A 72,089-nucleotide genomic window follows, 5' to 3' on the forward strand; every position below is an offset into this window, starting at 1 on the left:
GTGCCCCCAGTAGTAGTAGTAGTCATCCACTTGTAGTGCCACCAGTAGTAGTAGTCCCCCCCTTTGTAGTGCCCCCAGTAGTAGTCCCCCCCTTTTGTAGTGCCCCCAGTAGTAGTAGTCCCCCCTTTTGTAGTGCCCCCAGTAGTAGTAGTCCCCCCCTTTTGTAGTGCCCCCAGTAGTAGTAGTCCCCCTCTTTTGTAGTGCCCCAAGTAGTAGTAGTCCTCCCCCTTGTAGTGCCCCCAGTAGTAGTAGTCCCCCCCTTTTGTAGTGCCCCCAGTAGCAATAGTCCCCCCTTGTATTGCCCCCAGTAGTAGTAGTCCCCCCCTTGTATTGCCCCCAGTAGTAGTAGTCCCCCCCTTGTAGTGCCCCCAGTAGTAGTAGTCCCCCCCTTGTAGTGCCCCCAGTAGTAGTCCCCCCCTTGTATTGCCCCCAGTAGTAGTAGTCCCCTCCCTTGTAGTGCCCCCAGTAGTAATAGTCCCCCCTTGTATTGCCCCCAGTAGTAGTAGTCCCCCCCCTTGTAGTGCCCCCAGTAGTAGTAGTCCCCCCCCCCTTGTAGTGCCCCCAGTAGTGGTCTCCACCTTGTAGTGCCAGCACCCCCCTCCAGTAGACACACGTAATAAAAAAATTTAAAAAACCCACTTACCTGAATCCCCGCCGCCGCCATCCGCTCCTCCGTCTGTCCTCCCGTCCCGGACCGCTCTGCATTATGGGAGAGACGTCATAATGCCTCTCCCATTACCCACTGCGGGAGCCGGAAGATGGAGCGGCTCCTGCAGTGGGCGCAGCAGCAGCTGAGAGTCTGTCAGACTCTCATTGGCTGCTGATCAAAACACACAGCTGCCGGAGCCGGCGGCTGTGTGTTAGTCAGTGTAGCCTTTGTCACAGAGACACAGACTGCCCGCGGCCCGGGGGGCACATGGCACCCTGCCCCCCGGCCCAGCCCGCCACTGGATAAATCTCAAGCAGTTTCCAGAATCCATGCTGATAACCGTTTTGGGTAATAACTCCTTCAATTCTCCGTTTGCTCTTGACCAGGCCCATCGTATATTTACACGGCCTCTTCAGATGAGAGCTCAAATTTGCTTATTATCCCTGAGTGGGTCTCAATAAAACTAACCCCCTATCTGTATTTTTACCATAGCTTCCCTTTTTGATTCCGAGTCCATGTAGATGTGGATATTCCCTCCCAGTTCTTGCCCCTATTGCTCAATTATGTGAGGTGACACTATTTATGACGTCTGTGTCTATATTGTATGCATTTTTTTTATGTTTACTTTTTGTTTCTTTTTCTCTTTCGGCTATGTGCGTAATCTATTTTGTGTTTTTTTGGGGCTTATAGCCATGCTATTGTCGGTGAGGTTATTGTTCATGTTGGTATGACTTTATATCCATTTAGATTTTTTATATTCTTGCTTTATTTCTTAATCCATTATAGTTTATTTATATTTTATTTTCTTTATTTAGGATTCCTTGGTGATTATACCCCCCACCTCATTTGTATTTGTTGAATTGGTTGTTCACCACTCTGCCCTATTATGGGTCATTTGTTTAGCTTGTTGCCATGACAATGCGTCCCTGGGGCGCACGCACCCGTGTATTCCATGGGGAAGGGCGGGCGACATCCGGGCACACTTTGTGCGCATCACGATGGGCATGCCAGAAATGGTCCATCAGTAACATGCGCCTCAGGTCAGACGACACGTGGTTTGAGCTGATGGCACCAGGAGTGGTACATAGTGTTCACCATGGTATCGCCGCCATGGACATCAGTCTATGCTTATTGGACCCCCCCCTACATGGGTAAGTGGTTTGCCAATTATCGGCTTAATTTGCTTATTATCCCTGAGTGTGCGGTGTATTTGATGGGGACCCGTGAGACTGCACTTTGTATTATTTACTGTGGCGTGCTGATGTCTGATGCTGCTGGTCCGCTTGGACCCATGTTGTTTTTCTACTACTGGATTGCTGGACCTTGATAATGGTCTCTATGTAGACCGAAACGTCGGTATTTTTGTCTTTCTGCATCCATGAAAAGCTGCTTGATGCTGAAATAAATTAGCCAACTGTCAAAAAGTGGTGAGTGCCCTCATTTCACCTACCGTGTGTGGCATCGATTTGTGTATATACTGTAACTGTATATATAGAAACCTGCATAGATCCTAGCAGCAATCCAGAAATGTCTTTTTTCCTGAAATGATTGTGGTTTTTAAGCATACGTTTTAAAAGGAGAATCCTATTTTAGTGTATATTTTGTGCTTTGAAAAGCTTGTCATTTATTGTGTTGATACTATACAGTACTGATCTAGCTGAAGTACACTGTTGCCCAGGTCTAAATTTTCAAGTTTTGTGTGATGTCGTCCAAATCCATCCAGTGGAAGGCCCAGAACAGCCTCCCCAGTTCAAATTTCTGCCCAGCGTACACCAATGGAAGGTTCCCCCCCCCCCTAAAACCTGTCCAGGAGCTAACTGGACCATCTCATGTTGGTCTCATCCTAATGGGTGTCTGAATGCATATCCAGACAAACAAACCAATTAATTTTATATATAAAAGATGTTTGATGCTGAATTATTATTGACACTTTAGGGGTCATGAGAACACTGCTCCCACCACACATTCCCGGATGGGTTGCTACAATATATCACCTCTGAAGATTTGGTGGCTGGTCTTAGACCTGTCTTTTCCTATTCTGTAAACGGAAGGTCCTTAAGCCTTTATGATTCTGGATCAGCCTTTCATATCTTGAGCGTGTCTGCAGAGCACCAAAAACTGATGCAGAGCTACTGGCTGCAATAAGCCAGCATTAAAGGCCATCACTGAGGAAGTCCGATAACTCCATGATAATCAACCAAGGCCATACATTTTGATGCTCGTTTTCCATAGTGCAGGCCCTCAGAAAGTGGTCTTGATTACTTAATAATGGCTTCGTTAAAACAAACCAAAACAGGTCAAGAAATTCCCCAAGCAGTCACCCCCCCCCCCCAAAAAAAAGTACTTTAAAAAAGGTCTTCGCGGGTCATGTGACCACACGTAGCTACGGGGAGACAGCGTGTACAAACTTCCTCCAAAATGATATAGTATGGCAATTATCCCGATGTTATTTGTTCCGTTATCTTTCTCCAGTTCTTATATGTTATAAGCTCGGCGGTTCTTTCTAACTGTCCTTGTTTGGAATTTAAATTCGGTTGCCAACATATCCTTCAAACTGCTGCTCTCCGAGGGGCGTGTCCTGGCAGCCATTTCGAGAAGACGCTTAACACAGGGGCTCCCGGCGCTCACCTTCTCTTTATCGCCCTACAGTACATCCACTACTGCCATCTGGCTCTAAGAGCGTCTCCCCGGTATCCTACACCGGGCGCGCATCGGGTGGTGGCGATCGCGAAGCCGGGGTAGGATCTCCTATCTTCCTCGCGGTTTGCGGCCCTCCACCCTTCCACAAGCCGGGACCTCGAGTTTGGAAGCCTCCCTGACGATCGCGGAGGTGACGGCGCTGAAGCGCGCAGCACTAACTCACCACCCTCCTCTTTGTGGCTGCCCTGATTGGAGACCTGCGATCTCCCCCCAGGTACCTTGCCTCCTGTCTCGGGATCTGGACCCTCTCTCACTGCCGAAGCTGGGGACTGTCAGCCATCTTGGTCCTCCCAGCTGTGCTAAATCCTGGTGTGCCTGCCGGGGCCTGCTCCTGGGGCTCATTGATAGTAGGCTGGTCTGTGTCTGCTGTCCTTAGTGCAGCTCACCCCCAAGGCACTGTCAGAGGCTTATGTCCTCTCTGCCCTGCGTGCAGGTAGTGGTTATTAGCCTGCTGGATCACCCCTAGCCCCTGGGTGTTCTCTCCATATTGCAGCCCATCCTACTTCACCTGGCCACGCACTTTTACTATATGGTGATACTACTAGCCCTGAATATTGCAGTCGGGGGGCATTTTTATTATTATCTATATCTATGGGTGTGTATATAGCTCTTTTTATGCCTATAGGAGTAATAGCTTTATGAGAATATAAGATTCCACTCTGGAGACTCAGGCTCCATCTTGTGGTTTCTCACTGTAATATCTCCACCCATTGTATTTCTTTACTAAGCTCCTACTACCCACTAACAGGCTGCACTTGAATAGGGCTATATAACTTATTCACGGTTCTATATTTCTCAGTTGTCAGGTCCTTAATCCTGACTAATTCAATAAAATGACACATTAAGTGGGCATGTCCCCCATCCCCTGGGTGCTTTAATCCCCTATATATTTTATTTTTTCTGTTTTTTTTTTTCTTCTTCTCTCGGCAACCCTGACACTGGTGGCCCACACATGCAGAAATCTACTACCAAGACTCCTAAACAAGGGGGAAGTGATATTTCGCAACACTTCACGAGAGGTACGAAATCATCTCAACAAAGGGGTCCCCCTTCCACCCCTTTCATTGCCATGGATAAGGATGGTTCTCACTCACCCACCCCATCCACTAAAGAAGACATTCTAGCTCTTCGTTCCCTCATTACGGAGTTTAAGGACTCTCTTGAAACCAAACTCGACAATGCAGTTGCCTCTATTAAAGCTGAAGTTTCAACTCTGGCTGCAAGAACCACTAAACTTGAGTCTCGCCAGGACGGCTTTCAGAAAGCCTTAAATGAAACTAGCAGAGACCTGGATCATGTCGTCACTGAACTTTCTGACCTTCGCTCTAAAAACGAAGATTTGGAAAACCGGGAACGTAGGAATAATATCCGCATTCGTAACATCCCGGAATCGGTTTCTCCTAATGTTCTGGAATCATATCTGTATAGACTTTTCGCTTTCCTACTCCCTGACCTTGGCTCACGCTCACTATCACTTGAAAGGGCTCACCGCGCTCTTCGGCCGAAACCCAGGGACAACGACCCTCCTCGTGACATCATTATGAGGTTCCTTAGTTATAAGGACAAAGAACTCATTCTCAACCCTACAAAGGGTAAACCACACATCCTATTCGAATCAGCCAAGCTCCAATTCTACCAGGATCTTTCACCCCTGACGATTGCCAAGAGAAGAGACTTTCGGGACTTAACCAAGGCTCTTCGTGATAGAAGAATCAGATATCGCTGGGGGTTCCCCTTTAAGCTTATTGTAGACCTGAACGGCAAGACTGTTATCATTCGAGATCTTCGTGAATGTAAGGACTTGCTTCACTACCTAGAGGAATCGGGCCCCTCCCCTGAAGGGAACCACGACTTTCGTGAGTGCCTTACCCATCAACAATTGTCCCTTGTTTCTGCTATATTATTCTTCACACTTAAGTCTTGTTTTCTTTACTAACTTACAACCATGATCTGATTACTGGTTTCCGCTCTGTATTTACCCCACCCCCTACCTCTCCCCTTTCTTGCTCGTCTCTCTTCTAAGTAATATAGTTGAGATGTAGACTGTTTATTTACTTTCTAGATATGGTTATCATTTGTTACTAATATATGAAAAACTCGGTATTATGTTCTGTATCTATTTTTTTACATAAATCTTTAGCTGTTCTCTTTATTTAGCTACTAGCTAATATTGATCCGTTATGCTATTTACTGTTTATTTTCATTTACTTTATTAATTTTTTTTTCTTCTCTTTTTGTAATTATAGGAATCTTTATGGTTACCATTTGTTGCTATTATTGGGACAACTCTGTGTTATGTTATGTATCCATTTCCCATATATGTATATTATCTTTAGCAGTTTTTTCAGTTTAGATACTAGCTAATACAGATCTGTTATGCTGCTAGTTGTTTATTATTATTATTATGTCTTATCTTTTATGATGTTTAGAGCATGGAGATATTGTAGCGTTTTTCTGCCTTGCTCTCCTTACTACAATTGTAATCTATAACTTCACCCTATATATGTCTCCTCCCTTTTTTTTTTCTCTTGTTTTTATTTTTTGTATGTCTCTCTAAATTTTGCTCTTTTTGTGATTGAAATTACCAATCTGTTACTTCTTTCCCCTTCTCGCCCCTTTCTGCACCCGGGGGATGCTTCTGATCCCATACAAATCCTTCTCTGTTCTCTTCTTCTCTTTTTTAGGAGATTTATATCTTTCTCTAATTGCGACACTGTCAACATTATTTGTTATTTTTGTTGTGTTCTACTCTATTAGAGGGTTATTTGGCTTTTTTAGCCTGCTCCTCTCTGGATTTCTAAGTCCAACCTTTTGAGTACATTCTCCTCCTTCTTTGTAGGTAGGGTTTTCACACTCAGTTCCTGTTGTTGTTGTGGTTTTGTTTTTTCCCCCTTCCTTCTTCTCTCCTTTTTCTTTCTCCCCCCTTCTTATTTTTTCCCTCACTCTATTTTTTTCTCTACATTTTCCCTTGCGAGCTGGGACCCTTATTTCCATTCCACTGCTCCTTCCTAACCTACCCAAAACTAACCCGATATGCCTCTTACTATAGCGTCAATGAATGTCCGCGGCCTCAATACTCCTCAGAAGCGTTCCCACCTGTTTCGCACTATTCGATCAATAAAAGCCGACAGTCCTTTTGCAGGAAACCCACTTCAGCTCACCAAACCACCCTTCTCTTACCTCCAGATACTTCTCCACCGTGTTGTATTCCTCCAGTACGTCTAAACAGAATGGTGTGGCCATTCTCATTAAAAATAACTTACCTTTTTCCCAAGAATCTGTATATACCGATGCGGATGGTCGATACATTATTCTCACTGGCAGGCTCGGACACACAGAGGTGACTATCGCCACAGTATATGCCCCTAATGTAGGCCAATGTCGTTTCTTTAATTCCTTTTTTAAAATACTGTACAAACATCGTATTGGTCACTTGCTTCTTGGTGGCGACTTTAACTCTGTTCTGGATCCGACCTTGGATAAGTCTCTTTCTCGGACCCGCCCTTCCACTTGTCCTATATCTAAAACTCTAAATAAACATATGAAATTGGCTGGTCTATTTGAGACGTGGCGCTCCCTCAATCCCTCTTCTAAGGATTACACATTCTATTCTAACCCCCATCGTACTTATTCCAGAATCGATTTTATTTTATGTAGTCTCCCCATTTCCAAACACCTTACAGATGCGAGTATCATTCCTAATTCCTGGTCTGATCACTCTATCGTTACTTCCTCCCTCGATTTCTTAGATACCCCGGTTATCAGGCCCACTTGGCGGTTAAATGAGACCCTTCTTAAAATCCCTCACTTCCAAACAAAAATTATAGGTGTCTTAAAGGACTACTTTGCTCTTAATGTCTCCGGCTCCGGGATGTTTTCCCATGGAGTGGGAGGCTCATAAATCCGTCCTTCGTGGGCACATCATCAGCTTTGCTTCTCACAGAAATAAAGAACACAAGCATCGTCTCCAATCTCTCACAGACCAGGTTCACCATAAGCGCACGCCCACTGATGCTCTCTATAAACAACTCACCACTGCAAAATCTGCCCTTAACTCGATTCTTTCTGAAAAAATTGAAAAATCTCTTAGATGACAATCAGCGATTCTATGAAAAGAGCAATAAGGCGGACACTCTTCTTGCCAATCGTTTAAAGGCTCGCAAGGTTGCTATGGCGATTCCTGCGCTTAAGGATCATTCTGGATCTCTTCAATACAGTCCCTCCAAAATCAATTCTATCTTTAAAGATTATTATTCTTATCTTTATAACCTTACAGATCACGATCCGTCCCCACCCCCCCTCCCCATCACTGACTACTTGACTTCTTGTGATCTACCTCACATCGATGCTTCCACCTCTGAATCACTTAACCTCCCCATAACTGAGGAAGAGGTTACCTGTGCACTTAACCATCAGAAACCTTCGAAGGCACCTGGTCCGGACGGTCTCCCCTTTTCTTACTATAAAACATTCCAGAGCTCTCTATAATCCCCCATCTCACAAACTCTTTTAATCAAATTTTTGAAGGTAACTTTTTTCCCACTGATACCACCAGGGCTAAAATAACAGTTATCCCGAAACCGGGTAAGGACCCCCATTTGGTAACTATCGACCAATTTCCCTCCTAAATACGGATCTCAAACTTTTTGCAAAAATTTTGGCAAATAGACAACCCCATTCTCTCTTCTCTTATTCATCCGGACCAGGTAGGTTTCGTCCCCTTCCGACAAGCCCTCGATAACACTAGGCGTACAGTGGATCTTATACATCATGTAAACTCTATTAAACTTCCCTCTCTCCTTCTTGCTCTTGATGCCGAAAAGGCCTTTGATAGGGTCTCTTGGCCCTTTATGATTAACACTCTTCTTGGCTTCGGTTTTCATGGTAGATTTCTCCAGGCCATTAGGGCCCTTTATCATAACCCATCTACTTCGGTTCTTGCAGGGGGTCTTCTTTCTGACTCCTTCCCCATCTCAAATGGCACTAGGCAGGGGTGTCCTCTATCCCCGCTGATTTTCGCTCTAATTATTGAACCCCTGGCCCGTAAGAGCCGAGGGAATCCAGACATTTCTGGCATTCTAGTAGGCGACTCCTCGTATAAAATCTCTCTATTTGCCGACGATGTCCTCCTTACTCTCACCAACCCCTTGATTTCCCTCCCAAATCTGTTCCAAGAAATCTCCCTTTATGGACAATTTTCCGGTTATAAAATCAACGACAAATCAGAAGCTTTACCCCTCCATATTCCGAGGTCGTCTCTAGAGCTCCTCAGTCTTCATTTCAATTTTAACTGGCGTTTGGAATCTATTAAATATCTAGGTGTCAACCTGACAAAATCTTATCACGGTCTCTACAAGGCAAACTATCTCCCTCTGTTTAGAGCCATAGAACAAGACCTTTTTCATTGGCGCTCTCTATTTATCTCTTGGACAGGCCGTATAGCCGTGATTAAAATGAATGTCCTTCCCAAACTCCTCTACCTTTTCCAAACCCTTCCTGTGGCAGTCCCTCCCCGCGTTCTATCTTCTTTACAGGCAAGTTATGTTAAATTTATCTGGAATTACAGAAGACCTCGTATACGTAGAGCAGTCCTTTTTAAGACCACTTCAGCTGGCGGCCTAGGTCTCCCCTCGTTATCCAAATACTACCAAGCCTCTAGACTTAGTCAATTAGTCTCCTGGCACTCTCCAAAGGGAACCAAACAATGGGTTGATCTTGAATCAACACTCACCAAAACTCCATCGGTCTCAAACCTACCGTGGCTCCCCAGAAAACTCAGACCTCTCTCTATCTCTTTGGTCCCATCAGTTTCTCTTACTTTATCTGTATGGGACTCTCTCGATACTAAGTTCTCTCTGTCTACTCACCCCTCGCCTCAGACACCTCTCTGGTTTCACCCTTCTTTTCTCCCTGGCCACTCGCCCCATATGATCTCTACATGGTCTGCAGCTGGCATCATCCGCTTTCATCACATCCTGGGCAATTTTGCCCCCCATTCTTTTACTGAGTTACGGGAGATACATTCTTTACCGCAGTCCTGTTTCTACCAGTATCTCCAGATTCGCCACTTTGTCCATTCGTCCCTCTCTTCTCTTGACGCTTTACGAAACCCCACGGCTATGGAACGCCTTTGTATTTATAGACCCGCGGAAAAGGGCTTAATTTCTCAGATCTATCATTCTATACTAGATCAGGATAGCCCGCCCCTAGAGACCCATGAGTGTTGTTGGGAGATAGACTTGGGTACCTCTCTGGGAGAAGACACTTGGGAGGCTATACGCCTTAATATATCGAAATGCTCAATTAGTGTCTCCATTAAGGAAAACTCTTATAAGGTGTACACTCGATGGTATCTTGTCCCGGAGCGTCTTCACCAAATATACCCTAATTCTTCTAACCTTTGTTGGAGACAATGTGGACAAGTCGGCTTTCTACCATATTTGGTGGTCCTGTCCATATATTGTCCCTTACTGGTCCATTCTACTATATTGTCAATGATTCCCTATGCCTCCCCTCTTACTGCTGCTTCGTTGCTCCTGTGTGCCCAGATCTGTCAACTTTCCAACCATGAGAATAAGTTGGCCCTACACATCTCCTGTGCCACCAAGTATCAGATTGCTAGCTCTTGGAAACAACCACTCCCTCCTACTAGTCAACAGTTTCTCAACTGCATCTGGTTTGTGGCCAAAATGGACAAGTTTAACGCAATCTGGTCTCCCTGGTATGGCTCCCAGGGTGTAACCCCTCCTGGTCTCTCATAATTATTTGCCCTCTGCTCTTTTCTCTCTCTCCCTCTCAAATTCTTTTTTCTATCCCCCCAGCTCGCTCTCTTCCTCTCCACTCCCTAATTTTTATTTATAGAATTTATTTATTTTTTTAATTTTATTTTCTCTTCTACATAATTTCCAAATTTTTTATTTGTATTTATTTACTTTCCTACTCAATTATTTTTTTTTTCTCTTTATATTTTTTTTTATTTTTCTTCTCTTGATATTTTGTTTCTTTGTTCTGTGCTACTTTCTTAAGGAATTACAAAGAAAAAAAAGAGGGAAAAAAGGAAAAGTTCATTTTCATTATCAGTATACTTGTTACCTATCTATTTGTATGATGAATATTTACTGTTTATTTTGTTCCTTGGGGACTGCACTGTTTTTTTTCTGTTTCTCTTGTATTGATACCCCAATAAAATTATATGATTATAAAAAATAAAAAAAAGTCTTCACATTTCTATCCGAACCATCCTATAGCAAACAAGCATTAAGATAGGAATATGTGTAGTCTTACACTCCATGCTTTAGCAGCACAAAATTTTCACATTTTTCCCTATCCTTTACTTTTGTCATAAACCGTGGTGCTTTCAAAATGACAATGGCCCTCATAAGCTTTATATTGTATTTAAGGGTTATCTGAATCAGGAGCAATATCAGATCTTTCCAGTGTCCATTCACCTTCCTTCTAGAGTACCTTTCAATAAAATATAAGAGGCAGAGACATTGTGTAATATGCCCGAAAAAACATATGCACATGTCCACCACTGTGTCGCCAAACAACTTTTCACCAGCCAATAAGATCAAAACAAAGGTTGACACATGTCATCCAGTCTTCTCCAAAACACCAGCCTGACTTAACTGAAGGAACAAAATGACTTGCGACAAGTTCTGCCCAGAGACACAGTGGTGGACAAACTTTGAGATGAGCCTTTATTGTTTATATAAAAAAAACTATTAAAAAACATACAAAGACAATAGCATAGAGTGCAGCCTTCTATCAAAAAAACACAAAGGAAAGATTCAGCAGTACCTAATTTGGTATGAGTACTAAATAAACTGTGAGAACCAACAATCATGGATACCAATGGCCTGCCTCCAACACTCAGCTGGCCACTGATTGCAGGCCTTCCCAATTAGAATCCTTAACAGAAACCAGCTGGGCTTAGTCTCAGGCTAGAGATGACATAACACTTCTCTCAGGTGTTACCACTGACCTCCAGCACAGATGACTCATGAGAGTAATGACCCATCAGCCAGCCACTTTAAGAACCTGCTCAGGTGCTGGAGGAGTGCACAGAGCATCAATTGTGTTCTACATACATGCTCCAGAACTATACTATCCAGTATAGTTTTCTTCCAAGGTTGTTTAAACTCGGGTGTTCACATTCCTCGACAGCAGCAGATCCATACCCACATTTCCAGGCATGCTAGCTAATCACTGTTGCCATCAGGGTGAGAACCATCTACACTAGGCTGCGAACTGGGTCCTCACTGAGAAAAGTCCATATCCTCTTGCAGGGATTCCTGGCGAAGTCTGGTAGTGGGTCTTAGACTAGGTATTTTGTTGCGCCAATTCCACGTTTGCATTTATCGTTGTCTCCTCTGATCAACTAGTTTCAAGTTCCAAGGTTATTGCAATATACTCCGTGTATCTCATTGCGCGCTACGTGCTGTCCCCATAGTGCCAACACATCTGTGCCTCTCCGTGCATGCTACAAGCTGTCCCCACAGTGCAAGTACATCCATGCCTTATTGCATGCTACGTGCTGTCCCCACAGTGCAAGCACATAAGTGTAACTCGTTATACATGACATCTCTGTATACACTACTGCACGCTATGCGCTGTCCAAACAGTACCAACACATCCATGTGCTTTGTTGAACGTTATGCAATGCTCAACAAGTACCAACACCTCCATGTACCTTATTGCACGCTACGCGTTGCACAAACCGTGCCACGGCATCAGTGTACCTTGTGGCATGCTAAGATTCCCCACTTTGTGTACTCCGCTGTAACGTCGGCATTTGTGCCTACTGTGTTACACCAGTCAGGGTATTCTGTGGCTACCACCTTTTGGAGTATGATATCTATCCCTCTATCGGTGTGTTCCTCCTCCAGAAGCAAATTCCCAAGGCTCCACAGTAGCCAGGTCAATATTTAAGAAATGTGTCTCACATTGGTGTTTTTGCAAGACCCAAAACCCCAGAAGCTTTATCTTTATGGAGTGCAAATGAGTATTGCACAGAAAATTAGTCACTTCAGGCCACAAGTTACAAAATTTGTGGATATCCATTTGCAAATTAATTTATCGGTTCTTCTCCACATATTGAATAAAATGGAAGGAAAACCTATTTATTCAGCAAATAGAAAATTTAATTGATTGCAGAATCGTTGTTTCAGCTGCCAAAAGTAAATTCACTGGTGAGGTTTAATGTTCTGACAAATATATATTAAAAACAGTAACATGGACAGAGAGACAAAAAGAAAGTCCAGAAGTGATAAAATAACCAATATGTGCAACACTGAAAAGACACATACATAGGATGATAAAAGTATAAAAAAAAGTTCTCAGTGAGGCGGGTGCACTATTTACACGGCAAGAGCCACAGCTCAGTTCTGGATTCTCAGAGGCAGTTTGGATTTGGGAAGTTCCCCATCCTCTGTGATTTTCAATCGGTCTAAAATAGCTGAATTTGCTTTGTTTTCTTTTTCTTTTCTGTGTCCTTTCTTTTGCTATTAAAACAGAGGAAACAAAAATCGAATCAAAAGGCGGTTTCACAAATCCGTACACAAAGCAGTACCCACTAGTAAAAAATTTACCTACAGGTTACAATAAATCACTGCATTGAAATATAAAACGGTAGTTTTTACCTGGAAAAAAGGAACGCCGCCATTTTCTTGGCAAACGACGTTGAGATCTATGATGGATTTGTCATTCATGATACTTTCATTAACACACGGTTCATCCTCCAGCGAATCCTGATTACAAAGAATTGGTCATGAAAATGAACTACACTGGAAGGACAGAAACTTGCAAAGACATTTGTTGATGTACAGGCAACTATACAAACTGAAATGTAAGGTGGTCAGATATTTCTAAAGATGGAGAGATCCATTTTAATAATTTATTAGATCTAAAAAAATAAAAAAAAATGCAGTAAAATCTATAGGATTATATAAAATAAAAAAGTTAAGTTGTTCCAGTCCTGTTTTTTTTCTTCTTCCTTGAAATGCAAGTATAGTTAGCCTTAAAAAAAAAAAAAACCCAGCTGCCTGACTATCAAAACCGGTCCCAGACACCTGAACAATGGCAGATTGAGGTCAGAGTGGACATCAGACAAAAAGTTTAGAAAAAGGGTAAATTATAAAAGCATAAAGTCCATGAAACACTACTGAACCCTCCTGTAGTTGCGCAGCCACATACCTGATCCTCAGGCTCCTCCACTATAGAGAAACTGGATATAGCAACCTGCAACTCTTCCTGCTGTCTCCTATATTGTTCTCGGAGAACTTCCCTTGGTTTTGTCTTAATGAGTGAAGAGGGGCAAATATAGTCTTTCCTCTGAGGTGTGGTGCCTGGAAGTATAGAAATTGGTCTAGGTCACTGACATTTTAGTTCGTACCACCATCTATGCACTAGTGGTGCAGGACACATTGGAGCTTTGAGATACTGATTGTATAGAAGCAAATATACCATCTTATTCCTGGTGTCTCACCTGTCGGGATGTCGTTTTTCAACTCTTCCTTAATGTAAGAGTAAACTTTATTCAGGCCAGTCTGTGCCTGCTCTTGAAGCTCTAGCCTCTGCTCTCCAATCTTCTCCTTATCATCCTTAACCTGTTCCATCAAACTGGATAATGCCTTGTATTCTGAGGCACTCTGCTGGGTCACCATCTCTGTAACTTGCCCAACCGAGGAGCCACAGCTGTCCTCTATGTCCTGGTGAGAATACACATTCAACAGTTATTGCAACGTCCCTATTAAAAACTACTCGGGCAAATAAGACATTATTTCATTCTGGTCCTTTAAACCACCTCTCAAAAAAAAAAAAAAAAACATACCACGGTAAACTACAGGCTGCAATTAAGGCCAAACATGCACAAGTAGTAAGTGGGCAATTAAACGGCAGCCCAAGATACACAGAGAGAAGATGGACGAGATAGTCAAAGTTCCCCAACAACCATCAGATAAAAACAGTCTTGCGGAAACCATCAAATAAACTTAGTCTTGAGTAAGGGCACTGGCAGTCCAGATCTGTATCCATGTACTTACTTTCTGGTACTGCCCAATCTGCAGTTTGGTCATCTGTAAGTAGCTCTCCTGCTGTTCAGAGATGGAAGCCATTTTGTTGCTAGTAATCTCCCACCAGTTCTCGGTTTCCCGAGATATGGCAGTGATGCTGCTGCTGAGCTTCTCGCACTGTCTCGTGGATTCTTCTACAGTGCTGAGGTTGGATTCTGCCAGTTGTCCGATCTCACTCACTACATCTCCACACCAGTCCCCAAATGTCTTGTGGTGGGTGGAAGTACGCTCAATGGCTTCTGAGGTAACACTGCAATGAGAGAGTTATAGGGCTCCAAGTCAGGGGCCACTGAGCAGTTTCTCGTTCAGGCTGGATTATGCATATTTTAGTATTCTTGCAATGGTGTAAGTGTGTTATGTGGTGGGCACACATCTTACAGACAGAAAGTGTATAGAACTTACTTATCTAGATCCTGCTGCAAGCAACCGGAGGATTTCTGTAGGTTCTCTCTTTTAGCACGAAGTCCCTTAAAGCTCTCATGTGTTTTCATGGAGAGAAGATTCAGCTGGTTTTGTAACATGTTCACTCCCTAAATAAAACGTTATTACAAGGTCAGGATTAAGACTGAATGATGCAAGTTATATATTAGATGAGGGATTGCTGGATAGAAGGGTAACGAGTATGTAACGTGCAAATTCAAGGAGAAATGAATCACAATGATGGCATCTCACCCATCGTTTTCACTAACAAACTAATTTCTGAAAAACTCTTCCAATTGTGGATTCTACCTGTTGGCACCAGCTGCTGGTACAGATTTACAGCTCACGCCGGCAACCACCAGCACACACATGCCAAACAATCCCATAAGTTACGTGATCTTTACTACATAGAACAAGAACTTAGAGCGTTCATAGCATCTTAGTGTAACTTTAAAGTATGAAAAATTGTGACATTTATACATTGGGAAAACAAGTACAAATGTTATTTAAAAAGGGACTAACCAAAGACCAGATTGAACCAAAGCAATAATCAGCCAATTCAAAAGGAATAAGGAATGAAATTACTGGCATGAGACACCAATGTTGCAGGTTTTTTTAGTGAACTGATAAACTGTATATTGGGCTAGCCATCAAAAGGATTGCGCTACTACTGTATATAAGGCAACGGGAAGATTTTACTTAAAATTACATGAAATCTGTCAAATCAAATAAATTTGTTTTAATTACATGCCAACTTCGCCAGTCACTGTATAGTCCTTAAATTAAAAATTTTAAGACAACCCCAATTCCATCCCTAACATTTTTCATCTAATTCCTGAAAAATATGAGCTCGCATGTTGCCCCTGTTGGCATTGTGGTTATATGAGGGTACCTCTGAATGCAGAGTCTCGGCAACCTGTAGTTCCTCTTCCAAAAGCCGGCACTCAGCCTGAAGACTGGACAAGGCAGATGTAGAGTCCAGGCGCAACTTGTGCAGCATCATAGAGTGATCGTCGAAAAACACGTTAATTTCTTCTTTATGGGAACTAACCTATTAGGTAAAAAGCGCAGTAATGTGGAAAAACAAAAAATTACAAACTCACAACATAAACCGTGCAAACATTACGAAAGAATACATCATATTTCAAAGCAAATTATAGGCATATCACCATTTTGTGATGCTTCACATTTACAACAGTTTCAAAGTCAGCATTGAATAAGAACAAGAGAGTCTGTCTTGCAGAAAGATGAAGATTTCTACATATAGATAGGACCTCACCACAGGCAGGAGATGAAGTGACTGGTCACTACCCAACAACTGGTCTGGCACCAAAGTCTGTATGACTATGTCCTGATTGAGGTGGAACCGCAACACTACTTCTGGTTGAAGAAAGTCTCAGTACACAGTACAGTTCTCATTGCGTAAAGATGAGGCATGGAAAACTGCAAGTCAGTGCCACCAGCTCAGCCACCCTCCTCTCAGAAGAGAATAACAAAAATGAATCTTTTCAAGTAAGCAACTTAAGTGCAAACAGACCTCTGAATTGCGATCAAAACTAACTTAAGGTCCAATAGAGCCATAACTGAACATAAGTTGAATATGAAGGTCATCTTGAAAAAAAAAAAAAAAGGTCCAGAGTTATGGCCTTACACGGAAAAAAAAAAAAAATTATATTGCAGACACTGGCGTCATGAGAGAGGCAAGGCAACACCCAGCGTTCTGTCACTATTGCAAAAAGAATAGGAGGCACGACTATTTGAACAAGGAAGAATGAACACCCTACTTCCTACGCCACACAGGGGACAAATTTGGTAAAACTTTGATGAAGCCGTTTTCATCGCTCTTATGGTGTGGAAAAGCTCTTCTGAAAACACCTTCGAGTGGAGGATCATGGCCTCAACATCTATGCCGTAACAACTAGTTGGATCAAGTCCTGACGGAAGAAGGGACTCTGACTTAACAGTTTATGAGCGCTAGTCACCACAGAGGTTCTGCAGACACGTTTAGGATGTCTGCATATCACAACCTCCAGAATGGCGGGAACCTCTTCCTTACTGTTCTTTATTAGAACCTGAAGGAGTTTGGAAATTGGAGTAAACAGATATATATATCATGTCGTCATCTATGAACACCACATCGGGGCCTCGCATGGTAAGAATCCACTTTTTGGTTTAGCTGAGAAGCCATTATGCCGACCACCAGCTGTCCCCACCTGCCAGCATTCTGCCTGAAGATGTCCGGCTAGAGGGGCCATTCTGCCGTGTGAATTGCCTGGCAATTCAGAAGTCCACCTAACATTTGTCCATCCACAGAATGTAAATTAGCGAAACAACTGGGACACTGCTTTCCATCCAGTACGCGATCGTGGCCGTTTCCTGCATGGCAAAAAAAACATCATCGTTTCCCCTAGGGTGGAAAACGTAAGCAATTGCGTTGACCGACTGGATCCGTATGGCTCGGCCACTCAGGAAGAACTGAGGTAATTTAAGAGCTTTTAGAACCGCCCATAGCTTGAGGACATTGATGGGAAGTGTTGCCTCTTCTGGGGTCCAAAGGCCCTGGAACTGTAGTGACAGCATCACTACCCCTAAAGACCAAAGACTAGAATCTATGCTGGCCATGGTCCATTCTCAGATAGAGAAAGGACATCCCTTGCTCAGGTTTTGTTTTTTAGCAACAGCAGTGATTGCTGGACCCTTGTGGGCAGGCAGAACATCTGGGATTCCGAGAAATGATTGGACGTCGACCACCTGGCCAAGATTTCAAACTGGACCAGTCATGAATGGAAGCAGGCAAACTGCACTGCTTTCAAGTGAGAAACCAGCCCCCATAGCAGTTTCATGCACTTTTGACCAGGGTCTGGACCAATCAAAAAGTTCTCCCACAGGAGGAAAAAAAAAAAAAAAAAAACACCCGGTAGCTGGTGTTGAAAAATAGACACAGGAAAACCAATTGTTGTGCTGAAACAAAGCTGGCCTTTGGTAAATTAGCCAGCCATGCGACGCCAATGTGGTCACTGAGGCATAGATAGGCCAAAATGATGTCGGCTGACCTCACTCTGAGCGGAATGTTGTCCAAGTACAGAATGACCTTCACACCCTTGTACTGCAACAAAGCCAGCATTGGCAGCCAATTTCTGATGATCCGATTGTCTGCACAGCCTTCATAAGAACCAATTTTCTGATAGGAACTCAGAGAGCCAGAGCTTTAAAGAATCATCTGGGTGGAGGTCTGGCAACAATGATATTGCAGACCCATGCATCCAAAGACCATCTAATCCACTTGTCCTGGAAGGGCAGAATTCGAGCCCCAGCCACAGTAGAGTCTGGGTGTGATGAGAGCCCATCATGAAGGGGGCTTGTCAGCAGATCTTGGACCCAGGCGATTTTCCGACCAAGACTGCCCGATTTCCCTCTGGAGACCAAGCATGGAGGAAGTGCTCTGTCCCCTGGCAAATGCCCATATATCAGGAAGGACTGAATCAGTCAGCCTTTAGACTTGGAAGCATTTACCAGCAGAAATCTTTTTCTTCCAGAGGCCTGGAAACGTGTGAGCACTTTTATTGTAGGAGTCACTGTTCTATCGGATTTTGACTCTGGGTGGAGCTCATTACTCTTTAAACTAAAATTCCTACCAATTTACCCCAATTAAAATGGGTAGTAAGTAACCATTTAGTGAACAAACATTGCTAACTATTATTTCTCAGATATTACAAGAAGAAATCAACTTACCTGGTCAGCAACAGCTGAGAAGTTTTGCGAGCATTGGCTCAATTGAGAATTTAAATCCAAAACAGAAGCTACAATTGGCAACATATCTGTAATTAGAGCTTTCTGCAGTGTGAAGCGGAGGTCAGCCTGTAAAAATATTAAGGAATATTACACAAATATCAAAAGGAGAGGCAGAACAGTAATGTAGAATTGGATTAGGATACGAAGCTGAAACTTGTGCAAACTTATTACATGGACCGTCTAATGCCAAGTGCATTTCTTTTGATATCCATTTATCAGTAAACTCATTATAACAGAGTTTTCGAATATCAGTTCTACACCGCAGATTGGCCTAATGCTGGCTCTCGACATCTTGATAAAAATATAAGGTAGAATGGGAAGGTGTTGGTGGAGCAATCAGTGGGGAGTTCAAACTAGATTGAAAACTCATTTTCAGAGCACACAGCTTAGAGGGACCAGTAGCAGAATCAGAGCTCAAATCATTCTCAAACTGGCGGCAGCTACAGAGATTCAGATAACTATTTACAATCCTTTACTGTACTCACTGCCATGCTGCATCCTCATTGCCAAAAACATATGAAGCATGCAAGTGTTCAATTAAAAAAACCAAAAAAAAAACACCTTACTTAACGAATATACTGCCTGTATCTGAAAGGTAATTTTACTACTTTGATTGCTTGCACCTAACCCTATTTAAATTACATAAAAATGATCTTCTAGTGTATAATATTGTTTTATTCATCAAGATCACACTATAAAAAGGAGTAGTCTCTTAATTTCTCCAAAATACAATCAGAACAGGCTATAAGTCTAATTAACCTTTGAAGGTGCATCTGTTGACTAAACAGTTTAGGCAAGCACTTTACCTAGACAAATCTTTTCTCTAGGAACCGGCAACATTCGGTGCCATTTGTTCAATCTTTATATCAGTACTCGTGCTTTGCGTCAATAGTTCCTAGAGAACGGGAAGGCTTCAATCTCATGAATATTGATTCATCCCAAAAGACCAGACCGGGACACAGACTGACAACACTGACCTGAGCTGCATCTTACAGAGATAACCCCTCCCATTCTGTGTCTGAGCCAGTGCCGTGTCTTCTGCCTGGGGAGGGAGTGTCTCCGGTTTTGATGGTTAGATCTCCACCGGCGCACCGAAGGGCAGAAAAGGACGGCGTAACCATTGTTTGTGCGGGTGAGCTTCTTCAATAGGAGGGGATGCGCCGGCGGAGATCTAGCCATCAAAACCAGAGACACTCCCTCCCCAGGCAGAGGACACAGCACTGGCTCAGACACACAACGAGAGGGCTGTCTGTGTAGCTCTGGTCAGCGTGTGTCCCGGTCCGGAGCCCCTGCTTCCCAACACCCTCAGCCCATTGCAAATCCCACCGGTGGCCATCCCAAGCAACGGAATACACACCACAGCACCATAAGGGTGTTCAGCCTTGGCCCTCCAGCTGCTGTGGAACTACACATACCATCATGCACTGCCATAGTTTTAGCATGCTGTTATATCAAAAAGGTGGCAGTGCATGCTGGGATGTGTAGTTCCACAGCAGCTGGAGGGCCAAGGTTGAAGACCCCTGACTTAGGGTGAGTAGCGAGACGCCGCTCCACACCGAAGATTTAGGAGCACTGTTTTTCCATCACAGTGTACAGTGACATTATTCGAGCAGACTTGTGTGTACTCACATTCCCATCAGCGCTCTTAGTGGCACTTTGAACTTAACCTCACTACGCATTAAATAGTTTCTCGCTAACCACCCCTACTAGATCGCTCTATGTGGCCTTTACCTGACGTACAGAGTTCTTTTTAATTTCCTTGTTTTATCAGTTTGTACATGTTTGAATTTGAGTAAAAATCTGATTTACTTCACAATAACATCATAGCTTTTTTGGTCGACCACTGGGTTACATATGACAGAGGGGTTTCTGTGCGCATTGATTACTCTTTACCATTTGTACTTATCTAGAAGACAGGACACCCTTCTGTGTAAATGCAGCATACCCCGCTCATTTCATTCATCCCCTGTGTGCAGTGACTATTTACTATTTTTGTATTCATCCCAAAACACTGCTACCTTCTCTGTGTATAAGCATCAGGTCTATATCCCATATCGGAGCAGGTTTTACACAGACGGAAGAGATTAACAATCCTCGCATTCCCTTCAGAACACTACGGACTCACCATAAGTTTCTGCAGGTCAGCCTTTGCCTGGCAGGACAGACCTTGCTGCTTTAATATTTCATCAGTGCTCTGAGCCACTTGTTTTGAAACGGTTTCTTGAATACTACCAAAGGATGTGGTTACTGCTGCAGCCGTGGCCTCTAATCTGGCAGAGCTGACAGTCAGGTGGTCCTCTGTTAAAAAAAATAAATAAAAAAAATGCAACCATAAAATTACTAAACAATATGTACCAATATATATTCTACAATAGCTTCACTAGAAACATTCACATATAGGGGCATATACAATTAGCCGCAAAAAGTCCCATACTTTGCTCTGACATCGCTGGTTTTCCATGCGGAAAGGAATCGCGCTCGTCCCCATATTCAATTCCAAATCAGCGAAAACTGAACCCGGCGATTTCAAAACCAGCTAAAAAGTTCTGTCAGTTTTGGGGAAATCAGCCTGAGAGCCCCCAAAAGATGCATTGACAAGGGGATCACTATAGATAGCCCCGAATAGCCCTGCTGAAGGTAATTGGGGTACTTAAATGCTCTCAATAGTGCTAATTAAGTGGTGAAGAATAGTATTTAGCAGGTTTTTTTTGCAGAAAAAAAAAAAAGTAGTCCTAGCAAATTTGGGGTACATAAAAATGGGTGCAAGCATACTTTAAAATTGCTAAAGTGAAGTTTAAAAAAAAATAAAAAATATCCACCTGCCGCAAACACCTGCAATCTTAAAAACATCTGGGGCATACTTGGGGACTTCCCCCTGGAGTCTATTTCGCTCGTTTTTTAGTTTGTCCCCAAAATGAAAGTTCTTTTCTAGGGTGTTCTTAATTTTTTTTATTTACTTTTTTGACAGTTTACCTTTGGGGGACTGTCCCAAGGGTGCTGGGTGGTTCTTGCGCCCCAAGAACCCAATTCTGCACTTTCGACCGGTTTCACAGGCGCCTATTCCAATGCATTGACTTTCTGCACCTGCGAAAAGTCTTGGGAATTGAATACGTGAAAGGTTTTCACCTGGCGAAATGATGTCACCGGCGAAACTTTTCCGCAGATAAGGACTTTTCGCACCTAACTGAATGCCCCCCATAGACGGGCAGTGATAAGTTTATACTCCTCTGCTATTTAGGTCGAAATGGTCATTGCTGGTAGGCTGGACAGATCCTTAACATACCAGTGAATGTAAACAGTCCTTACCTATAGAACTGGTGTAGAAGTCCAGCATCCCCTGCTGCTTAGCACTGTACTCCTCCGCAGATTGCTGAATAGTACTAAACATTTTATCCATCTGTTCCGCAAACTTCCCATGGGCCTGGGTGTTGTGTTGCTCCACCACCTTCTTACGATCCAGTTTAGCGTGGAGACCAGAAACATCTTGTGTTGTCTCTTTAACCGTGCTGAGTAACTACAAAGGCATTATATGGCAAAATTATATGGGGCGGGTTTTCCCCTCTTACTTACGGTTTAAAATTTTATTTAGAAATCAAAAAAATAAAACCGTGCGTTGTAAGAATTCTCGCTTAAACATTGCTTTAGCCACAACCAAAACTTTGAACGACATGTTTGGTAATGATACATAAAAGCAGGCATTGCCTATTTCCTTTAACACTATGGTTGCCACCAACAGTTGTTGAACTATAAGCCCCAGCATGATCTGACAGTTAAGGTTAGAGGGGAATTAGGACTTGCAGAACCATGAAGATGCAAAACGGCGTAGAGCCACAGTGCAGCCAAGTCTAAACCGTATACATGGAGGACATGTGATGATACCTTGCTGGCCGTGTTGTGAAGTTTCTTCTCCGTGGTCTCTAAAGCAGACACCACAAATGCTTCCTCGGCCAGCTGTACTTTAGATTCCAGCAGAGACTTCTGGGTCTCCTCCAGCTCCTTCTCCTTAAACTGCAGCACTGTGCTACATTCCTCCAGGTCCTTCTTACTCTCCATAAACAGCTCCGTGGTCTGCCAAGAGAATTGCAATAAACAAAAAAAGGCATAGAAGACAGGACAATGCCATTAGAAAAGGCAAAAGTATTCTGAACATATAGCATCGAAAAAAACCCGGTCAACGCGTTTTACAGCCGGATCAGACTCACCCTTTTTAACTCCTCCTCCATAGCTGCAATTTTTTCTGCTAGCTCGGTAGCCTGCTCTTCCTGGCACAGGATCTTCCCCTGCATCTGCCTGTTTGTACAGAACAATGCTCAGTATTATGAAGAGACAGGTAAATGCTCTATACTGCTATATGTGAGAAAGAACATACTCGTAGTTTTCAGAGGAAAGGTAAACTCCATTCTTTTCTCTAGCTGCAGCCAGGTCTCTCTTCAAACGCTCAATCTCTTCAGTGTATTCCTGTGTGGAAACAAGAGATTCTATATAAAAAGGTGTTTACAATGTCCAACAAGTGCTGCCAGCTAGATAGATTCCAAAGCAGTCAGTCCGGATGGTGCAAAGATAATCATTGTGGGGTGTATGTGTAAAAATTTATATATATATAATATGAGATATGGTAAGAACTTACCCTTGTTATCTCTATTTCTACGAAGTCCATAGGGTTCCACAGGATACCTTGGGGTATAGGTGATGACGTCAGTCTTCAGGCACCACAGAGTTAAAGTTTTCAGCCTCCCAGGATGCATCTGGGTCCCTCTCCTATACCCCGCCCCAGGGCCAAGGCATCTCAGTTACGTCACAAGCCATAGGCCGGAGGAGGAGAAGAAAGAGAGAGAAGAAAAAATCTGGACACTCACAAGAATCACATTCTCACCATAGGGAGACGGAAAAAACGGTGACCAGAATAAAGCCCATCTGCAGTACAGGTGCGACAGGGCGGGAGTCCTGTGGAACCCTATGGACTTCGTAGAAATAGAGATAAGGGTAAGTTCTTACCATATCTCATATTTTCTACTTCAGGGTCCATAGGGTATCCACAGGATACCTTGGGGATGTCCCAAAGCAGTATCCTTTAAGAATGGGGACGCTCCTGTGCTGAGAGGAGAATCCGCCGCCCGAAGGAAGCATCCTGAGAGGCAAAGATGTCAAAAGCGTAATACCTCACAAAGGTATAGACAGAAGACTACGTAGCAGCCTTGCAGATCTGAACTGCAGAGGCACCACGTCTAGCTGCAAACGAAGGACCCACAGACCTAGTGGAATGAGCCCTCACCAAGAAGGAACTGGAAGACCTTCATGAAGATAAGCTTCTGAAATTGCCATACGAATCCAGCCTGCCAAAGTCTACTTTGAAGCAGGCCAACCCTTTTTACGGAAGCCATAGAGGACAAACAAGGCGTCCGACTTCCTAAAAGAAGAAGTGCGGCCAACATAAATTCTCAATGCCCGCACAACATCCCAAGTGGCGTCACCCACTGAAAGTCCAGGTGAATTGAAAGCCGGAACAACAATTTCTTCATTGATGTGAAAACTGGATACCACTTCGGGAAGGAATCCCGGACGGGTGCGAAGCACCACCCTATTCCTATGAAAAATCAGAAAAGGGGGTCTACAAGAGAGAACCCCTAAATCCGAAACCCTTCTGGCCGAGGCAATGGCCAGAAGGAATATGGTTTTAGCTGTAAGCCATTTAAAGTCCACTGAGTCCAGTGGTTGAAACGGCGGTCCCTGGAGAACTCTCAGGACCACAGCCCAATTCCAAGGCGCCACCGGTAGAACAAAAGGTGGCTGAATGCGAAGAACACCTCGCATAAAGGTGTGCACATCAGAGAGTGCAGCAATCCTACGATGAAACAAGACTGACAGGGTAGACACCTGCACTTTCAGAGAAGCCAGGCGAAGCCCATGATCCAGTCCATCCTGTAGGAAAGCCAACACCCCAGACAGGCGGAACTCCCTAAGGGAATACCCTCTAGGTCTACACCACCGGAAGAAAGTATGCCACACACGATGGTAGATTCTTGCCGAGGAAGGTTTACGAGCTCTTAGTATGGTTTGCACCACGGAGCCAGAAAAACCCTCTGGACCTTAGCATGACCGTTTCAACAGCCACACAGAGTCAGGTCCGGGTGAAGACAAGGACCCTTTGACAGCAGATTCGGTCGTAATGGTAACCTCAGAGGAACTTCTACTGACAGACTCTGGAGGTCGGAGAACCAGTGCCGTCTGGGCCACTCGGGAGCTATCAACAGTAGCGTACCACCTTCTTGATTTGAATATCCGTAATACCCGCGGAAGAAGGGAAAACGGAGGGAAAAGGTAGGCAAACTGGAACGTCTACTAGACGGACAGGGCATACACCAGAGACGCCTTTTCGTCTCATGTTCGAGACCCGTACACCGGCGACTTGTTGTTGTGCTGGGACGCCATGAGGTCTATCTCTGGAAGACCCCACTTGTCCACCAGACTTCAAAAGACGTCCTGGTGTAAAGACCACTCTCCCGGTTCCTCCTTGCTGGTTTAAATAGGCCACCGTGGTAGCGTTGTCCGACGGGACCTGCACAAGGTGACCCTGGAGAACCGGCTGTGCCCGCTGGAGAGCTCTTGACACCGCATGGAGCTCCAAAATGTTTATTGGAAGCTCCGCTACCGCCAGAGTCCACCTGCCCTGAAACAAGTGTGGACCCGAGACAGCTCCCCAGCAACGGAGACTGGCGTCCGTTGTTAACAGGACCCAGTTCGCCACCCAGAACGGGCGACCCTTGTTGAGGTGGGTCGTCTGCAAACACCAGGTTAGAGACAGGCGAACATCCGGAGTAAGCCCCATCGTCTGGGACTTGAGACACTGAGGCAATCCATTCCATCTAGACCGGATCAATAGCAGCAGAGGTTTGGAGTGAAATTGGGCGTACTCCACCATGTCGAACACCAACACCATTGAGCCCAATAACCTCTTTGCCAAGTGTATCGACACTCGACGACACTGCAGACAACTGCGCACCCTCAACTACAAAGCAAGGATCTTTTCCTCCGTCACAAAGATCCACTGCTGCCTGGAGTCCAATAAGGCCCCGAGGTGCAGGATCCTCTGAGAATGGGTGAGAGTGGACCTCTGCCAGTTTGTCAACCAGCCGTGACGTTGCAGTACCGCAATAGTCAGATCCAGATGGTGTAAAAGAAGCTCTGGAGACCCAGCTATCAACAGGAGGTCGTCCAGATAAGGCAACAGTCGGACTCCCTGCGTCCGCAGGAGAGCCGCCATGACCTTGGTGAATACCCGTGGAGCAGTCACCAGGCCAAAAGGCAGTGCCTGGAACTGGAAATGTTCGTTGCAGATTGCCAATCTGAGGAACTGCTGATGGCGCAAAAGAATAGGGACATGCAGGTAAGCGTCCTGGATGTCCAATGACACCATGTAGTCCCCAGGTTCCAGTGCCAGAATAATGGACCGCAGGGTCTCCATCCGAAACAGAGGCACCCTCAAGGACTTGAGGGCCTTTAGGTTTAGTATTGAACGGTAAGACCCATTGGGTTTCTGCACCAAAAATAGAATGGAATAGAAACCCAGGCCCCTCTGGGAAATTGGAACATGCACTGAAACTCCGGCCTGGAGCATAATGTGCAAAACCTTGCGCAGTTCCGAGGCTTTGCTCTGGTCTAGCGGAAGGCCTGTCCCGAAAGGAGAGGGCATACCCGTGAGAGACCACCTCCTGAACCCAAGTGTCTGTCGTAGTCCTCGACCAGCACTGGGCGAACTGAAGCAGGCGCCCCCCACTTTGGGGTCCCCCAAAAGGAGGCCTGGGCCGTCAGGCCACAGGTTTGTTATCTGACCTAGGAGCCGGACGTCTGGTACTCCAGACATGTTTCTTGGGCTTGGACAATTTCTTGGTCCCAGCCTGCCATGGAAAGAACTGTACTTTAGGCTACCTTGGGCCCTGTGAGGCCGAAAGGACGACCCACCAGCACTAGAAGGAATCGTAGCAGACGGAAGACATGCAGATTTTGCTGCTGCCAACGTAACTACAATTTTGTCCAGATCCGGACCAAATAGTACCTGTCCAGACCTTCTAATCACTTTTTGGAATCCGCGTACGCTTTCCAAGAACGCAACCATAAGGTGCGACGAGCAGCCACGACTGCAGAGGAGATCCTAGAGGTGAGCATACAAATATCTAAGGCCGCATCATTAATGTAAGTGGCAGAGTCTCGGAGATTGCCCACCAACTCGGTCTGTTCAGCCAAAGACGCCTCCAAATTATCCGCCCAGCGCTCCATAGCTCTGGCTACCCAACACACGGCTAGAGCCGGTCTGGATGCTTCCCTGCAAGGGAATAAACGGATTTGAGGCAGATCTCCACCTTGCGGTCAGTGACATCCTTCAAGGATGACATCGAAGGCATAGGCAACGTGGCACTTTTGACTAGGCGTGTGACATGTGAATCCACTTGCGTAGGGGATTCCCGCTTAGAAAAATAATTGACCGCAAACGGATAAGCCACGGCTAAGCGCCTCTGGGGCTGAAACCGTTTACCTGGATTTTTCCACGCCTCCTCTAAAATGATCCACTAATTGAGCAGAAAGAGGGAACACCGTAGCCTCACCCTTAATATCCTTAAAAAGGCATATATGAATGTGGCCACCAAAGGATCAATATCCTCAATAACTAAAGCCGAGCGGACCGCTCGAATAAGACCAGGGATATACACCTTGGACTTAGCGTCCGGCTCTTTGGTACGGAGAGGTTCTTGGTCAGATAGATCCAGAATCTCCCCATCATCTGACGTCTCATCGTCATCCCCGTAAGGAGCAGATAAAGACGCCACCGGCCGTTATGAGGCCGCAACACAGACTGCCCCTGTAAAACATCGGATAAATGCTGAACTGATGTAGTTAGAGTATTAACCCACGCAGGCTCCGGAGAAACCTGGGAAGGGACAGGGAGACTGTGGGGTACCATCAATTGTCTCGGGAACTCCCGCATGGGTGACAACACCACTGACTGCTGGGACAAACCCGTCTGGGTAAACGCAGGTGGCGGAGCTAGCTGGCCCACAAGGGTTGTAAGCGCCTTAGCGAAACAAGCCCAGGGAGGTTCCTGTACCGGGACCGTGACCATAATCGGCCGTGACAGTGCCAGGCACTGGGGACATAACCCCTCCGCGTTACCCTCCCCCTCCGCTATTGGTACCTTGCATTTAGTACACATGAGCTGGAGAGGAAAGTCAGTCTCAGACATGATGGTAAGTATGTGACACTCACACCTATACGTATTGGTATAGTGTGAATAACACCCTGCACACCGCGCACCGCAAGGGCTTTGAGCAGAGCAAGATCAGGGACAGTAATAAAGCTGACAGTAGAAAGTGAAAGTACAGACAGCAGGCTAGCAGTTCAGTCACATACAATGCAGAAGAAACAAATCCCTGCACTATTAGCGCTGGTTCTCAACTACTCAGACCCTCAGGCTGGTAGGACTCAGCGCTGCATACACTGACCTGTAACAAACAGAGGAGAGGTATGCTGGGGGACCCAGACCGCAATGCCACCGCTCACAGGCTTCCAGCAGCGTTCACCATGCTTTAAAGATGGCCACCGAGGAGCAGAGGATGAAGGAGGCCGGCCTGGGGAGGACAGCTGACACACTGTGGCCAATCAGGCAGAGCAGAGAGGCTGTGTGCAGCAGGGGAGGCGCCGGCTGTGAGACAGGGAAAGCGCGCTCCCCTGGCATGCATTTAACCCCTGGGACGCCGCAGCGCATGCCGCTCAGCAGCGGCCCGCTGTCCCAGGGGGTAGTGGAAGCGCAGGTTGGTCGCCTGGCTCCACGCTGCAGCCAGTCCCCAGGGAGCCCCCTGCCTGGGGACTCAGGACCATGTGACCAGCGGGGACCCACCGCGGGACCCCGCTGCTTACCTGCTATCCCCTTGGATCCGGCCATGGTCCAAAACATCTGGGGACACCGCTAGCCGTGACCCCAGATGTCTACCAGCATCCCCGGATCAGTACCGGCGTTCTGGTACCGGCGGGGTGTAGGGGAGATGGCATGGACGTCAGTACTGACTGTCCATGCTGTACTCCCAGATGTGCAGCCAGCGCTGCCTTTAAAAGAAACTTCAGGGGCTCTTCACAGCCCCCCTCTGCACAGTGCCTCCGACTCCGGCCAGGCACCGACGAAAACTGAGATGCCTTGGCCCGGGGGCGGGGTATAGGAGAGGGACCCAGATGCATCCTGGGAGGCTGAAAACTTTAACTCTGTGGTGCCTGAAGACTGACGTCATCACCTATACCCCAAGGTATTCTGTGGATACCCTATGGACCCTGAAGTAGAAAAAAAAAAAAAATATATATATATATATACATACATACATACATACACATACACACATATCTCAGCATTTACCATCAGAAACATGCAGAGATTTGTTCCTAAACCTAGTGTTTCTGCTAGCCCACGGGCAGGGAATCCCCACGTGCTCCTGAAAAGGGGGTGTGGCTGACCAGGGAGGGGCATCTCTTGTGACACAGCCCCAATTCATTACACTTGGGGGCTTGCCCAGCAGTTACGGAGGTGTTAGGCTTCCCCCAAGCTCTCCCCTCACAGTTAATACAAGCCGGCATCTATTCACCCGAGTGTGATCGTTCATCACAACTTTTCCCATCCGAGGGACACTGCGGCCCGTGGGTGGGGAAGGCACGGGGCAGGCTGTTTCAGCACCCTGCTAAAACAGTCTAGTGGGAACACAGGATTATGGGTTTCTCAAAGTTACAGAACACACGAGGATTTGTGCAGAAGTGAAGGCATAACTACAGCTTTCTATATTATATCCAAACTGCATTTAACAAGATGTTATGTACCTTTACTATATCCCCACAAATTATGTATACCGACTTAACCATTCACATTGCATTTGCCTGGAATCCAAGTGCAATACATTTCTTATTAACAGGAGAAGTGACATCAGCCCCATTACTTTAGTGAACAATTAGCCCACGCAATAATCTAACATTGAAACGATCGGTGACCTAAATGTGTCACAAAAGTCTCACGTGAAGGCTTAGAGGAAGGCACCTACCTTGATCAGTGCCCGCTTAGTCAGTTTCTGATTAACTTCTGGTTTATTCAGAATATTCTTTGCTCGGTTCGCGTATTCCAAAGTGCTCACCGTTTCCTGTCAAGAAAGCAGTTTTTTTGTTTTAAATAGAAAATATTTGGCAGGGAAACGGTACTGAGCTCTGTCTTTAACTACATTCAAAGTTCTCATTTGTTATATTATACAGTACATACAAAAACACATCTTTCAGAGGTGTTGCAGAAAGGATAAGAATTTACACATTTGCAATGTCCCTAAAACAGACAATATTCACATGACCAAAAACTGCACCTCAGATTCATGGGCTATATGCTCAATTATATACAGAGTACATTTATATACAAGTTTCCATGTGGAAAGTTAGAGGGGTTTTCCCCCTGTCAGATGACCTATTTATTGGGTTGTACATGTCCTCTTTCCCTTGGACACAACACAGCTCTGCTATTTTTATCCATCTAGAGCAGCCCTGTGTCATTGCAAAGGTCTATGGGAGAAAAAAATAAAAATATATGGATGCTGTAAAGAGCTGAAGAGCGAATATAGAAGCTAGAAGGAGAATGCCATTTATTTAGTAAACACAAAAAAATTTAAAAAATAAAGACCCATTTCCATCATTGGCTTTTCTCTCTGGAGAGTCTAATTTCAATGCTGGGATTCATCAATGTTTTTACAACTTCCCTGTATACAAGTTGACTAATACATGCCATTCTTCAATATGGTCTTCTGTAGGAGCTCATCATATTACTATGAGTTACCTCTCAAATGAATAAACTCCCAACAAGAAGATTGAAAAGAATAAATAAAATAAAACAACCAGTCTTCCAACTAGATTACCTCCAGATTAATTGAGGCTGGAGAAACAGTGGCAATGATCGATGTTTTTGTTCTTCCTCCGAGGGAGTCCTGCAGGATCCTTGTGAGCTTAGACTCTCTGTACGGGATGTGTGGGGCCCTCTCCACCAGGGCAGTGATCACCCGTCCCAATGTCAGCAGAGACTGGTTGATATTTCCAGCTTCACGGGCTCTCTTGTCCACAGCCCCCGAGCGGCCAATGTTCTCACTGCCAGCCAAATCTACCTGAGAGAAGGGCACATGAACACAAGTCAAGAGAAGAGTCACAAATTTATTCCACGCATAGGGACACCTCCGATTGTAAAAGGTAAAACGCTTAACGTTTACTTTATTAGTTTTAGGGCACATTAAAATAACATATTTGCTTTCCACAGCAGTAGTTCAGTATAATAACCCAAAGCCAATATTAAGAGACATGTACCAAATACTATGCAACAGAACCTTACCAAATTCAGCTTCCCAATTTTAACCAGCTCTTCACCATCAACTGTGGTTTCTTTCATGTGGATTGTGACCGAAAACACGGAATGGGAACGGCTGCAGAGAGGAAAATAAATTTAAATAAAACAAATTATTTCTGTACATATAGTTTGAAAATGAAACCCCCCCCCCCCCCCCTTCAAAACACAACATACAGTAAATACGCATCGTCAGCTCAAGAGGCAAATGATAACAAGAGATATGGTAAGAACTTACCTTTGTTATCTCTGTTTCTACGAAGTCCATAGGGTCCACAGGGTTGACCTTGGGGTATAGGTTGGGAACCAAATCCGGGCACCACGCAGTTAAAGGTTTTAGCTCCCAGGATGCACTGGGTCCACTCTCCCTATAACCCCACCCCCAAGCCAGAGGCACCTCAGTTTGTAAGTAGCCAAAGGCCGGAGGAGGAGAGAAAAAGAGAGAAAACTGGAACACTCAGTAACCATACTCACAGAAATGGGAGACGGAAAACCGGTGACCAGCCACACAGCCCATATGAAGCCAGGTGCGTCAGGGCGGGCGCCCTGTGGACCCTATGGACTTCGTAGAAACAGAGATAACAAAGGTAAGTTCTTACCATATCTCTTGTTTTCTACTTCAGGGTCCATAGGTGGTCCACAGGGTTGACCTTGGGGATGTCCCAAAGCAGTTCAACCAAGGGTGGGGACGCTCCTGTGCTGAGAGGAGAATCCGTCGCCAAAAAGGAAGCATCCTGAGAGGCAAAGGAAACAAATGCCTAGAACCTTAAAAAGGTGTGGACAGAAGACCACGTGGCCACCTAGTAAGGCAAAACAGCCGAGGCGCCACAGTGAGCCGCCCACGAGGGTTACATGGCCCGAGAAAAAACAAGCATCAACAATAGAAAGGCCTACCCATGGGTAGACCCCTGAGGAAGACCTACGAGGCCATCCAGCCAACATTTGGTTATAGGCCGGCCATTCTTTCCTGTGAAAACCAGAAATCTCAGACCACCAATAAGGAGTCCGATTTCCGTAAGGAACCTGAACGGATCACATAAATCCAAAGAGGCCGGACCACAGTCAATGAGGCCACACCAGCCGAGAGGACTGGGGACTGAATGGTCGTACCCTAAGTTCCAGAATAATATGGAACCTAAAAACCACTAAGAAGAAACACAGGGCGAGAGCAACTCACACCCTGACATGATGCCCTCCCGAAGAGGGAGCCACATGAGAACGCTCCCAATTCAGACACTCTCCTGGTTGATATAAACACCCTGAGAGAAAGAGAGAGCCTAAGCAATAGACCCTGTAATGGCTATCACAACCAGCGGTTCCATTGACTGTCCCCGGAGGGAACAAAGAACCACTACTAACTCCCAAGGAGTCCCTAGGGAGGACAAATGGAGGCATAATCCAGAAAACACTCCAAAGGATGAACTGGATACCAGAGTGGAGCAATTCCATATCTTAACCAAACTGACAGTGTAGAGATCCGCACTGTCAGGAAGACCAGGCCGAGGGTGAAACCCAAGCCAGCCGGAAGGAATGCCAGAATATCTGGAAATCCTGGACACCAGAGGATTGTATCGACAGGTACAATACCATAATATTTATGGCTGCCACAGTTTGTGGTAGGTCCCAGCAAAAGCTGATCCATGTGCTCTAATCATTCCAACGATGACAAAGCCAGGGAAGCCGTAAGACCACTGTAGGGACAAAGTCAAAGACAAACGACCCAGGTCCAAGGCAAAACCAAGGACCCTGAGACAACAGGCCCGGGCAGCGAAGCATCAGGAATGGAGTATCGATGGAGAGACTCCGAAAATCCAAGTACCCCTTACATCTGGGGCAATCAGGAGCCACCAGCAGGAAAGCATCTCCGTCTCAATTGAAACACTTCCAAAGACCTCGAGGAAGAAGGGAGACCGGGGAACACAGGTACACAAAGTGGAAGGACCACTTCACCGACAAAGTCGCTGAAGGTTGCTTCAGAATCCCCAGAGCTGGACTGTAACACCATAGTGTGATAAAGTCAGAAGGCCATGAGGGTCACCTCAGGGGGGCCCCCCCTGCTCACCAGGAGATGAAACCTCTCTTGGGGAAGAGACTAGTCCCCGGGATGCACGTCGTGACGGCTGAGGACTCCCGCTTCCCAATGGAGAGCTCCTGAAATGAACGCTGCCGAGATGGTCGGGAGGAGACCCTCGGACTATGTCCGAATATGTGACATACCTGTCATTGCCACCCAACGAACAGTGTTGCTAAAAAGGAAGCCACTGTCCTGACCCTGTCGGACTGGACCTTTTCAGGTTCACCGGGAAACAAGAGTTATGCCAGAGCAAGTTAATTGACAGGGTGGAATCGACAGACGTCCAACTGCACTGAAAAGGATGCGAACCAGACACTGTCCATAGCAAAGAATACCCTGGACGAGATGGCCATTGCCACCCGGACAGGGACCGACTTGCCTCCGGAGAGAGCATCATCGTTTGAACAGTGGTCCGACAGAAAAAACTCGTTCCATCTGGAGATGAGCCAATTATTGAAAGGCCTGGAATGGAACTGAGCCCATTCCACCCTTCCAAAGGCAGACACTGAATATTTGACCATGCATCCCAGAGTGTAAAGACATATGTCGACTGCGTAGACAACCATGTACTCCTAATGGAAGAGTGGAGATTCCGTCTTACGCCAGAAGAATTCTCAGATTCTGAGAATCCAGCAGGGATCCTAGATGAAGAATACCCAGAGAGGGATGCAGGGAGGACTTTTTCCCCGTTGATTAAACGTCTGCACCCTGAAGAAGCCACAGTCATCCTGACCTGGCTGTAAAGTACCCCGGTGATCCCGCTAAGAGCAGGAGGCCGTCCAGGTACAGGAGCATTGGGATATACTGAACAGGAGAACTGTCAGAAAATCCAAAACACTGGTAAACCCCTGTGGGGCTGAGGACAGTCCCAACAGGCAGAGCCCGAAAAATTGTAAGTGTTGCTGTGATACAGCAAACCTCAGCCCATGCTGAGGAAAGGTCTCTGTAAGTACCCGTAGGCACGCGTTCTGTATATCCAGTGATACCATAAAGTCCCCAGGTTCCAAACATCGTATGATGGAGCATAGGGATTTCCTCCTGAGCCCAGGTAGCTTTAGGAACTGGTTCAGGGAACTGAGACAGAGAATAGGCCAGAGAGGCCCATTCAGCCACCGCACCAGAAAGAAAACAGAACAACCAGTCCCTCACTAAGATAGTGGGGATGGCCTAATTAGCTCCGCTTACCGCAACAACTGCATAGCTTTCTGGATTTGTAAGGCCCTTGTAAAGAGGACGCCTGAGCAAAGAGAGGGCGTACCCTCCTACTCACGTAGCCACGGCAACCTGACACTAGTACCGGGCAAACTGAGAAAATCGGTATCTCCCAGTTGTAGGCCTGTCCCGTCAGGCTGAAGAGATATCCGTAGGTTCAGAAGCAGGATCGGCTGGCAGTACAGGCCTGCTCGGTACTGGATATGTCGGCCCTTGTAGATGCCGACAGTCTACGAAGAAACAGACCTTTAGGCTGACCCAAAGGACAAAAAGACTTAACAGACTTAGTCTGAGGCCTTGTAGTGGGCATAGCTGAAAGCGGTAAACTTGTCGTTAGTAATACTGCCAATGTTACTACAATCTTGTCAAGGTCAGGACCAAACAAGATCTACCCTAAAGATGGTATCTGCACCTCTGCATTCCCAGAGCGCAGCCATAGGGTATTACGGAGGATACAGTCACAGCCGGAACTCTGAAAGTTAGGAGACTGGAATCCAATATAGGCATTTCCACCTATGACAACTGCATATATTACGTGAGCGACCAAATACATTTGAACCCCCGACGTGTTGGAGGGGAAAAAACGTTACAAATGCATCAGCCCAATATGCAATAGTATTAACCAACCATGCTATAGCCATAGTAGGATGGGTAACAACCCCTGAAAGCAAGTACCGTATATACTCGAGTATAAGTCGACCCGAATATAAGCCGAGGTACCTACTTTTACCCAAAAAAACTGGGAAAACTTACTGACTCGAGTATAAGCCTAGTGTGGGAAATGGCAACAGCTGGTAGTGCCCCCAGTAGTAATTCCCCCTGGTTGTGCCCCCAGTAGTAATCCTCCCCTGGTAGTACCCCCAGTAGTAATCCCACCTTTTAGTGCCCCCTGTAGTAATCCCCCCTTTTAGTGCCCCCTGTAGTAATCCCCCCCTGTAGTAATCCCCCCCCTGCTAGTGCCCCCTGTAGTAATCCCCCCCTGGTAGTTCCCCCAGTGGTATTCCCCCCTTTTAGTGCCCCCTGTAGTAATCGCCCCCTGATAATGCCCCCTGGTAGTGCCCCCTGCAGTCATCGCCCCCTGGTAGAGAGAGATGTGATAATAAAAAAAAAAAAAAAAACACTTACCTGAAACTCCCGCTCATGGTCCCGCCGCTGTCCGCTCCTCCGGCCGCTTTGCATGGGAGAGACGTCGTCATGACGACGTGTCTCCCATCACCCACTGCGGGAGCCGGAAGATGGCTCCCGCAGTGGGAGCAGCAGCAGCCGCTGAGAGTCTGACAGACTCTCAGCGGCTGCTGATTACAGCAAACACATAGCTGCCGGCTCTGGCGGCTGTGTGTTTGGCAGTGTGTAGCGCTGACCGAACTCCGTCCGGTCAGCGCTACACTTGACTCGAGTATAAGCCGAGGGGGACTTTTTCAGCACATTTTTTGTGCTGAAAAACTCGGCTTATACTCGAGTATATACGGTATACTGATTTCAGGCAGAGTTACCACCTACGGATCCGAAGAATCCGACCACGCAGGAATGGGAGGCGTAGTAACGTCCGTAACCAGACGAGTAACGCGCCCATCCACCCCAGGAGGGGCTCGTGATGACCCTCAGGGAATTTGGGACAGGAGGCCAAACACTGTTGTAACACCTCCTATCTGGCAACAGCCAGAGTCCCGCCATGCGATCCACCCGCTAGTCAGCACCAGGGAACCCGAAGGCATGCAAGACTGAGGGTGTATGATACATGTGCAGGTCAACATTCAATCTAACCAGAATGGACCTGCTACCAGCCCTAAAGCAGGGATAATAATACCTGAAATAGGTTTCCCCCCGTGTAAGAGGGAAAGAGCCCAAAACAGTATCCAGTTCACGGCAGAGCCAACTGGGAAGTAACCACAGGGCGTCAACCACGCCAATTAGCGTTTCGTAGAAAACGACATCCACCCAGGGTGGCTGTTGTGGTAATCCCTGCAAGGGGAATGACAGACTATTGTGGCACCAGGGGGAATTCATGTACTGCGAAAAACTCCTGCAGGGAGCGGTAGTCTGTGTCACAGGGGAAGAGTGCAAGAAACTGCGAGATACCCTGAGATGAAAAGGGCAGTACGGTGAAGTAACCCCAAGTGAGCTACAACAATGGGGCCCGCCCGGCGATCCGCAATTGAGAGGATCCCGAAAAAACAAACCGCCCAAGGGGGTCGTGAAAGAGGCCGGCACCAGATGACGCCACATACAGAACCCTTTATGAGTCAAATCCTCCGCACTAACACCTGCAGCACATGACCTGCAGGATAGTAAAAATGGGTGCAGTATAACGCTCTATCTCCTGGTCAGACATATCTGACCAACCCTCTTGGCGGAAATATTAAGCAGCGCTATACTGGTCCTGACTGATGCCAAAAATTAGCTGCAGGGACCCATTTTCAGCGTATGCAACACACAGTTCCATCTAAAATATGGCAACATGCAGCACGCAACAGTATGTGACAAACCTCACAAATATTAACAAGTATATAAATGTGAGGTCCCAGAACCACCCTAAGTACAGCTGTATTAGGGCAGATAAAGAAAAGGGATAGATATACACTGACAGGTGAGAGAATAAAGTACAGACAGTCAGCACTAGCATAAGTCACATAAAATGCAGATATACATACATATACATACATATACATACATATACATATATATATATATATATATACACACACACACACACACACACACACATATATATATATATATACACACATAAGCATGACATACAATATGCTGCATTATGTCACTGCATTCAACTTACCCAGATTCAGTGTCTGGGAAGGCTACAGCGCTGTGTACACTGACCTGATGGTGAGGTACGCAGGGAGACTGGACCAACTGCCATCTCCAGAGATTTCTGCTGCACCACAGAGATAAAATGGCCGCTGGAGACCTCAGAGGAAGCGTGGCCCTCGGAGGAAACAGCTCAGCGACGCCAGACTATAGATACTGAAAGGCGCGCTGAGCTGAGGGGAGGAGCCGCTGTAACAGGGAAGGCTGCCTCCCCTGGCCGGCTATTAACCCCCGGGACACCGGCTCCCTGCACCGATCATTAAGTCCCTGGTGGTCTAGTGGACACACGGGGTATGGGGGGCCCGCCACCACTGCCGGCGCCTCCGGTCTGTCCCCTGAGACCGGAGGCACAGGACTGCATTTGAAATGCGCGGATCATCGCAAGCGGTGACCCGCGCCTTACCTGCTCCCCGTGAATCCGGCAGCAGTCCTGGGCGCCCGCAGAGTCGGGCTAGTACAGACTCTGAGGTCCCGCTGAGATCCCCAGATCTGTACTGGCGTCTCAGCGCCAGCGGGGTGACGGAGCGGCAGCTTAGACGTCCTATGGACAGTCCGACCCTGCCGCTCTGAAGAGTCCAAAGTCCTTAGAAAAAGCTTTGGGCCTGATTCAGACCCACTCGCGAGCGGCTGTCCGCTCGCAAGTGGGTCGATGTTATGCACTGAGCATGCGCACGACGGAGGGAGCTCCGTCGTGCGCATGCGCCAGACGCGACGAGCGAAGGAAAGTCCTTCGCTCGTTGTGTCCGATCAAAGGGGGCGTGCTGTCAATGTTGATTGACAGCACGCCCCCTTTGGTGGGCGTGCCGGGGGCGTGCCTCCCTGACGGGGGCGTTCCCACGGGAACGCCTCCCGTCAGAAGCCGGCCCACTGACATCACTAGTGATGTCAGTGGGAGTGATTTTGGCTCTGATAGAGCCAAAATCACTCCGGAGCTTGCGGTTGAAAACCTCAACCGCAGGCTCCGGCTCGCAATTTCGATGGTCGCGATGGTCTCGACCATCGCGGCCATCACAAAGCACGCTCGTATAGCCTGTGGGTGGTGACCCACAGCTATACGAGCGTCCAGGAGGACGCTCCATGAAAATGGAGCCCGGCCCTCATTCAGAGCGTGCGCTCTGCTCAGAGCGTACGGCTCTGAATGAGGGCCTTTGTCCCTAAAAAAATAAAAGAAAGCTTAGGGGCTGCTAATCAGCTCCCCCTGCGCTAACAGTGACCCGACTCCGGCCGGGCACCAACTGAAACTGAGGTGCCTCTGGCTTGGGGGTGGGGTTATAGGGAGAGTGGACCCAGTGCATCCTGGGAGCTAAAAGCTTTAACTGCGTGGTGCCCGGATTTGGTTCCCAACCTATACTCCAAGGTCAACCCTGTGGACCCCCTATGGACCCTGAAGTAGAAACTTAATTTAAAAGAAAGAAAGGGGGTGGAGCATATATGATAGAGATGTAATAAGACTGTATGGTATTGCCAAGATGCACACTCAACCTTCACATATGAAATATGCAAGTCTACAAACCTAGAGTAAGCATTCATTAGGGTGGACGCTGTAGTCCTCTTGGCTGCCCCCCTTTCCAAGATATGATAAACTTCATCCTTGTTGTGTACGGTCACTTCTTCCAGTCCCTTGATTATAACTCCTCTCTGTAAGAGAATTAGATTAGTTGTAGTTTCCACTGTAAAGCTCACCGTACCAAGTGAAAAGAGTCATAGCATAGACTGACAATATTTATGATAAACACAAACTAGCAATACATGAAGATAACGTCATATCATTGAAGCAGCGTCTCTGATGTCACTTCCTACCAGTAGCAGATGTCATAAGCGGCCAGCTCATGAATACTTTTTCAGCTCAGAGTGCCTGCATCTACTGTTTGTGTAGGAAGTTACATTGCTGAGATGGGAAACCTGAAACTCCTCAGACAACAACAAATCTCACAGAAATTGCTTAAAGTTGTAGATCAGCTAACAGAGGCCGGTGCAGTGTTATTGCAACGTGGTTTTACAAATGCATGTTTTCACACTGCGCTTGCAGAGTCACGTACTCAAGTGCATCTCTATTTGGAGGGTGGAGGGACATAATTGGGTGGTAGAGCATTCTGGTGTAGGCTAAGTACAGAGAGGGCACTTCAAGGCCGCTTGCTCCATAGATAGGGCTGGTGCAAGTGTGCAGTGATAATGAGGGCTATAAAACCAAGGGATATATTCAGGAAGTGGCCCCAAAATTTAAAGAGTCACTAACAAGTTAAATACGTGCCAGACTGTGCACTTAATATTTGCGCTGCTATAAAATTTTGAGGCATAAACTGACACTTTACATTCATGAGTAAGGGAGATCCTGAGGAGAGTTGCGAACAAATTAGAACATTGTGGAATCACATTTCGTTCTGTGTATGGAACGCGGGAGCAATTACAGCCAACGTGCTCAAATAAGAATAGTCACCTAAATGTTTATCTTGCCGTGCTGACATATTTAAATGAAAACAAGGGAAAAACATGTACAAGCGCACAAAGGAAGAATCACCTTGTTCCGGGGATCATCAAACATTTGCAGTCTCTCACTGACATCCGGAGCTGGACTTAGAAGATCAAACAACTCCTCATTGTAGATTTCCAGCAGAGAGACTTTCACTGAGAACTCGGTGCCATTCTCAGACAGCTTTTCAAATATCTGATGAAGTGTCCGGGGAATGACACCTGCTAGAGGGTCCTGTGAAGAAGAGGCATTGTATTTGTATTTCTTTCATTATTACTGCGTGACCCAGGCAACAACTCCACCAATCAGCTCTTTCTGGGCAGCGCTGACTGACACGGAACTAACCTGGGAGGGTACAATCATTTCTACTAGCAGTGTGTCATTAACAAACCATCTAGTGGATTACCATCAATAGAGACAATAAATAGAAATACGTGAATTTCATTTGGTCTATTATATTAATCAGTCTTCCACGTCAGCCATCCACATAGTTACATGAATGATGCTTTATGTAAAACCATCTGAGAAAACATACCTGCTCCCAAGTAAACTCCTCATCCGCGGACCTTTCCCCCTCCATAGTGAATGTTTTTCCTGTGCCAGTCTGTCCATACCTAGAGAATAATAACTATGTAATGTATAATGCAATATATGCCGATGGAATTCACTGTAAAGTCTACCACCTGTACAAGGATGGTTGCATTACAATATAAAACCATAAACAGACAAATCCATACAAAGTCATTTTGTTTCCCCCCAACAGAACCAGTCGCTCAGAGCGGTATTACCATCTCCTAAAAAAGTGTGCCCATTTATAAAGAGTGATAACCAAAAATAATCAAATACTCACGCAAAAACAGTACAGTTATATCCCATAATAACTTCATCCAAGATCGGACACACAACACTCCTATATACTTCAATTTGTTTGGCAGATGGGCCAAATACCTGTAGGAACAAGCAAAGGAAAACACATCAGAATATTGCAGCATTTTCCAGGGAGGGCACTGGGGGAAGTACAAGGATATAGTTTATTATTAGAATTTTTTTTTTTAAAGCAGGACACACAGGTTATATGTAATGTATAAAGAATTTAAAGAGTATATAAATGTGTTTTGTTTTTTTTAAATCACTTTCCAGCAGTCTGAATAAAAAATTTAAAAGAAGAAGATGGATGGATAGTTAGTAGTAGGATAGGAGGGGTAGGGCGAGGAGATCTGAGAGTGCAAAGCATATCGTGACATCCTACTTTGTTGATGTAGCACAAGGATTATCTTGTACCAAATGTATAAACGAGGATTGCGGGACTTCCTGTTAAATCATTTTCATCACTGCTGCGAATGGACACAGACTTTGGGTTGTGCTTCACTCATAGGAGAATGGGTAAAAAAAAAGAAAACGGGCCCTTTTCATTAACCCAAGCGGACAATTAACCCAGCAAGACGACAAGCAAAGGAACAGAGTAAGGCAAATCTTATTTCTGGGAGGGTTTATCAGTGCCCTTTTTATAGCCACAATGAGTGATTTGATGCCAAGTACCAAATCCCCCTTTTCTGTTGGCAGTAGGGACACGGATGGTGAGATGTCCCAAGTCTCAGTCAGAATGTTATGGGCCAAAACTATGTCAATGATTAAACGGTTGACAATATTGAGCTATAGGAAGGGACTTTATAAATATTTTAGCAGCCTGTCCCAAAACAGTCACATTCTCATTTTACCTGATGTCTCCTTCATATTCTCTCAAGGCCATCCAAACACCAAACTAGTCTAATACATATATCAGTAGTATAAGTATGTGGAAGCTTGAGCTTCAGGAAATAAGGTGCGTACAGTCCTTCAAATTCTTATGAAAGCTCATGACAGTTTGATTTTGGGATGGGTTTCAGTACAAATCGCACCGACTTATTTAGCATCCCCTGCCAAGGTAAATAGGCAGGTAATGCCATACACACAGAGCCTGTGGCCGACTCGCACACAAAGCAGCAGCTTCTGCTATATCAGTGGATCCGCGGGATATTCAGCATTGCATGTAACTGAGCCATATCTCCACTTTTGGCTAAATGGGTGTAGCTGGGCAGAAAACGTCTTTGGGGTGTAGGATGCGTGTGCAATGTAGATGGAGTAGCGCACGAGCTGGCCGATCTCAGATGGATCTTTTGCAGAAGGATAGGGCTGGTGCAATGCGTGCTTGTAATGACGGCTACTTTCACAAGTAGATGTATAGGACGGCGAGGATGCAGGAGTATAATACAGATGGAGATCGGCATCTATTTTTAAGCACGTGTACGACTCAGACTGTACAAGGAACCAGACCTGCACTGGCTCAGGTATACGATGGAGGGGGGAGCATCAGCAGCTGGGTTTCCAGACTAGGAGTAATGAATGTAGCTCAGTAAGGGGTACTGATGATGTAGCACGGTAAGGGGTCCTGCTGTCCAGCATATTATTTTGACGTCTGGAACAGACATATCTGTGTTAAAGCGAACTGGTTCTTGTGTTTGACAGGAATTCCAGAGAAGCAGCCATGCAAACACCCTAGAAAGGAAAAAAGAAAAAAAACAACACACACACCCAACTAGAAACAGCGTATTACCCTACTGACCTCACTTGCCACATGTTAGGCTAACTAAAGAGCAATGCAAAAACTCTTGACTGCAAACAATAGTTATGAACTCCATGGAACTAATGAGTAACATACCTATGACAGTTTACATGCATCATTTCCCAGCATAAGCATATGGTAATATCAGGAGGTAAGGGGTATAAAAAGGAAAAAAAAAAACAGACTTTACTTCCAAATTCTCTCTAATTTTTGCTAGAGTAGATTTCTTTAAAAAAATTGGGTGAAATTTGCATAACCCTAACCTCCTCCTGATGGTGCCTATTGACTGTCAACCTTTTTATCGATCTTTATACCACACTCAGATTTACTGGTACTAGATAATGAGAGCAGTCTAGAGCTCTAGGGTCATTGAGATTTCAGTCTTGTCCCTAAATTAACAGTTTTACACTATACCGGACCTGGACCATTTACTTATGAGACAACATTACACTAAGCTCTTTCACTAAGGCAGTGGTTCCCAAACTGTGCGCTGCGGCCCCCTGGGGTGCCTCGGGACACTTACAGGGGTGCCTCACGTTGGTGGTCCAGCACCAAGTCAAATTGTCTATGTTCAATGTACTGTAAATATGTGGACAAACAGAAGAGCAAACCTGTCCACCACCACATAACTGAGCATAAGGATGACAGGTGAGCACAATTTATGGCACTGTACTACTTCACTACATTTGTTTCTGAATTTCTCAACAAACAACTTTTGGCTTAGGTGTGCCGTGAGAACAATGCTGATACTCTAGGGTATCGCGATTCAAAAAAAGTTTGGAAACCTCTACACTAAGGCATAGTATAGATTTAGCTTAATTTTAATGTAGATTTGTGGAACAAACATAGCGTGGCCACTTACCATATCAAACATGTAGTTTTTCTTCCCCAGTTTGTCATTTATTCCCCCAGTTCGGACCAAAACTTCTTTCCGTTGAGTGTCAAACTCTAACACTGAATGGGAGTTCGCCTTGCGCTCTAACTGATTGAAAGGCCTGAGAGGAGTAAGAAAAAAAGAAAAAAAAAAAAAGAAAAAGTTTTCAGCTACTTATTGATACATACATCTGTTTAAGTCACCTTAGACCAACTCACAGGGAAAATAGAGCCCATTTTAAAAGTGGCACCAATTTTACAAGATAGGATGGAATTACAGCTGCTTTAAACTATAAATACTTCTTTAAAAGCCCTTTATAAGGCATCTAAATATTACGAGGCACTTTAAAAGGGAATACTTTTTTTGAAACATTGATTGAAAACAAATGAGTAATATTGTACTGTAGATCATATCATATACAACAAAATATAACAGTCAAGAATTGAATGACCACATAGAGAGAGAAATAAATTTGAAAAAAAAAAAAAAAAAAAGAGGCTCAAGAAAAAAAAAAGCCAAAAAAATATACATATATGTACATAGTGCACCTCCACATGGAAGGATGAAAGTAAATAATCTGAGTTATGGTATAACATACCTTAGATGACTCTTCGAGGTCCATAGAATCTACCTTGGGGTATGTAGTTGGAGAGATCCACTGCACCAAATAGCTACAGCTTTAAAGCTCCCAGCATGCACTGGTCCTCCTCCCAATATACCCCGCCTCCAGCCATTCAGTTTGTAAGCAAGCCTAGCGGCAAGAGACGGAAAGTGGAGAAGGAAGTACAATGTACCAAAGAAACACAACATACGAAGAGGGAATCAGTGATACAAAAAAAGCAAAAGAACAGATCCCAACTGAGGCCAGGTGCTTCAGAGTAGGTGCTCTGTAGATCCTATGGACCTCGAAGGAAAAGTTATCTAGTATCCTGGGAGGCAAAAGTATAAAAGCATAGAATTTTATAAAGGTATGGACAGAAGACCAAGTGGCTGCCCTGCACAGCTGTTCAGCTGAGGTGCCAGGTCTAACCTCCCACGACGGTCTGACAGAGTAGAATGTGCTGTCACCTTGTTATGAACAGGGGAGATCGGAATGGGTATGAATGGGTTCGATTCCCGTCAGCGGCAGCCCAACAGGAGCAGAGTGCGACGCAGCAGAAGCCCGACAGCGCTGGAAATCCTGATCGTGGATAGGCAAGTATCCACTAACCTAACCCTAACCCTCCTTAAGGGTGCTTAACCCTAACTTCCCCCCCAAGTGCCTAACCCTAACCACCCCCTTCCCCTCTGCCTAAACCTAAGTCCCCCGGGGGGGTGCCTAACCGTAAGTCGCCCCCCCGGGGGTGCCTAACCCTCCCTCCCCCTAGCCTAACACTAACCCTCCCGGGGGGGGGGGGTGCCTAACCCTAAGTCCCCCCCCGGGAGCCCTAAACCTAACCCTCCCCACCGCGGCGCCCGGCATCACTACGATAGTGATGCCGGGCGCCGGTCTCCCGGTGTCGGGGAAATGCGGGCATCTACATCTAGACGCCCGGCATTTCACCCTTGTCGGGATAAGATAGTCGGGAAGTCGGCTGCCGGTATATAGGCAGTCGGCTTCCCGATTGCTTCCCGGGGAGATCAGCCTGTATATAGACTTGAGAAATAGTCGTATGCAGCCAGCGAGCCAAAGTCTGTTTGTTAGCTGCCCATCCTCGTTTGTGAAACCCATATAACACAAAGAGCTAATCTGATTGTCTGATGGAGCCGGTACGATCCACATCCAGGAAAGCTTCACCTGTAGACAGGTTTGAAGACTGAAAAGCCAGGACTAAAATTTCCTCATTTATGCGGAAACTGGATACTACCTTTGGAAGGTAACCCGCATTAGTATGTAGGACAGCTCTATTTTGATGAAAAATCAAATATGGAGAACAGCATGACAGTGCTGCCAAGTCAGAAACTCTACGAGCTGAGGAGATAGCGAGGCGAAAAAGTGTCTTTGCTGTCAGTCATTTTAAGTCCACCTTATCCAAAGGGTTCAAAGGGGGGAGCTTGCAGCGCCCTGAGAACCAAGGATAAATCCCATGGTGCCACCAGAGGGACAAACGGAGGTTGCAGTCGTAGGATCCCCTGAAAAAAAAAAGTGTTCTTACATCTGCCAGCGGCACAAATCTGCGCTGGAACAAACCTGACAAAGCAGAAACATGAACCCTCAAGGTAGCCAGGCGCAGACCTAAGTCTAACGTGAAAACCTTAGGGTCATATTTTGTTTGGGTACACGAATGAAAATATGAATGCCAAAACCTGTGATAGATGCGGGGTGAAGCAGGCTCCCGTGCCCTAATCATCGTCTGGATCATAGAAGCAGAGAAACCTTTGGCCTTTAAGACGGCAGCCTTAATAGCCACGCCATTTCCAGATATAGGCAGGGATCCTGCACTAGCAAATCCGGTCAGAGACAGTGGCCTGTCTATAGACAGACATGTCAGATTGGAAAACCAATGTCTCCTGGGCCAGGCAGCATGCCGCCTTCCTGCTTGAACTTTCTGACGACACTTGGGAGGAGGGATATCTGTGTAAACAAGTATGCCAACATGAAGTTCCACCTCACCGACAGAGCGTCCACGAAGGCAGCTGAGGGGTCCCTCGTTCTGGAGCCGTACCTGGGGACCATGTGGTTGTGGTGTGACGCCATGAGGTCTACATCTGGTAGTTCCCACCTGTCCAACAGGAGTTGAAAAGTCCGGATGAAGAGCCTCCGGCGTGTATGTCCTGACGACTTAGGAAGCCTACTTCCCAGCTGAGGACTCCTGGAATGAATTTTGCTGAGATTGCTGGAAGATGGCATTCTGCCCACAGCAGATTGTTCACCACTTCTCTCATGGCTGCCGGACTTAGAGTGCCTCCTTGATGGTTGATGTAGGCCACTGTAGTCGCGTTGTTGGACTGAATCTGGACAGGCCTGCCGTGAAAAAGGTCCTGCGCCAGACCTAGCGCTCTGTGCACTGCACAAAGCTCAAAGATATTTATCGGTAGACGACTTTCCCCGAGTCGTCCACCTTTGCTGAGAGGTGCGACGCCCTGTCACCGCTCCCCATTCTCGCAGACTTGAATCTGCGGTGAGGAGTACCCAATCTAGGAGCTATAACTGATGACCCTTGTCTAAATGAGTAGTCTCCAGCCACCAAGCGAGGGAGAGCCAAACCTCTGGCGAGATGCGGATCATCTGAGACTTTATCCGATGATACTGACTATCCCAATGAGACAATCCATTGCTGCAGGGACCCAGAGTGAAACTGGGCATACGCCTCCATATCAAATATGGATACCATGGAGCCCAGCACCTGCATTCCCTTGTGAACTGACACTTTGTTTGCAGAGTAGACTGTGCACACGAGACTGTAGTGCCGCAATCTTGTCCTCTGGCCCAGAGTGACCACCAATGCCCCCAAGTGCACTTTCCGCTGAGTTTGAGAAAGAGGACTTTTTCCAATTTATTACTCAGCCGTGCTCCTGTAAGCAGACAATAGTCATCTGCAGATGACATTGTAACAACTCCTGTGATTGAGCTAATATCAGGAGGTCGTCCAAATATGGCAGTATCCTGACTCCTTGACGTCTGAGATGAGCAATCACCACTGCCATTATCTTGGTAAATACCCGAGGGGCTGTGGCCAGCCGAAGGGTAGCGCCTGAAATTGGTAATGTTGCTGATCTTCCGCCAATCTTCGAAATCTTTGGTGGTTCCATGCAATTAAAACATGCAGATATGCATCCTGCATGTCCAAGGAGACCATGAAATCTCCAGGCTCCATTGCCAGCATAATTGACCATAGGGTTTCCATACAGAATTTGGGCACCTGGATGAATCTGTTGAGAGACTTCAGATCAGGATAAGGCGATGTGACCAATTTGTTTCTGAACCAAAAACAAATTTGAACACCACCTTCCCTGTTGCCTCACAGGAATGGTGATCATGACTCCTGACCTCAGGAGGGCCCCAATAGACTCCCGGAAGGCCGAAGACCTGACCGGGTCTAAAGGTAGGGTTGTACCAACAAACCATTGAGGGGGATGCCTCAGGAACTTTATAGCATAACCTAGAGACCACCTCTCGAACCCATGCATCTGTCGTGGTCTGATGCCAAGCCTAAGAAAACTGTAGAAGTCGGCATCTAAAACTGAGACCCCCCCCCCCAAGGGGTAGGCCCGCTCCATCAGGCAGTGGGCTTACCGGCCGGCTTGGAAGCATGATGCTTGGCTGACCGGGACTTTCTGGTCTGCCGTCTCCTGTGGGAATTATCCTGTCTAGAGGAAGACTGTCCCTTTGCCCTACCTTGTGGGCAAAAGGACCGAGGTGACGACTGCCTATACTTAAGAGTAGTCATAGATGGCAACCCCGCAGATTTAGATGTCACTAGAGAAGACACTCATCCAGCTCTGTGGTCCGGACAGTACTTTCCCCACAAAAGGCAAGGTTTCTAGGGCCTTCTTGGAAACTGTATCCACCGTCCAGGTTTTAAGACAACGGATTCTTCGAGCTGCAACTGAAGCTGCCGATACCCTAAAAGCTAAGATACCTGCATCAATGACCGCTTCCCCCATATACATAGCTGCTTCTCGCATCTGACAGAGGGAATACAGCCGTTCTCTGCTGGCATTAGGAATGCTATCCTCCAGAGACTGTCTATCCTTCCATAGCCTGAGCTTCCCTGGCTACAGCCAAAGTTGGCCTGGTAATAGCTCCAGATAATGATAATACTGAATTTAAATAGTTATCAAGTTTTCTAATCTGTAGCCTCCTTCAACGAGGATGCCGCAGGAATGGGTAACGTTGAGCTCTTGATCAATCTGGTCGCATAAGCATCTACTGATGGTGGAACTTCCCATTTGCTACATTCACCATGAGCAAATGGATATCGAGAGGTTAAATTCCTTATATTATGGAAATGCTTATTTTGAGTAGACCATGCTTCAGACATGAGATTCGTCAGTTGCTCAGACTGAGGAAAATAATCTATAGCCACCTTTTGATGCCTAAAGATCGGAGTCTTAGCTTTCGGTGGCACCTCCTCATCCTCTATACTGAGGACAGATCTAACCGCTCTCACCAGAGAAGGGACATCCACAGAGGTTTGATGGTCTTCTTCCACTGAAACTAAGTATCATAGTTTGATGAGGAGGGTGGGTCAGAATCCTGAGGTAATGTGTGAAGAGAATCTCTCTTATGCCCCTGGTCTATCTGCCTGCACCACCTGCTGAGAGGCTATAGACAGCAGCATACTCTGATCAGAGTGAGCAGAAGAATCAAGCCAACAGGGATTCATAGGGGACATGTACATAGAAGGATGCAACTGCTGTGGGTATCCCACAGTAGGAGACAATATTGTGGTAGGAGCACGCGACGCTGCAACCTTATCCATCATATGCGACAAAACATCACCCAAGATGGCTCTTGTGTAGGTTCAGGTGTACCAGACAGGAAAGGTGGCTGTTAACAGGCACTACACAAACCATCCTGCACAAAATCCTGTTCAGACAGGACTGCCAAACAGGATTTACATGACTTGAGCACCAGAGGCTCACCCTTACCTTTACCCTCAAATATGCCAAATGTGTGATCGGTATAAGGTGTACAGTATAAATGCAATGTGATCCACTTCACATATGAAAAACCACACACACACACTTTTCAGAGGGATGTGGAGAAAGTGATAGATATACAGTTTTGAAAACAAAAGTGTGTATATACAGCAGCTAGCATGAAAGTCACATACAATGCATAAATACAAACATTGCTATTGCAAATTGACTCTGAATTAACTGACCATCCCGGCAGGGGTATTGGCAGGATATAGAGCACTATATACCAGACCCAGAGGAGAGGTATACAGGGAGACAGACCAGACCTCGAGACAACCCACCTGCAGCAGTACGCACAACTGAACCGCGAGCGTCTCACACACAAGGTGGTCAGAAGTAGCAACCCAGAGGCGGGAATCCGTAACCGGAAGCTGCGTTTGGGTCGGGGGAGGAGCTGCCAGGGGAGCGCCTCTCTCCCCATAGCTGCGATTTTGATGGCACGTGTACACTGGCCTCACAGTAGTAGATTCTAACTAGTGTGCTCTAGTGCGTCTACAACCCATCCCCGGCGACAGACGATATGGCCCCGGCCGCCTTAGTGAGCACACGTTACACGAGACCTCCACCCGCAGCCGCCTCTGGTGCATCTCCTACGCCGGAGACCTGGACTGCGTCGCGCACGATTCCCCTCACTTGGAAACGCTTACCTGCCATCTCTGTGAATCTTATCACAGTCTGGACCCCAGCAACGCCGCTAGCTAAGCCTCGCTGAAATCCCCAGGGCATATAGCGGTACTGGCGTTTCAGCAACGGCAGATGGAGTCGCTGTCCCTGCGTCCTATTCGACCTTAGTTCAAAAAAAACTAAGGTCAATCATAAAAGAAAAAGCCTGGGACTGTCTAGGCAGTCCTGCTGTTAAACAAGAGCGTCTGGATACTTGCCGTGCACCAAACAAAAAAACTGAAGGCCTGTGGCTGGAGGCGGGGTATATAGGGAGGAGGAACAGTGCATGCTGGAAGCTTTAAAGCTGTAGCTGTTTGGTGCAATGGATCTCTCCAACAACATAGCCCCAAGGTAGATTCTGTCTAAAGAAATTAGCTTTAGAGAAAAGGAAAGGTGAACAAATATTGCAAGAGATCTACACACACACACACACACTATATATATATCTATATATACATACATACACACACACATACAATATCCGGCACTCCTTCAATCACCTTTGCGAGTGCTAGTGTAAAGCAGGCCACACATCTAAAGATTATCTGTCCAACCAGCCAACTAGTTGATTGGTTGGAATGAATATCTGGTAAGGTATGAAAGCACATGACAATCAGCAATTTGCTCCCAAATGCCAGAAAATGGACAAAAACTGTTTGAACAAATTGCTTAGATCAAACATTTAACAAACTTGTCTGAACGACCATTTTCATCTGTTTTCTGGCATTTAGGAGCAAATTGCTGATCAGTTACTCCCAGACGTTACCAGATTTTCATTCCAACCAATCAACAAGTTGGCTGGTTGGATGTAAGTTGGTCTAGTGTGTGGCCAGCTTAAGGGCCATCTTAATAGATCATATACCAGTCTCTTGGAGAGGGGGCGATAGGGCAAAGAAGTTACTTCTAAAGGAATGTAAATGGATGATATATTGAACAGACTGGCCCCTAGGGGACTGAATGAAACCTTGGGGTTGCAGTGCTTTCTGTAATTTATCCGAAGTGTTGATTAATATACAGTTTGTGATGGGATTCATTATTGGTGGATGCATGTATTCTATGGTAAAGTCGTGGGTCATATGTGTTCTAGGCTGATCAATATCTGCTGTTATACTGGTAATTATACACTATTAATATTGTACCGGGGGACATGATTGATAAACCTGGTTATCTAACAAATCTAACTGATTGATAGTGTATCAGAGCTCGGGGTTAGCTAATCTAAGGGCTCGATTCAATTGATCGCGAAGTAAATAGCACCGGGAGGGAGCTCCCGGCGCTATTCAATTCTGCGCGCTGTTAGGTCGGGGAATGCCTGTTGTCCCGCCCTTCGCGCCTTAAACAGGGTGTTTAGTCGCGAGAACGGGCATTCTCCGACTAAACTTCCAGGCGCGATGCTGTTTTCCCAGCGCTAAAGGCAGAAAACAGCATCGCGCCTGTACTTTTGTCGGATTTCTGCTTGCACCCCTGGAGGGGTGCGAGAAGAAATCCTTAGCAGCGCGCTGTTTTGAATAGCGCTAGGAGCTCCCTCTCGGCACTATTTACTTCGCAATCAATAGAATCGAGCCCTAACTATTTGAAATGCTTGGCTATTTGGACAGGAAGACCTGTGCTTTATTCATGCCATATACTTGCTTGCTGACTTTTTACATTATGTTTGTAATTGATTCTATGTAATGTAACGTTTTGTTATCTCGATGTTTTGCTATGGTGGTTGCTTGGCAACGATGTGTAATGCTCACGTGACAGGGCGGCCGCCGGTGGCGTCAGAAGGCGACGCTCTGTGTTGCCGCGCTGACCGACACTTCTACAGCTGATGTCCCCCAGGTGAGTAATTACCCGTGCTAATTAGGTGGGGTTGGGGGTATGTAAAAATGTATGTTATATGCACTTGAGTATTGTTTGCCCCCAATGACGGGGTGACTCGCGAAACCTAATCAAGGGCCACTTTATATGGCTTTAATAAAAAGTCGCCAGAGTGCCTCCTGTTTCGGATCTATGTGAATCCAATAACAGTCAACAGTGAAGACAATGAAGACAACAAACAGACAGGGGAAACATGACAAACACAAAGGAAAACATAGTAAGCAGGAGCGCTGCATATGTACATACAGCAATCAGTTACATATAGGAATGACATCACTGTGGTGTAAACACCCGTTTCAAAAGTGGAGAGTCAGACACCAAATGGCCAAACGAAGACAGAAACTAGGAAAAATTAACCACAGCCCAAATTAAGCAGAGGATTCGCCCAGATGCCTATACAGGAACCTAAGGGGTATATTTATTTAGTCACAATTATATTCTGTTATCTAGGTGACCAGGGCGAATCTTCATGTTCTCCAGATATGAAGATATTCCGGGTACTTGTATAAGGTACATTGATAAGCAGGATAATGTATACCAGTAAGCGCATCACATACCTGCATCGCACTACCACCTGGATATTCTTCCCCTTTTCTTCTTTCTTGCTCAACATGACTGAAGGTTGGAAAGACATTGCCACGCAGTTGTGATCTAAAGAGGCAGAATGTACTGTAAACGCTCACAGCCATGTACATGCAACCCACGTTACACAATCATAAATCTCTTATAATCTGCAGGAAGAGTTTTACATATGGGGAAAAGAAAGCTTAATGTATACATGTTTCAATATATGTACAGTCAGGTGCATAAATATTGGGACATTGACAGAATTTTCATATTTTGGCCTCTATTCACCACCACAATGGCTTCGAAATGAAACAAACAAGATGTGATTGAACTGCAGACTTTCAGATTTAATTTGAGGGTAATTACATCCAAATCAGGCGAACGGTGTAGGAATTACAACGGTTTCTATATGTGCCTCCCACTTTTTAAGGGGCCAAAAGTAATGGGACTATCAACTCAAAAGCTATTTCATGGACAGGTGTGGGCTATTCCCTCGTTATTTCATTATCAATTAAGCAGGTAAAAGGTCTGGAGTTGATTCTAGGTGTGACAGTTGCATTTTTTAATCAGTTGCTGTCGACTATCAATATGAGATCCAAAGAGCTGTCACTATCAGTGAAGCAAGCCATCATTAGGCTGAAAAATCAAAACAAACCCATCAGAGAGATAGCAAAAACATTAGGTGTGGCCAAATCAACTGTTTGGAACATTCTTAAAAAGAAAGAACGCACCTGAGAGCTCAGCAACACTAAAAGACCCGGAAAACCATGGAAAACAACTGTGGTGGATGACAGAATTATTTCCCTGGTGAAGAAAAACCCCTTCACAACAGTTGGTCAAATCAAGAACACTCTCCAGGAGGTAGGTGTATGTGTGTCAAAGTCAACAATCAAGAGAAGACTTCACAAGAGTGAATATAGAGGGTTCACCACAAGATGTAAACCATTGGTGAGCCTCAAAAACAGGAAGACCAGATTTGAGTTTGCCAAACATCTAAAAAAGCCATTACAGTTCTGGAGCAACATCCTATGGACAGATGAGACAAAGATCAACTTGTGATGGGAAGAGAAGAGTATGGAGAAGGAAAGGAACTGCTCATGATCCAAAACATACCACCTCATCAGTGAAGCATGGTGGTGGTAGTGTCATGGCATGGGCATGTATGGCTGCCAATGGAACTGGTTCCCTTGTATTTATTGATGATGTGACTGCTGACAAAAGCAGCAGAATGAATTCTGAAGTGTTTCGGGCAATATTATATGCACATATTCAGTCAAATGCTTCAGAACTCATTGGACGGCGCTTCACAGTGCAGATGGACAATGACCTGAAGCATACTGCAAAAGCAACCAAAGAGTTTTTTAAGGCTAAAAAGTGGAATGTTATGCAATGGCCAAGTCAATCCCCTGACCTGAATCCGATTGAGCATGCATTTCACTTGATGAAGACAAAACTGAAGGGAAAATGCCCCAAGAACAAGCAGGAACTGAAGACATTTGCAGTAGAGGCCTGGCAGAGCATCACCAGGGATGAAACCCAGAGTCTGGTGATGTCTATGCATTCCAGACTTCAGGCTGTAATTGCCTGCAAAGGATTTGCAACAAAGTATTAAAAAGTGAAAGTTAGATTTAGGATTGTTTAGTTTGTCCCATTACTTTTGGACCCTTAAAAAGTGGGAGGCACATATAGAAACCATTGTAATTCCTACACCGTTCACCTGATTTGGATGTAATTACCCTCAAATTAAATCTGAAAGTCTGCAGTTAAAGCACATCTTGTTTGTTTCATTTCAAAGCCATTGTGGTGGTGAACAGAGGCCAAAATATGAAAATTCTGTCAATGTCCCAATATTTATGCACCTGACTGTATTTGTACGTCAACAAGTATCAGCTCAATATAACTGAAAGCCCTCAGGACGGAACCGTTAAGGCTGCTCAGGCGACAGATGCAGTCTGTGGTTTGTAGGAACATTTCTTCATTTTTTAAATGCTCCAATCTAGGAGGATGGTGACACAGGCATAGCACTGATACTGTAGCGACGTCATTCTGTGCCTGCAGCTAGTACAGTTGCTACAGTGCAGACGCCCAGTACTGGAGACTTGCGCTCAGAATGTCCAATCAGCAGTTTCTTAAGTCACAGCTGTTCTTCCCCTCCTGATGGCCAAAGAAAAGACTGTAGAGGGCTACAGACAGCAGGGATCTGACAAAACAGATCTCAGGGGATAAGAATAATTATTTATTTAACCCCAAATTTATATTATGCAGTTAGCCCGTAATGCGTTCAAACTTGGCAAGCTTATGGTGTCATTACTGGGTATGGGCAACTGCAGAGAGGTACTGTTAGTATGAGGGAGAGTCCTCAGGTAAACACTCTTCAAAAAGGAGTTTAGGGCTGTTCGTGTGCACCCTGAGGTAGCAGCAGATCGCAGGTTGTGCCCACTCTACATTAAAGTCACACCTGCTCATCAAGCCTTGCACTACACTATAAGGTTAGCTACACACGGGCCAAATAACAGGATCGCTGTTCAAATGGGAAGTAATCTGGCTGCTCAACACTTTAGTGGCCGTTTCTCTACCAGTGTATAATGGGATGCCAGCGCAAGCGGGTGAAGATTCAATTAAATGCAATGTGGAATAGTGCTGGCAAGGGATAGTCAAAAGGCCACGCCGTAAACCTACGACTAGAGGATTTCCGCACACACCCTCCAGAGGTGAGAACAGAAACCCAGCTAAACTAGGGCCTTGATGCCGGTTGCGTGCTTACCGTGTGCGCTAACAGCATCGCTTTCAAGCAGAATATTTACCACGACTAAACTAATGTCATTAGGAGCAGTAAATGGCATCTCCCGACAATTGAATAGCTCCGGGCACTCATTCTTGGTGACATTTAACATCGCATTTAATTGAATTCTCCCTAAAAGAGGCCAGTAGCAGTATTATTCCAAATCATGCCCAATAGCGATCAAATCATTCTTTGGCATCAGGAATGTTTTGGGTGCAATGTGTGTAGATAATTATGGGCAAACTGCATGATATCATCCCTTATTGATAAGGTGCCACAATGTTTCTGCAGCGCCATACAGATTACAGATATAAATTCTGTCACAAATAAGGAGCAACAAGTAGTAATGAAAAGAAAAAAAAAAAAAAAAAAAAACTTCTGCAGTTAGCAAACAGACTTTCAAGAGAAGAAACATATACCCCATTTACACCAGAGCTAAAACCTGGGTTATTGCAGGGTTAAACCAGGTAGCTCCTTGGGATAAAAGGGGAAAGGGTTGGATTGCCGGGTCGAGTGACCCGGTAATCCAACCCAGGTTACTTGTAGGGTTTAACACAGGAATAACCCGTGAAACCCTGCAGTGTAAATGGCATGATCCGGGTCATGGTGACCTGGATCATGCCGCATGCCTGCCGATTGCCCGACTTCAGTGGTGCTTGGCGATGACGTCATCTCCAAGCCTCCACTTCAACGCTGGAAAAGCCGGGTTACTGCAGATCCGGCTCCAGTGTGAACGGCGCCAATTCAGGAATATCCTGGGTCGCTGCCAAGGAAATTCTTGGTCTGATACAGATTAGAACCCTGTTCCAACCTCCGGGTCAGACCCAGAATTTCGGTATAAAAGCAGTATAAAATATCCCTAAATCACGTGAAAACAGCCATCTCTGATAAATATGGTACTTCGGCCAGTACATTCTGAAGTGCTTTCCTGGATGCAAACAATCTAATCACCAATTTAAATTTTACAATGACTTAAATTATTTATGTATTTCTGCTGTTTAATACGAATAGAAAATTTTAATTTATACAGAATGATTGTCAGCTCATTTTTGCAGGGTTACATTACCTTGTTTCTGGTCACTGTATGCAATCTGCATGGCACTTAATAAAAGAACAGCAACTACAGCATACTGTAAGTTTCCAAACTCCACCATTACAGTCCACGTTTTAAGTACATCCATGCTTGAGTACAGGTGACTTAATTAGTACCACAGTCAATTTGATTTAACCATCTGGACTCAAGCATGGGTTTCCCTAAAGGTGCATACACACAACGATTTTTTTAACTATCGATAAACTATATCGATCGTTTAAAAAAATCATTCACATTCTTAGTTAAAACGATGAACGTTCATGCGCATTCACGTTTGTAGTTTAGTCAGACTGACCAACTCAGCGATTTTCATTAAGGGAATATGCAAAAATCGTTTGTGGTTCAAAAAAAAATCATTACATTTAGTAAATGAACTATTTTAGTAAACGAAAATTGTTTAATAAAATCATTCATTTACAAAATCGTTGTGTGTGTATGCAGCTTAAAACTTGGACTGTAACGGAGTTTAGGAACCCCTGAAATACAGTATACTTTGGGAGACATAATAGAAACTACTGATCAAAAGCCGGAAATTTTTGTGTAAAGTTTCAGATGTATAAATCAATGTTGCATCAGTGTTCAGCAACAGTCCCACTGACAAGTACACATTTTTTTCCATTAAAAAAACAAAAAAAACATTTAAATTAACATCCAAAACTACATAACAAAATAATGCTAATAAAGTTACACTAAAGAATTAGCTGATCACGGTAAACAACGAGCTATGGGGCATATGTACCAAAGCTTGATGTGAGATAAAATTGTGAAATATATATCACCAACCAATCAGCTCCAAACTATCATTTCTTAAACACAGCCTCCAAAATGTAAGTTAGAAGCTGATTGATTGGTGATATATATCTCACAATTTTATCTTACATCAAGCTTTGATACATATGCCCCTAAAAATCTAACAGGTTCCCAAACACTGTCCTCAAGGCTCCCCAACAGTTCAGGTTTTAGAGATATCCATGGTTGAGCACAGGTGGTTAAATCAAATTGACTGAGGTACAACTAAATTCACCTCTGCTCGGCCATGGATCGCTTTAAAACATGAACTGTTGGGGCGCCTTGAGGACTCAGTTTGGGAACCTCTGTTCTAACCAATACATACTCTGACAAATCATAACAGAGACAACAAAAAAAAAAAAAGTTTCAGACATAAGAGCCAGAAATAGGTTTGATAAAAGGGGGCCACTTGGCAAAGACACCAATCAAGTTACTTCTCTGTATTGCCTCCAGACTTTAACACTATTACATTTGACATCTGAGTACAGTAACATCCACAACCCTGCAATGACAACACTCTGTTACCTATACACAATGGCAAAAGCTGGGACACTCTCTCTGATGTGTATTTGCAGACTGACCACCCCAGAGATAAAACATTGACCCGGATATAAAGTCTCTGCACCTGATTAGTATTATACAGCTGTCACTGCATCAGGAACATCCCCAGGAAGTATAATGACACCATTATCACTACTCATGTCAGCTCATTATACCAGGCTACAAGCTCCGAGATGCGACATCTAGCAACGGGTGTAGACTACATTGGCAGAGAATGCTGGGACCTGTAGTTCTACAACAGCTGGAGAGCCACGTTTTAATTAAATATACACACACACGGAGAGATAGACAGCTAGAGGGGTCCATAAGATAGATAGATAGGATAGATAGATAGATAGATAGATAGATAGATAGATAGATAGATAGATAGATAGATTAGATAGATAGATAGGACAGACAGGCTGACTGAAGTGGCATATATGTGTGTGTGGCACCTAAACCCCTGCAGTGATGGGTGACGGGAATACAGCAGCTGGTTAAGTGGCATAGAGCAGCCATTACATTAGCTTAGAGCGCACCGTATAAAGAAGGCGCCTACCTGCTGCCTGCCCGTATCTCCGTGTGACGGTGACTGAGGCCGCTTGCACCCGGGGACGTTACACCGCGCAGCCGCCTCTGTGGCTATACACACTCACTACACTACACACACAGCCTGAGACATTTGAAAATTGCGCTTCCGATAGGAGCAGCCAATGAAAACATAGCCACGCCCCGCTGCTCCGATTGGCTGTGCCGCCAGAAGTCTCATCGGCGTATTGGTCGCAGCGCAGAAATGGACGTGCCGATAGGCAGTTAGGTCGTGTCATTCTGAATTGGCTGTAGTTTCCTCACCACGTGATCCCGTTTGAACTAGTACGGCAGAAGCAGTGTTCATGCCGGCTCTGCCCTTTTGGGTGGGAGGGACGAGGCAGGTGGTGACTGTCAGACAGTGGCTCCTGTGTGTGTGTGCCGCTTCCGAAGTTCCTGTGTACCCGCTGTGCTCTGGCTGGTAGCACTGTGAACCGGGTCCCTCCCAGTAATTTACATGATTAGTTCCAATGGACGGGAGAGGCTGGTATGGTTCTTTAACTGAGAAACCAGTTATAGCAAATACAGCAAACCATCTAAAGAGGACAAGTGGAGGTGTTGCCCATAGCAACCAATCACATTGTAGCTATCATTTAATTAAGTACATTCTATAAAATGATAGAATCTGTTATGGGCGATACCTCCACTTTAGCAATAGGCAAAGAGAGAGCCACTTGATTCAGCTCAGTGGAGTGGCTCGAAACAGCTCATTTGGAATGCGTACTGCAGAGAGACTGCTGGCAGTGCCGGGACTTGGGGAGGGATTGGTTAGGTTTAGGATGTGGGGAGGGGGGGTTAGGCACCCCTAAGGGAGGGTTAGGGGTGTTACTCACATCAGTCGGGATCTTCATGTGCCAGCCTTCCAGCGTCGGTATTTCATACCGATTCCCTCTTTGGGTCCCCCATACTGAAGCGCCATCTTCCAAATGTCATAGGGACAGTCATGTGGCAAGTTGGTAGATTTGAACTTGCGATCATCAGTTGGCAGCACTTTGAAACTTGAAGATTTCATATATAAGGCTTACTCTGGCTGCAGCATTCTGCAAGATTGATCGGCTCACAACCTTGCTCCAGCTTCCTTGTGAGCTTCATTTGTGCAAACTCCGGTGTATGACCCTTGTGATATATACGTGACCTAAGTGACTCTGTCTTACACGCAACCTGCACGCAATGCCGATGTTCACATACCGATTATTTGCAACTGTCTATGCACTAAAATTTCTGAAACCTACAATGCATGCGTTACACAGAGGGTACACACAAAGGTGCTGGTATGATCCGGTCAGATGGTATCAAAAATGTGGCAGAGAAATGATGAGCAGTGACTGGGAGGGGGCTAGTAGTGCATGCAAAAATGCTCCATTCAGTGGGCGTATTATGGGAGTGTCACGGGCGCGTCAATGCAAGCAGCTACGTTCACAGACGCACAGCCACAAGCATAGGAGGCCATGATCACTACAGCGATCACAGCTACCGCTACACAGAGATCTAAACAGAATAGCGCTCTGCCTACAGAATGTCAGGGGGAGCTGGGGAATCGCTGTACATGCGCAGCCACAGCTGCTCTCTCTCCATCCTCCGAGCCATGACCGCCAGTCTTCTCTCAGCCTTAGGTATGTGATTGTGTATGTATGTAAAGGCCCCCATACATAAGCAACCGATTGTGGAAATTTGCAGATGATTGTGTATAAAAATCTGCAATGTATGGGCTTCACAGATTGCAACCAAAAAGCGATTGGAATTGGTAAATCAGATTGTCCAACATGTTGGATTTCACAGATGGATTGGGGCTGTAGATTGCTAGTGTGTGGACATGATCAGCAGATTTGCTGGAAAAATTATGGGCCTTTCAAGATTGGCAGATCTGTATTTGCTGAAAATGATCTGTGAATAACTGAAAAAGATCTGTAATGTATGGGCGCAGATTGCTAGATTAGGAAATCCTAGGAAATCGGGCAACAAATCTTCAAATTGTTCAATTGTGGTTTTCAGATTGCTGATGTATGGGGGCCTATAGTTTATTGCATGGAGGTTCCCAAACGGGATGCAGCCAGGAAGCTGACGGTCGAAATGCCGACCGCCGGCTTCCCGACTGTCTAATCCTGGCAGGGGTCTAATGACAGGCGTCGAGATCCCAACGCCTGTCATTTTACCTATGCCGGGAGCCCGATGCCCAGCATAGCGATCGAAGGCGCGGACAGCGGGGAGGATTAGGTTAGGGGCTCCCGGGGTGGACTTAGGGTCAGGCACCCCCCCCGGGAGGGTTAGGCTAGGGGAAAGGAGGGTTAGGCACCCCTAAAGGAGGGTTAGGTTAGTTAGTACTTACCTTTACTGCAGTCGGGATCTTCACTGGTGCCGGGTTTGCGGCTTCGGGATTTGAACCAATTCGGCATTTCATACCGATCCCGACTGACTGACGTCTGGGAGTGGGTCGGCCACGCTGATTGTGCGGTGCATCTGGGGGAGGAGCTGTTTATGCATTGATTGTTGATAATATACTAACATAGGGCCTGATTCAGACCCACTCGCGAGCGGCTGTCCGCTCGCAAGTGGGTTGATGTTCTGGACTGAGCATGCACACGATGGAGGGAGCTCCGTCGTGCGCATGCGCCAGACGCGACTTGCGAAGGAAAGTCCTTCGCTCGTTGTGTCTGATCAAAGGGGGCGTGCTGTCGATGTTGATTGACAGCACGCCCCCTTTGGTAGGCGTGCCGGGGGCGTTCCCACGGGAACGCCTCCCGTCAGAAGCCGGCCCACTGACATCACTAGTGATGTCAGTGGGAGTGATTTTGGCTCTGATCGAGCCAAAATCACTCCGGAGCTTGCGGTTGAAAACCTCAACCGCAGGCTCCGGCTCGCAGTTTCGATGGTCGCGATGGTCAAGACCATCGCGGCCATCAAACTGCACGCTCGTATAGCCTGTGGGTGGTGACCCACAGCTGTACGAGCGTCCAGGAGGACGCGCCATTTTCATGGAGGCCGGCCCTCATTCAGAGCGTGCGCTCTGCTCAGAGCGTACGGCACTGAATGAGGGCCATAGTCCTGATTTAGTGTTATTTTGGTATATTATTAATAATCAATGCATACTAGTTAGTGCACACATCCCCGGGAGGTGAGCACAACCATGTCCCAACAGCAGCCCCCCACACACATGCTCCTTCCAGCGAGGTGTCGAACTCAGGTGACTACGGGTCCGGGTGCTGTGTCCGGGAGTCACTGGTGATCGAGTTTGGCTGAGGACGGGCTGGCCACTGGCTGCTGTAAGTATGAGCATTGAACAACACAGACACACCACTCTCACGTCATACACTGCCTGTCCCCGAGTTACAGTGCAGTGTTACTTCGAGCAGCTCAGCACTGCAGCGCCAGTGTGTTTCTCTGGGGGAGACTGACTGAGAGATGCAACTGCTGAGTATCATGTATCGACACAACAAACTATGTCATTCGTATCATTCGAACATCTAAATGATTCGAGTCAATGTATTGAGACATTCACCCAGTAGCCAGCTCTGCAACACTTGTCCTCTTTAGAAGGGTTGATAAATCTCCCCCATATGTTATTATTCCCTTTATATAGGCAATGAGGGGTCTGCAGCACCTTACATAGTACATTAGCAGAGACCATGCAAACTAAACCAGAAAAAAGGGAAAAAGACTGACAGTACAAACATTGCAGAACTAGTTCTATATAGATTGTATTATGACTGCATATGCAGCATATAAGAGTAGGTTGAGGATACAAAATGGGTCATACTTAATAAAAATAAGAAGGTGGTTCAATAACTAAGGTAACAAGACCTCTCACATGTAGTGTTCTCTATTTCATTATAAAGTCCCCCAGAGCAGGGACACCACTGCTTTCCTTCACGGCCACTAGACTGCGCCTCATATCAGTCATACTGTCCCAATATCCGTTGTAAGGTGGCAGGGCTGGCGAATAACAGTCTAACATTGGTGCGTAGTGTGACCAGATTTCTGGGTCTAAAGGGCAGATCAGCAGCTGAAATTCAGCGTCAACTTGTCGAGGTGTATGGTGATACCGGCAGGACGGACGGACAGACATTCAGGATAAGCAGCGACCTGGCCGGCCAAGCAAGTCCACCATAAATGACAATTTGTGCAGCACTGAAGGTCTGATAGACGCATTCGTGTTAGTGATATTGCTGATATTAACATTGTTAATGAGCAACTGGGGTACAGGAAAAAGTGTACACGCTGGGTACCGAAGCAACTCACTAAAGTTCACAAAACCAATAGGATGTGATTGTCTCTCGTGCACTTGACGTGGTACCATGAGGAGTGAGTGCAGTTCTGCACCGTATTGTTACAGGGGATGAAACGTGGGTGCATCATGTGACACCGGAGATGAATCGAGCATCCATGACATGGATACAGGCATCATCCCCACCTTCAAAGAAATTCAAAATATCCCCATCAGCAAAGAAGGTCATAGTAACCGTGTTTTGGGACCACAAGGGCGTGCTGCTTGTTGATTTCCTCACCAAGGGAGATACTGTGAATGCTGTCTGCTATTGTGACACATTGAGCTGGATGCGGAGGGCAATTCATTAAAAACAACCTGGGTTGCTGCAAACAGGCGTCGTATTGCTGCACGATAACACCAGGCCACACTCCGCCAACCGCACACGTGAGTTGTTACGGCGCTACCATTAGGAGGTGCTGGATCATCCTCCCTACGGCCCTGACCTGGCACCTAGTGATTTCCATATCTTTCAACCATTGAAGAAGCACCTGGGTGGAAAGTGAATCGCAACCGACAGTGAAGTTCAGCAGCCATCATGTCCTGGCTTCAGGCATTTGACACTGATTTATTCTATGCCGGGATAGATGCCATGGTGTACCATTGGAACAAATGCTTAGACAAGTATGGGGACTATCATTTATAGACAGACCAGGTGGATCTTATTAAAAAAAACTGCAAGATTGCTTTCATGTAATACCTGGAATAAAGATAAGTCGCTGTTGCACATTTGATGAATTGTGACTATCATCTAGCAGCCTAGATAGGTATTTTGGTACCTGTACCAACAGTCAATGGGCCATATTCAATTTGAGGCCAAATTTATCGCCTATTTCCAATATCCCCTTATTCAATTATATTGACTTTTTTTCCCAGTGCGAAAAAAGTCAATGTAAAAAAACGGGGATAATTTTTTGCCAGCCTTTTGCTGGCGAAAAAAAAAGTGCAGAATTGGGGTTTAGGTTTGCAGGCTTAAAAAAAATAGCCCGCACCTTTGGAAATGCCCCATTAAAACGATCTGTGTTAAAAAGAAAAAGTAGGAACACCCAAAAAATTTATTTAAATTTTGGGGTTTAAAAAAAGAAAATAGGGAACACACTCCTAAATTAGCGGAATTGAATCCAGAGGGGTTCCCTTATATCTGACAGGTGTTTTCTTCATTGCGGGAGTAGCGGCAGGTGCATTTTTGCAGAATTTTCATGGATTTAAAAACATGTTTGCACCCAATTTCAAGTACCCCAAATTTGATGGGCATAGTTATTTTACCCCCAAAAAACTTCTAATTGCTCTTCTGCATCACCTTCTCCTAAGCTGCATTTATGCATCTGTCGCGGCTATTTAAAAACTAGACCTCCTTCTGCAGGCAAAAACGGGGGTACCCATAATGATCCCCCATATCTGGACATCTTTAGGACGGGTCCTAGGATGATTTCCCGAAAATTCCCTTTTTTTTTCCACGATCTAAGTTTCGCCGGTTCCCGTTTTCGCGTACTTTGATATTGATTACTTGGAATATCAGGCACGCACATGATACTTTTCCGCCTGGAAAACAGGCGAAAGGTCCAGCAGGAGAAAAGTCTGGACTTTTCGCCTCAAATTGAATACGGTCCAATGTCTGGAAGAAGGGAAACATACCTCCCTCAGGGGTATATTTACTAAAGTGCGGGTTTATAGAAGTAGAGTTTTGCCCATAGCAACCAATCAGATACTAGCTATTACAGTGCATCCGGAAAGTATTCACAGCGCTTCACTTTTTCCACATTTTGTTATGTTACAGCCTTATTCCAAAATGGTATAAATTAATTTTTGTCCTCAAAATTCTACACACAATACCTCATATTGACAATGTGTAAAACGTTTTTTGGGAGATTTTTGCAAATTTAATAAAAAAAATAAAAAAACTAAGAAATCACATGTACATAAGTATTCACATCCTGTGCTCAATACTTTGTTGATGCACCTTTGGCAGCAATTACAGCCTCAAGTCTTTTTGACTATGATTCCACAAGTGATGTCAGTTGTGAGCTTCCGGCTCTGTTAGAGCCGTAAGCTCACTGGGGCTTGCAGCAGACGAGACCCTACCACAAGGGTCTCGTCGCAAGCCCCGATGGTCACGACCATCACCTGGCTGCTCGCTAAAGCTGTGGGTGGTCACCCACAGCGAGCGGGTCTGAATCAGGGCTACAAATAGATGTATGGAGAGGTTCAACACTGCTGTTGAACAAGCAAAATTGACCATTGTGCTAAGAATCACTTTGGTCAAGTTGGATTCATCTTTATTCTATGCAGGGTAATGTATGTACATATATCAGTTACAACTTTGTACATAATATACTGGGTGAACAAAGAACAAACTTCAGTCTAGTATTATACAGACTTAAATCCCATTCCTTGTTCTCTAGGGCTGATTCTGGTTGTTACAGATCAGAGCAATTATATATTGTATATAATAAATAGATTGTTTGTATACTGACCCTCAAGAAATGGATACCCAGGGCCTGATTGTGAGTGGGACGCATCCGTGTCTTTTGCAACAGTCATCACCAGGGGTTAAAGTGGGCCGGAATGGGGCAGAACTGTGTTCCGTCACTTCTATTTGGAGATGGAACCAGTTCAGCCTCCTCCTCTGTAGCACAGTGTAAAACTCAAATAGGGGAGCCACACCTACTGCCCCTCCAAACATCACCAGCCAGGAGTCACTGGCAGTTGGTGAGGCTCCCCTATTTGAATTTTGGACTGTGCTGCAGCCCCACCCGTAGAGCCACCACTGGTCTGGAAGAAGTCTGTTATACGGATGAGTTACGCTCCTGCTCTGACCTCTATAAGAATGTGTAAAGTAGGCAAGGATGTGGCTGATTCTGACTCGCACCCTGCTGCAACCTCATTAGCGACTTTTACCTTAGTCACATCTATGACTTTTGCTATTGCTAGTATCAGCCCTTCTCCTGGTGTACAAGCGTGCATCTGACTGTGCAGGGACTGAGATGCCCACTTTGAGCACTTTTAGCTGCTGAAATGTTGTTTGATGTGTCTTTAGATAAAACCATCAGTCTTACCATTGAAACTTGCACCAGCCCCAGGGCCGGTTCTACCATTACGCATGGTACGCAGCTGAGTATGGCGCCACATAGTGGAGGGCGCCTCAGCTGCTGGCCACGGCCAGTCTGTGTCTCTGTGACACAGGGTGCACCGCGTGTGTAGCGCTGACCAGACGGAGTTCGGTCAGCACTACACAGTGCCAAACACACAGCCGGCGGCAACGGCAGCTTTGTGTTTGTTGTAATTAGCAGCCAATGAGAGTCTGTCAGACTCTCATCGGCTGCTGCGCCCACTGCCAGAGCCATCTTCCGGCTCCCATACTGCAAAGCGACCGGGAGGACGGACGGAGGAGCCGATAGCGGCGGCAGGAGCGGGGTTTCAGGTAAATGTTTTTTTTTTATTTTTATTACGTGTGTCTCTACTGGGGGCACTACAAGGGGGGACTACTACTAGGGGCACTGCAAGGGGGGACTACTACTAGGGGCACTGCAAGGGGGGGCAACTACTGGGGGCACTACAAGGGGAGGAACCTCCACTGGGGGCACAACAATGGAGGGACTACTACAAGGAGCACTACAAGAGGGGGGACTACTAAGGGCACTACAAGGGGGGGACCACTACTGGGGGCACTATATAAAGGGCAATACTGGGGGTACTGCATATGGGGAACTACAACTGGGGCCACTGTTTAAAGGGCACTGCATGAGGGGTACCACTATTGGCACTGTATGGGGGGACTACTGCTGGGGGCACTATATAAGGGGGACTGCATAGGGGGTATCACTACTGGGGCACTGCACAGGGTGGACTACTACTGGGGGCAATATATAAGGGGCACTGCATAGGGGGTACCACTAGTGGGGGCACTGCATAGGGGGATGACTACTGGGGGCACAAGGGGCGGCACCAAAAAATATACTCGCTTACCAAAAAATTTGGTACCACTAATGGGGGCACTGCATAGGGGGATGACTACTGGGGGCACAAGGGGCACTGTACAGGGGGGGGCACTGCATAGGGGGGCACCAAAAAATATACTCGCTTACCAAAAAATTTGGGCTAGGGACAGCCCCATGTTATAGGTGCAGAACCTCTGCCAGAGTATGGCCTCCAGTGTGAGTAATTAAACGTCTGAGTTTGCAACCAGTTCAGCGACACGCCTGCAATACTCCTTCAACATACCCCCACGTCACCTATCTTCTGGCTGACTCTCTCTCCGGTCACTGACTTTAGACTACTTCATGGTCTAACAGACCTTTGGAGGTTGTTACATCGGACTGTTCATACACATTTTATTCTGATATTCACTGTTCGCTTTCTAGAATAAACGTTGTTCTTCTCCATGATGGCCTTATTTCTGAGGTGTTGGAGGCAGTTATTGCAGACATACTCATATCAGATCACACTCCAGTCTCATTGGGGGTCGATCCTAAAAGCCACAATGATCTCGCCGACGCGAGTTATCGCAGCCATTGCCACACTTAACGGCAGCATGGAATCGTGGAATTTTGATTGTAGAATTCGGGCTCAGAGCGGGCCGCGAAGGGAACGAGGTGCCGGCGTTTTAACACCATTGCAGCGGATTTTCGCACCCTTCGCGGCTATTTGGCTTGACCCCATTATCTCTGCAATTGTCCTCTGTTGGCTTCCGCAGCGGGTTCTGGAGATTCCCAGCTTATTTATATCCTTCTGAATATTATCAATCTTTTCTTCACCATGGTGGATGGACTTCCTAGATGATAATATTGAACACTGAGATGATCTTAAATTGTTCTGGGAATCACCGAAGAGCGTTTTAAGAGGGAATATAATATCTTACTTAGCTCAGAGGCGTCGAGCCTGTGGCGCCACCTACCGATCTCTGCTCCACTCCTTACAGACTACGACCATGCCTGTGCCTCGAACCTAACTGAGACCTCACTGTCTGCCTACAAACAAGCCAAATCCACTCTAATCCACTCCAGATAGCTTTCTTTTAGGTCAAACACAGACTAAATTGTACTATAAAAATAAATATATCATTCGGACAATAAAACTGGTAGATTGCCAACTACCTTGACTCAATCTGCTAAATGTAAAAACCACATTATTGCAATTAAACCCGAGTATTCTAGTCCCCCAACCTTAGCACCACTTGTGCTATTGTTTCAATACTATGCAGATCTCTATACGGCAGCAACCCCTTGTCTCTCTTAGCCAGACTGATTGACGAAGCACCTACCTACCCTGACGTCCACTCAACGTGATTTACTTGATGCTGACAACACACTTGACAGTATTTCTGCTGTCATCTCCAATTTACAGTTACATAAATCCCCTGGCCCTGACGGTTTTACTGGAGAATATTTTAAGCTTGTAAAAACTGCCATTTTCCCTCTTCTTCTACACCTCTATAGGACCAGTCACTGGCATCATCCTTTTTACACAACTTTCAACCAAGCACAAACCTCTCTTATTCTTAAACACAATAAAGTCCCTTGCTCCTGCTCTTCCTATCAACCTATTACATTGATTAATGTGGATTAATATGCATACCCAGCAGTAGGCAGTTCCAGGCACCGAAGGTAGAAGCCTGGGAGAAGTGGTTCCAGGTGCCAGTGTAGGAGCCTGGGTGAAAATAAGCTGTTCCAAGTGCTGGTGAAGGAGCATGGTGGCAAAGTTACATGCCAACGGCACAGTAGGTGGAGTCAGTAACAGGCGGTTAGAGAGAATCCCTAATGCTCCCAAGATCCAGTGGGATCAACAATCTGTGATCGCTTGGCGAGGTGAGATCATCTGGTGACCACAATTATCATAGTTATAACGATCTGTCACAGGACCTGCAGGTGCAACAGCTTCACAGACATCTATAGCCCTTTGTTACATGGGCCTTGCCATCATTATATAAAAGGTGAACTTTTCAACTACTTATAACTGTGATATCGAAGTGCTATTCTCATGATACAGGCTTTACTACGAGAGCACAACTTTTAGTAAGGTTGCTATCAATTTAAATATGCTGCCCTCTTGTGGCTGCATTAAAATGTGTATGGAATATCAGCTTAGCTGGACAAAAAATAAGAGAATTGTTCTTAATACTGCATACCTTAATTCAAACTCTCCCCTCCATTAGTGACAATATTGACCCGAATATTTTCGGACATCAACACAATGTTAACACGTTGTCCATACAGGCAATCTGTCCTGCAGTGCCCATGCCCCATCTCTGTGCAGTATATATATATATGGACAATAGCCCGGCACTCACATTAATCCACAGTCCGAAAGTGCTCAGGTGCCTCCAAATGAAAGAAAATATACTGCAAAAAATAGTGGCACTCTGAGACTTGAAGGCAAATTTCGAACAGCGTTTATTCCATGAGCTGTAAAAGAGGCCAACGTTTCGGGGCCACACCGCCCCTTTGTCAAGGTGAGTAATGATTACTCACCTTGACAAAGGGGCGGTGTGGCCCCGAAATGTTGGTCTCTTTTCCAGCTCATGGAATAAACGCTGTTCGTCATTTGCCTTCAAGTCTCAGAGTGCACCTCCCTAGTGACGCTACTGACAAAGCACGCTCTTGGAGGAGGTGGGGCACACGCAGGCACATGTCACCCTCAGCCTGGGTCCTGATGGCTCCCAGCCACCATACATCCTCGCTCAACGACCAATCAGTTTAACGACCGAGTCGTAGGAACGGAACTCGGTCGTTAAGTGAGGAATGTCTGTTTATATACATATATATATATATATATATGCACACAATAGTTGTTTGGGCTTTAGTAAAAGCTGGTTAATGGTTCCTGGGGTTATGCATGGATAGAGGGGGTGGGCACCATCCATTAGGCCCATTTCAGGTCTTCATCCCGAGAACAGGCTAATTAGCAGTTGCATCTGTAGGAGGCTGATAAAGGTGTGTCAGGGAAACAGCAGGCCTGTTAAGAGACACTGATTTACTGACCGTAAGTATTGTGCGTATGCCTATGTTTGTGGTAGGGGCATTAGGTCCTACCACTATTGAGAGAGAGAACCTGTGTGTTTAGTTAGAGCCCAGGCAAGTTAGGATATTGTTTGATGTTTTCCTTCACTGCACAATAAACTAGTTTTGGCTAATTATACGGAAACCCTGGAATAGTGTGCGGTTTCCTGGCTACTGTGGCATTCAGAGGCTTCAACAGTATTCAAGATAAATTTATTTCTTGTGGTCAACGTTTCAATGACATAGCATTTTCATGCTATGTCATTGAAACGTTGACCACAGGAAGTAAATTTATCTTGAATGTTGTTGAAGCTTCTGACTGCCGCATATGTCACTTTTTCTAGTTGTAGCGGGTCTGGACAGGACACGTTCATGCTGGCAACGGGGTGAAGTATACATTATTTGTTACTGAGTGCCAGATTTTTTGAACTTTATATATGTATATATACTAGCTGGAGTACTCGGCGTTGCCCGGGATTTTAAGAATGTTTGTTTACACATCATCCTCCAACAAACCTCTCCTTAGGCAGGCCTCATGAAAAGTGTGACAAACTTTCCTATCCACAGTCCTAAGGTCTTTGAAGGAAGTAGGACCTGTAATCGTGTAAAGCAAACTTCGGAGATAGAAGCATACAAAATTTGTCGGATGTACAGTGTAAACACGGCCAAGAGCTTCTGTTGCTCTGTTACCAGGATGACTGTGTACTTCCTGGTTGCTGGATCGCACTATGAAATGTACAGCAACTACTTCCAGTTCCTTGTGCAGCTGTTTCCGGCATTCAGGGTCTCCACAGTGTATAAGATTCATCCAACCGGTTTTACCCTTCAGGGTCTAACAAAGGAATGAACCGGAAGTAGCCTCTGTGCATTCCATAGTGCGGTCCAGCAACCAAGGAGGTAGACAAAAAAGTTTGGTTGACACCATCTAGTTGTCTAAGATGATGCATGAGCAAGTATAAATAAAAATTTGTGCTGCAGAGCTTAGTTTTTGCATCCCAGTATAGTTGCCATCTTTATGGGCCTGACTGTAAATCAGATGGATCTCTCCTCATGGATGCAGATATCAATTTTTACCATATTCAGACTCATAATAAGCCTGGCTTAATATCAATAGTAGTTCCTCAGTGCAGGTTTGCTGACTGTGTCGGCAGTGCAGAGGTGTTCTCAATGCAGGGTGCCGGCGGTGTCCTCAGTGCAAGTTTGCTGACTGTGTTGTCAGTGCAAGGGTGTTCTCAATGCAGGGTGTCGGCAGAGCGGGGGTGCCAGCGGTGTCCGCAGTGAATGCATGCGCGAGACCCGGACTGCGACAGCCAAGCTGTCGCTCCGGGTCTCGCACCAAAGGGGGCGTGCTGTCGATGTTGATTGACAGCACGCCCCCTTTGGTGGGCGTGCCTGCCAGACGGAGGCGTTCCCATGGGAACGCCTACCGTCTGAAGCCGGCCCCACTGACATCAGTAGTGATGTCAGTGGGAGTGATTTTGGCTCTGACAGAGCCAAAATCACTCCAGGGCTTGTGGCAGGGAGACCCTACCGCAGGGTCTCCGTCGCAAGTCCGATGGTCACGATGGTCAAGACCATCGCGACCATCTTTTTGGACGCTTGTATATGCTGTGGGTGGTGACCCACAGCTATACGAGCGTCCAGGAGGATGCTCCATTTTAATGGAGGAGGGCCCTGATTCAGAGCGAGCGCTCTGGTCAGAGCGTCCGGCTCTGAATCAGGCCCTAAATCCTTTTCTAATTCCATACCTGACCTGTAGAGGGCGAATGCTATGCGTGATTTTTTTTTAATTATTTAAAAATGAACAGTAATTAATTTCGATTTCAAATTTGTTTAGTTGCCTCTGCCATGTTTTAATACTTTCGTATGTAAAATTTCACGATCTTGGCTTGTAAACTGTGGATTTGTATATATATATATATATATATATATATATATATATATATATATATACACACACACACACACACAGGTATACTCAGGTCTAAAAGATCAGTCATCATGGAAAAACATGATCATAAACAAATGAAGCACTAACAAACCATGAACACTACGACAGTCGTCCGGAGATGAACATCGATAGGTAGGTACACAACACAGAATGCAAATGATTACTAATATCCAGCTCCAAAGTCAATAATGCCGCATTCAAAGATTACCACAAATAGATTTAAAAAAAAAAACTTTCATAGAAAGCAATGAAGACCTAAATTCTCATTTAACCCTTTAGGTGATAAAGTCTCCAATCTATATATCCAGTGTGATTCACATTGCAATAATCTGAGCGAGCGACTCCCCCATCGTAATGAGACCGGAATATGGTCAATAATCATGTATCTTAAATCTGACAAATTGTGCCCAGTTGCCGCAAAATGCATTGCGACTGCCTGCTCACTAGTGCCAGCTTGAATGGCGGCCCTAATGGCCAAGCGATGCAGGGCCATACATTCCCGTAAAGTACAGTCCGTTTTCCCCTCATAGCTCAGCCCACATGGGCACGTAATCAAATAAATGATAAATAGACTAGAGCAGCTCAACCTATGTTGGATGGAATAACGTTTGCCACTGAACAGACAACCAAAAGTTTCTCCCGTGGTCATGTATCTACAGGTTCAGCAGTTTAAACATTTATAGCAGCCATTGCGCCATTTTAAAAATGGTCAGATTCTTTCCTATCAAGATTAAAGATATCTGTTCTGACTACCTAGTCGCGGATGTTCTTACCGCGACTGTAACAAGGCATAATGGTAGTTTCACCTAGATTAAGATCATTATCAAATTGAACAATAGGCTATCATTTTTTTAGTCAAGTGTCTTATATCATTATTCATATCATTAAAAAGATTAACCCAAGCCAAGGCAAACATTTAAACTCTTTTTATGTTTAAACACAGTTTCTAATACTAAACATAGGCGCATAAAGAAAACATTGACCGCACTTTCCTTCGAAAAGATGCTTTTTTTTTCCACTTCAGCAGATGTGTAGTTTGTACATAAAGGGAACAAGAAAAGCAAAAAAAGATCTTTGTGTCTCACAGTAAGGATGCAATTGTTCCCCAGTAATACACATACAGTATATGATAATCTGAATTAAATTGCAATATGGCGGGGTGCTCCTCCTTAACCAAACACAATGGTAGGTAATGATCAGGCATCTCAAATAACAATCCACAACAGGTAATCACAGTCACCGGCAGGGTCGGATTGGGAACTTAAAGTGGCCCTGGACAAAATT

At 45.6% G+C, this 72,089-nt stretch overlaps 1 protein-coding gene across 1 annotated transcript; it reads right to left on the reverse strand.

Moving 5' to 3' along the window:
* Nucleotides 1–12,470: 12,470 nt before the first annotated feature.
* On the reverse strand, nucleotides 12,471–57,705 carry KIF11 (kinesin family member 11). Its single transcript, XM_088476994.1, has 23 exons — nucleotides 57,570–57,705; nucleotides 51,797–51,890; nucleotides 43,077–43,209; nucleotides 40,463–40,560; nucleotides 40,148–40,226; nucleotides 39,661–39,846; nucleotides 38,656–38,780; nucleotides 31,019–31,109; nucleotides 30,555–30,797; nucleotides 29,703–29,798; nucleotides 23,003–23,091; nucleotides 22,836–22,923; nucleotides 22,513–22,701; nucleotides 21,940–22,147; nucleotides 20,759–20,931; nucleotides 18,574–18,699; nucleotides 15,734–15,892; nucleotides 14,824–14,951; nucleotides 14,392–14,671; nucleotides 13,836–14,058; nucleotides 13,544–13,695; nucleotides 12,991–13,098; nucleotides 12,471–12,852 (listed from the first exon to the last, which is right to left on the reverse strand). Exons 2-23 carry the CDS (start codon nucleotides 51,871–51,873, stop codon nucleotides 12,730–12,732), a joined length of 3,174 nt encoding a protein of 1,057 aa, XP_088333120.1. The 5' UTR covers nucleotides 51,874–51,890; nucleotides 57,570–57,705; the 3' UTR covers nucleotides 12,471–12,729.
* Between the last annotated feature and the right edge of the window lie 14,384 nt (nucleotides 57,706–72,089).

Source organism: Taudactylus pleione, unplaced genomic scaffold, assembly GCF_031769625.1.
Source record: "Taudactylus pleione unplaced genomic scaffold, aTauple2 ptg000198l, whole genome shotgun sequence".
Taxonomy (NCBI): domain Eukaryota; kingdom Metazoa; phylum Chordata; class Amphibia; order Anura; family Myobatrachidae; genus Taudactylus; species Taudactylus pleione.

Bases quoted from the DNA above. Each gene is read 5' to 3' on its own strand.
- KIF11 (XM_088476994.1), bottom strand. From the start codon at position 51,873: ATGTCTTTCCAACCTTCAGTCATGTTGAGCAAGAAAGAAGAAAAGGGG. The intron at 22,924-23,002 runs GTATGTTCTTTC...CTGTACAAACAG, and splicing joins CTTTCCTCTGAAAACTACGA to GCAGATGCAGGGGAAGATCC. The intron at 22,702-22,835 runs GTGAGTCTGATC...TTCTCTTGGCAG, and splicing joins TGGAGGAGGAGTTAAAAAGG to ACCACGGAGCTGTTTATGGA.